The sequence below is a fragment of the Trachurus japonicus genome, chromosome 11 (genome assembly GCF_045865225.1).
Source record: "Trachurus japonicus isolate A0001 chromosome 11, Traja_1.0".
Lineage (NCBI taxonomy): Eukaryota > Metazoa > Chordata > Actinopteri > Carangiformes > Carangidae > Trachurus > Trachurus japonicus.
In genome coordinates this window covers 7,090,233-7,161,187 of record NC_140917.1, presented here as the reverse complement: position 1 = coordinate 7,161,187, position 70,955 = coordinate 7,090,233, and the positions used below count along the sequence as shown (strand labels likewise).

The 70,955-nt window shown below is 41.0% G+C and overlaps 5 protein-coding genes across 7 annotated transcripts; 3 read left to right on the top strand and 2 right to left on the bottom strand.

The window, feature by feature from the left end:
- Nucleotides 1–1,079: 1,079 nt before the first annotated feature.
- Nucleotides 1,080–2,584, top strand: tmem238a (transmembrane protein 238a). Its single transcript, XM_085790322.1, has 2 exons — nt 1,080–1,246; nt 2,157–2,584. Exons 1-2 carry the CDS (start codon nt 1,096–1,098, stop codon nt 2,318–2,320), a joined length of 315 nt encoding a protein of 104 aa, XP_085646448.1. The 5' UTR covers nt 1,080–1,095; the 3' UTR covers nt 2,321–2,584.
- Nucleotides 2,585–12,741: 10,157 nt separating this feature from the next.
- Nucleotides 12,742–18,108, top strand: LOC146978101 (visinin-like). Its single transcript, XM_085790816.1, has 4 exons — nt 12,742–12,874; nt 14,001–14,552; nt 16,589–16,700; nt 17,282–18,108. The coding sequence occupies exons 2-4, from the start codon at nt 14,172–14,174 to the stop codon at nt 17,365–17,367; spliced, it is 579 nt and encodes a 192-aa protein (XP_085646942.1). The 5' UTR covers nt 12,742–12,874; nt 14,001–14,171; the 3' UTR covers nt 17,368–18,108.
- A 2,657-nt stretch (nt 18,109–20,765) lies between these two features.
- On the bottom strand, nt 20,766–31,334 carry LOC146978100 (germ cell-specific gene 1-like protein). 2 transcript variants are annotated; one of them, XM_085790825.1, is made up of 7 exons: nt 30,844–31,334; nt 27,586–28,735; nt 25,621–25,815; nt 23,726–23,785; nt 23,463–23,621; nt 23,181–23,292; nt 20,766–22,066 (listed from the first exon to the last, which is right to left on the bottom strand). In XM_085790825.1, exons 2-7 carry the CDS (start codon nt 27,779–27,781, stop codon nt 21,337–21,339), a joined length of 1,452 nt encoding a protein of 483 aa, XP_085646951.1. In that variant the 5' UTR covers nt 27,782–28,735; nt 30,844–31,334; the 3' UTR covers nt 20,766–21,336. The 2 variants fall into 2 exon arrangements, with proteins under 2 accessions (XP_085646951.1, XP_085646952.1); XM_085790826.1 differs by lacking the exon at nt 30,844–31,334 and adding an exon at nt 30,554–30,660.
- A 4,223-nt stretch (nt 31,335–35,557) lies between these two features.
- Nucleotides 35,558–51,960, bottom strand: LOC146978099 (uncharacterized). Of its 2 annotated transcripts, XM_085790823.1 has the most exons (12): nt 51,804–51,960; nt 50,052–50,201; nt 49,825–49,932; nt 49,164–49,319; nt 48,242–48,370; nt 47,801–47,921; nt 47,507–47,682; nt 46,560–46,774; nt 45,370–46,529; nt 39,617–39,763; nt 39,046–39,207; nt 35,558–38,449 (listed from the first exon to the last, which is right to left on the bottom strand). In XM_085790823.1, the coding sequence occupies exons 3-12, from the start codon at nt 49,891–49,893 to the stop codon at nt 37,905–37,907; spliced, it is 2,880 nt and encodes a 959-aa protein (XP_085646949.1). In that variant the 5' UTR covers nt 49,894–49,932; nt 50,052–50,201; nt 51,804–51,960; the 3' UTR covers nt 35,558–37,904. The 2 variants fall into 2 exon arrangements, with proteins under 2 accessions (XP_085646949.1, XP_085646948.1); XM_085790822.1 differs by having other exon boundaries at nt 45,370–46,774.
- A 778-nt stretch (nt 51,961–52,738) lies between these two features.
- On the top strand, nt 52,739–62,441 carry necap1 (NECAP endocytosis associated 1). Its single transcript, XM_085790815.1, has 8 exons — nt 52,739–52,934; nt 54,578–54,678; nt 55,757–55,861; nt 55,981–56,062; nt 56,383–56,491; nt 57,518–57,665; nt 58,821–58,914; nt 59,887–62,441. Exons 1-8 carry the CDS (start codon nt 52,840–52,842, stop codon nt 59,939–59,941), a joined length of 789 nt encoding a protein of 262 aa, XP_085646941.1. The 5' UTR covers nt 52,739–52,839; the 3' UTR covers nt 59,942–62,441.
- The last annotated feature ends 8,514 nt before the right edge of the window (nt 62,442–70,955 follow it).

Genomic DNA, 70,955 nt, shown 5'->3' with positions numbered 1-70,955 from the left:
TCTGAAGATTTTCTTTCTTTTTAAATGCTCCTGTTATGTAGTTCTGTCTGTCCACGCATCGCCACAGCAGCGCATTATGGGAGCTGATGGATTTACATCCCACAAAACCACAATTTTTTTTCACAGACAACGTATCCACTAATAATGTTATAATTTACTTTGTGAACCTGTTTTTGAAGCGATACATAACACTGATACTCACGAAACCGCTGTTTTTACTGCTCATATTTAGACACATCATCTTATTGTTTTGTTTTTATCTGATGTGTCATTAAAGCAGAAGTAAGTGATATATTTGTGTTAATATAAGTCTTAAATAGTTATATCTTCCGACAGCAATCACTTACATAGAGTGTTTGGACTGAAACACGGGTCTGTCAGTCACTCTGCTCTGCTCTGAGCCGAAGAGAAAACATTTATCGTATCCTACAGTTTTTATCCAATGAGGAGAGAGAACGGCATGCAGGGCTGTGTGTGCAGCCAAGGGACGCCGTGAATGTGGCGACGTAGGGACGAGGACTGTTATGGTGCGTTCAAGGAAACTCGTATTTTTCCGACCGTGAAGTCGTACCAGTTCGATCTGGTACGAGTTCACCGGTCGGAAGTTATGAGTGGCCGTTATAGTGACTTTCACCGGTAAAACAGGTCGGAAAAACACGAGTGGGTTGCCTGGAACGCTACAAAGTCGTAAGTCGTGACTTGAAGCTGTAATTTACGATTTCAAAAGCCTGCCTGGAACGCAGCATTAGCGAAAACGACCGGACCACTTACTTCTGCTTTAATAGGACGTGTCAAATATGTGATTTATAAAAGATGTCAGTGACTATTTGTTAAATTCATACCGATTGACACTTGTATCTTTTATATTTTGCACTATTTTACATTTTTGTGTAAGAAGAAACAATAAACTCAAAATCTTAACTCAGAGGAAACACATATTTAGACATAATGAAGACTTGTGTCAGGATGAGGCAAGTCATAAAGTACCAAACACATCTTTACATTTGCACATTTCAGTGCCTCATCAGTTATTGGTAATCAATATATTCTGACTCTGACAGTAATCGACTGTGTTTCCCCTCAGCTCCCATCACCATGGCCCTGTGTGACGGCCTGTCCCACTGTAAACTGGCTCTGGTCTTCGCCGTGCTACTGGACTTACTGGGCGGAACCGCTCTGCTGCTCGGAGTCTTCGCCCGTCTGGAGATCAAAGGACAGGACTTTGGAGACTTACTGGTCTATACTGGTACGTCTGGGACTCACTTTTCTCCTGTGTTATCAAACTTTATCTGTGTTAAATTCAACAAAAATACAAATTAACAGATGATAAATGAACAGAAATATTATTATTTAACAGCTCCTTAGTTGTTTGACCTCCTGTTTTTCTTTGTTTTGTATGATAGTAAACTGAATTTATTTGGTTTTTAAACTGCAGATCACACATTTTATTGGGCTTAAAGGGACATTTTTCACAATTTTGTGGTGTTTTCTAAGACAAATAAATGAAATGAAAGAATAATCTGTAGATATATTGGACATAAAAATGACACTGAAGTAACAAACAGAAAAGACAATATAGAGATACTACAAAGTATTTACATACAGAGCTGTCTTCAAGGCAAATGCCGAGACTGCTTGCCGGAAAACTGCACCCGACGGGAACTTGCATCAGTGGTTTTGCATGAATTTCCCTCTAAAACAACTTTGTCTGGTAACGTTGTGTTATTATCTCATAGCGTGGTGAATGTGCAGGTCACAACTTGTCCACCAGAGCGTTGTGGAGTTGTTGGATTGTGTATTTGATGAGTTTGATGAGGGAAACCAAGAAATCCCATGAGCCTCCAACGTAGCGTAGCTCTGAACAGCTCGCGGCTCTGCTCCGCCGTTCCAAAAATAGCTTGCACCGACAATTAAAGGTAACGAACCTACTGCTATGACTATAGGGATTATGGCAATGGGCCAATTTGCCAAAATGTTGAGCTATCACTTTAAATAGAGTTAGAGCAGGCGTCCCATATGCAGAGGCTACAGTCCACACTGCAGTCGGCTCAATTGTGTTGTTATATTTTGATTAATTGTGCAGCCTTACAGATAAATGATCAATAGTTGATTATTAATACTGATCAGTGACTCTGACTTTAACCCCGTGTGTGCAGGAGCGCTGCTGGTGCTCATGTCTCTGGCCGGCTGGGTGCTGTGGTACAGCGGCAACATCGACGGTCTGACGGCCAAGAAGGATCTCGGACACATCGGCAGCACCGTCGACCGGATCGCCCGCAACCTCAGCCGCAAGATCCGCACCTACAGGAGCTACCACTGAGACAGGAAGTCACGGGTACCTTTCACATTAATAGTCTGAACTGGTCATAGCAGCTATGTGTTTGTCAGTATTAGTACGAGACACTGAATCAAACTCTGGTCAGAGATATTTCACACTGTCAATAAGTCGAAGCGTTACAAAACCAAGCTGATCAAACTGTTACTGTTTCAATGTGAGTTTTATGTTTTTTATTTTTTTAGTGTTTGTATGTGACTCAGTGAAAACTAAAGATTTCAATAAAAGCCTTTTTATTCATCACAAACACGTCTGCTTTATTAACAGTGTTCGATCAGCTCTGTTCATAAACAGGTGTAAACTCACACAAAGCAGCAAATCATCAGAGTACAAATACAGATGACAAAACATACTGTGTATTTAAGGTTATGTAATACATCACTGTTCTATTGTGTAGCATGTTAGACCTGGTTTGATATTGATTAAACATTATCACACCTGTCACACTATATGGGTTACTATATACTTAGATATTACTATTCTATAATAATCCATTAGTGTTTTCATGTCTTATTGTAAGTTTCTTGTTTCATTATTTCACACCTGGGTGCGTATCTCGCGTTTATATCACATTCATATTAAATACATACAGGTACACATAAATATAGTGGCGGCCGGTCAATAGGGGGCGCTAGGGCGCCGCCCCCATCAAAATTTCAGGAAAAAAGTGTAGACACAGTAAACATAAATATAATAAAAAGTAATTACCATATCTGTTCAGTGTTCACTCATACAATGGGTTTTACTTTGAAATTCGTAAGCCTTTCCATTCCATATTGGGTTTATTCTGGGTTGTTTCATACATTTCAATAGCGAGGGGCGCCGGCCTAATGAGTGTGTATGTGGGCTCTTAAACTTTTGGCTTCCATGTGACTTCATGCTGGTCTCTAATTGGTCACTTCAAGATTCTCCTCCGGGCGCAGCTCTCTGCGCCCGTGGCCAATCAGCGCGTTTGGGTCATTTTTTCATCCAATCGGATTGATTCATGATACCTGACCTGTCAATCAAAGTCACTCCCCTGGCAGCGGCGACGTGCCTGTCACTCAAACAGCTACAGACTCACCCGCGTGCACCGTTAATATAATACATCCATGGCGTGCACACGGAGCAGACAGAAAACAACAACAAGACAGGAGACAATGGCGGCCGCAGCAAAAGAAAAATCTGTTGTTTCAGGTTATGTTCAGAGTTTCATCCTAAAATCGGCTATAAAGGCGCCGCTGTTTCACTATTTAGCCTAACTAATTTTCAGCTGCGTCACCTTTACTTTGAAAGTCCAGTGGGGCTAGATCAGAACGGAGCGTTTGTACGGAGGGAGAGATCAGATCCGCTGCTGACTGCTGTTTACTGCTGGATGTGAAGTTAGCAATGCTCTTTATTTATCTTATTTATCTGACGCCCCCCCAATTTATTTTAGCACCAGCCGCCACTGTATACAAAACTATGGTGATCAGATCAGTAGAACTTACATTATGTTTATTAAATAAGAAAAACCTAATTGTGAATTATGACAGAAGTCAGTGCTGATTTCTGATTTTAATCTCTGTTGCTGTAGTTACTTCTTTTCACTTCAAAAACTAAGTATGTGATGATCTCCCATTTGTTTGCATGACCAGCACTGACCTCTACTGGTGACAGATGTGAAGTACAGCAACTTCAGTGACTCATCTTTTTTTTAATCTGTGGACAGAGCAGGAGCAGAAAGACACAACATTAATGAAGCATATCATACATCACACACTATATATTTTACTTGAGAATGAGGCTTCCAGCTGAAAAATGAGGAAACACAAATTACTTAATGAGACATTCAGTGTATTCCACTGGAGGACGACTTAGAGTTTTAGTAGAATAACAACAAAGATTAACTTTAAAATGGTTTACAAAAAACATGGGAAAAAAACAAAACAAAAGAAAACTGGAGGCAGATTCTCCACCCTGCACCAAGGAACCTCTAGTTCTCAATGGTCTGACGTGTACGGAGTCATGTGAGTGCCAAAAATAATGTAATTCACTTAGTTTGATCCCTTTATAAATCCTCATCATTTCCCCTCTTGCTGTGAACAACTTTATCTGAGTCGCCCTGGTTTGTTCAGCTCCAACGATGTGGAAAACCGAATAAATCTGCTTGATTATTATTTTCCACAACATGTTTCCTGAATTCACTTCTGGCTTTCAGACGCCGGTCGCTGTCGATGTCCGTTGACATCTCAGTGAAACCCCCTCCTCTCCCCCCGATGCTTAACCCCCCACCCCGACCTCCATTCAGAGATCTTGTCGTGACGAGGGTATTCCTCCACAGTCACTGCTTGTAGTCGTGGTAACAGGATTATGAGATGGTTATCCTTTGACAAGTCTCAAATACAAACGGTCCTGAGAGACTTAACGAAGCCCGACAGGATCTGTACGGATAAAGTCGTTAAAATGAACCATGTCTACTTTTTCTTTTACAAGTAGGCCTACCTTCTCTACAAGAAATAACAAATGTGTAACCATTTTACATTTTTAAGATGATTTTGTGATTCAAATTTGATTTGCAGTAAAATATTATTTGTGCTATGTATAGTTTAATGTTTGCTTGTGTTTCTACTGTTAGTGTTGGACTGATGGTGCGTTTGAGTTGTACTCGGAAGTTGGAATTTCCAAACTCAGAGTTGGGGTCAAAGATATCCAACGATAGCTGATAGCCTACTTAACGTTACACTCTGCAATTTTACTGTTTATCTTATTTCTCTGGTAATTGTTTCACATTAAAGTCAGCCATGTATAGTTAGTCCATGAGCCAAGACCCCAAAATTGGCCTCCCGCAATCGAACGGGTGGGCAATTTCTAGTTTGTTTTTTTGACTTGGTAGACATCTCTAGTGAACAGTTTGGCATGATAACCATTGCAAACAGGTAGCTTAGTGGTGGTTATCATGTGTTGAATAGGTGGACCGGTAGAGTGGAAACTTGAAAACTGTGTATAGCGCTTGTTCGGTATTATGCTGTTTGTTGACCACTCAGGGTGCCTAAATCACTTCAAGGATGTTTTTCCCTTTTATCAAGACCCTACTATTAATAATAATAGACTCACCTCAGGAATATGTGAATCAAAATGTGATAAAAATTAGAACATACACATGAAATAGCCAACGTTTTTAGAGTGTTTTACTTTTCATGCAATAACAAGAACAAACAAATATTTTTTTTACATAATTAAAATCAACTAAAGAGCTTGCTCCTCCTGTCACAAATAATGTGGAGCATACTGCCAGTACAGTATTTCAAGAGTCCCTCTGTCAACGACCTACGCCTGGCCAACAGCCTGAACGAGTTCTACTGCCGCTTAGAAAGACAATGGGACAGACCTGATATCCCCCACACCTCCGACCACCAGCTATCGATCAGCAACAGCTCCTCCACACCTGGATCACCTACACAGCCACACACCCCAGAGCCACCCTCCCCCACACCTCTCACACCTCTCTCCATCATACAAATCAAATCAAATCAAAGAAGGAGAGGTGAAGAGACTGTTTAAACGGCTGAACCCCTGCAAAGCTGCAGGCCCAAACTCTAGCCATGTTCCTACTAAAATCAGCGGGTCAACGCAGGTTTTTTAAATGTGGGTCGACCCGCTAACAATCGGCATTTGGCTCCTTTCCCATTGACCAAAATGAGCCGGGTCTGTCTGTCTAACCCCAGCATAAACTAGTCGCCCCACTTTCATTCGCAGTGCGAGAAACACCGTGTCATGCCCCAGCCGTCCACCACGGAGGACAGCGAGTCTGCCGCGGCCGCCTTATGATGGGCGTCCGCGGCACAACATGTCAGTTAAACAGACTGTCGCTTCTTTTTTTTCAATCTTTTTTGGTCAGTGTTCTTTGATCTTTTGATCAAATCCCAGTCTTGAATGCAAGCAGAGTTTTGTTTTGGTAGCCTACGTGAGACGCGACTGGTACGATGATGTGGCATCACGTAACGCCCAATGTCATATAAATTAGCAGGTTGAGCCGGGTCTGGTGTTCCCACTGCAAGCCGATCAGAGCCGGGCCGATTTAAGGCGATTTTAACCCGCGTCTCTTGCCGAGTCATTTGACGCGGGTCGACGGGGGAGCATACATCAGTCCGACTGCCCAGAAGTGCTACAGTGTTAAGGTTAGGTTTAGGGTAAGGTTGAGGGTTAGGGCTACTTAAGTCGGAGAAATGGGAGGTCGGACTAATGGACGCAAAAATAAAGAAATGTATGGTCGGAGAAATGGGTAGTCAGACAGATGTCCCGGGTTGACGCGGGTCGGTGCGCCTTTCTCTCTGCCACTAAAAGCCGATTGTTTCTGGGTTTAAACGGGTTTTTTGGCCAGTGGGAAAGGAGTATAAGTCTCCCCCTCCTCCCTGAAGCACTGAGCCAATCAGCTGTCTCCGGTGTTCACACACATTTTTAACACCTCACTGGAGACCTGTCATGTGCCAGCTTGCTTCAAGGCCTCAGCCATTGCTCCAGTTCCCAAAAAGACAAGGCTCACAGGCCTTAATGACTACAGACCCGTTGCTCTGACTTCTGTGGTCATGAAGACTTTTGAGTGCCTCGTCTTGACCCACCTTACATTACAGTTCACCTACAGAGCCAACAGATCTGTAGATGATGCTGTAAACATGGCCCACTTCATCCTCCAGCACCTGGACTCCCCAGGATCCTACGCCAGGATACTGTTTGTGGACTTCAGCTCTGCCTTCAATACGATCATCCCAGCTCTGCTCCGTGACAAGCTCTCCCAGCTTAATGTGCCTAATTCCATGTGCAGGTGGATTACTGACTTCCTGACAGACAGACGGTAGTTGGTGAGGCTGGGGAAGCATGTCTCTGACACCCAGACCATCAGCACTGGATCCCCTCAAGGGATTTCTCCTCTGCTGTTCTCCCTGTACACCAACAGCTGCACATCTGGACACCAGTCTGTCAAGCTCCTGAAATTTGCTGACACCACCCTCATCGGCCTCATCTCTGATGGGGACGAGTCGGCCTACAGGAGCAAGATGGACCGTCTGGTGTCCTGGTGCAGCATGAACAACCTGGAGCTGAACGCTCTGAAGACAGTGGAGATGATAGTGGACTTCAGAAAGGACCAAGCTGCCATCCCCCCTGTCATCCTCTGTGACTCTACAGCGACCCTGGTTGAGTCCTTCTGTTTCCTGGGCACCACCATCTCCCAGGAGCTCAAATGGGAGCAGAACATCAGCTCCCTCACCAAGAAGGCTCAGCAGAGGATATACTTCCTGCTGCAGCTGAAGAAGTTTCACCTCCCTGTGAAGATGCTGGTGAACTTCTACACTGCCACCATTGAATCCATCTTCACATCCTCCATGACAGTCTGGTGTGCTGCAGCTCCGGCCAGAGACAAGGCCAAACTGCAGCGTGTCATTCACTCTGCCCAGAGGACGATCGACTGCAGCCTCCCATCTCTTCAAGAGCTGTACATCTCCAGGACCCGGAGACCAGAGCCAGAATTGCTGCTGACCCCTCTCACCCTGGACACAAACTCTTCCAGCCCCTCCCCTCTGGCAAAAGGCTCTGGTCCATCCGGACCAGGACCTCACACCACAAGAACAGTTTCTTCGTCTCTGCAGTCAGCCTAATGAACAATGCCCCAGTTCCCCCTAAATAACCCTAAACCTATGGATGTAACATGCTATAATGTTAATGTCATCTTTACTCACTACATCTTAGCCTTCTTAACCTTGGATGTATATATAAACCATTAAAAATGTTCCCTGTATAATATGATTTCACAAAAGTCCTCTGCTACTTTCTGCTAACAGCAGTATTAAAGCTGATTTTCCCCCTCGCTCCCTCATGCACCCAGTGGAATTAGCGCCAACTAGTGGTGCAAACAAATATTATCTGCAGGGCCTTTCTGCAACTGCAAAGGTGCTCTAAATCATCAGTAGTGGCACACAAATTATGAAATGTGCAACATCGGAGAATGGCCATAATTGGTGTATATGGCATTTTTATGGTCAAAATAGTGAATGCATGATAAATATTGTTAAGCTACTCTTGTGCAAAGGTTATCATACCAATTAATAATATGGACATATATAGGAATAATAAAATAGCAACAAAAATTTGCCCACCCTTTCGATTGCGATTGGTGGTCTGGCTCATGGACTAAGTAGCCTACTGTTAAATTCTAATACCTAGACATTTTCCTAAGCTTTTTGTAGATTGTTGTTCAATCAAAATAGTATTGCTAACAATGGCTATCAGTAGCTAATGGCTCATTTGTTGCAAGTTTGTACGTCTTTTTACAAAAATGTTGAAACTGTTTGCATTGAAATTTAACATTTACAACTATGAAATCATTATATTTTAGTTTTGTTACATTAATTGTCAATTTTTCCGACTTCCATGTTTGTTTTTTTAAACTGGGACGTGTCAACTGGGAGGTGACGTCATTCCCGAGCTCCATCTTCCGTGGCCAACAACTCCACCAATGAGGGTTGTAAAGTGTCATTTCATCTACCTCCACATGATTGACACCCTCAAACTTTTCTCAATTTAAAGATGTCAGAAGAGATCTAGGAGTGTCATCTGTTGTGACTTCACTTTCTTCATCTGATCTGATCTGATCTGAGGAGCCACCCGTGAAGGCATCTAGATTAAACTTTACTTCTCTGAGAATAGATTTCTAAAGGTCAGGCCTGTAAAGACCTTTGATGATAATTATGAGCTGCGTTTGGTAACAACCAGATTTTCCATCCCTGTGTATCAAGTCTCTGTCTGCTCTGCACGGCTGCCAAATCCTCCTTACAGTGCCCAGCAATGCTACCTTTACTGCCTGTCTTTCTGTCTCTCTCTGTCTGTTTGTCTGTCTGTCTCCATCCCCTTCTGCTCCTCCATTTTAATCCCCCTCTCCTTACAATCAAAGGATTCCCTTTCTTGGAAACCACTCTAAAGCAGGTTGTGGGTTAAAGGTGGGATTGTGAGAGGGAAAGGCTCGTCTCAACAGCCCGAGGGATGAAAACCTCTAATCAAATAAATCCAGACTCTTCTGTCTTTGTGGGCTGAAGGAAAATCCCTGTTCTAAATGAGGAAAGCTCTAGATGATGGGCCGAGGATGAGTCCCAAATAGGGTGCTCCTCAATTTTTTTTGGCACAGTTTCAACACGGTCAACTAATTGAGCAGTTTGTTAACTGCATTTGGGTGTGCACGTGAATATTTTTGAGGATCTATGTGTCAATTTCAGAATCCAAGAGTCACAGCAAAAAATCTGCACTAAACAATAATGATTTATCTCACAATTTAAGGACTATGCAAAGGGTTTGGAAGCAATCAAACAGACTAGTTTTATTTTGTTTAACTCCTTTCTGTTGTTTCGTTTCTGTAAATGAAATGATAAGAATCCAAAAAGCAAGTGAAAACACTAATAAAACTCCCATGATGTAGCTAAGTACATTACAGTTTTTACAGGTGATGTGATAAAGCAAAGTCAATGTATGAAGGATAAAAGACAGAAGCTTGTTGACAAATTAAAAGATGAACAACAGTTCATCTTTAAAATCTGAAAAACATTTGAACATGAACAAAAAATTTCTTCCTCTCTTTTGCTGCTAATTGGACGACTCCTTATGAGGTCATTGCGGGTTAAATACAAGCAAGCTCATTAATGGCGGCCATTTAATCACAAAATCTGGTTTAAGTCTAGGTGGACACCAGAGTTTCCACTTTGCTTCAGGATTTGGACTAGTTCTGGTTCTGTTTCAGTCGGTTCTCCTCAACAAAAAGTAACACTGCAAAATTAAAATTAGGCAGAGAAACAGAAAAGCACAATGGAATGGGTGTGTTTGTGTTTTTGTTAGCTGCATCTGTGCAAAGTTAGCTACACAGTCAAGGCCGAGCCTGTTGCAGAAACCCACAGTGTCTATATACACCTGGGTTAATGTCTTTTTTCATTTTGCAATATTTACATTCATCTCACTTTAAGAAGATACGTGCCTCAGCAGGTGACATTGGCTCTGCATGTCCTTTCCAGAGCTCTCCAAAGCCTCGGCCGCCAGATGGCAAAATCCAAATCACCTGTGGAGTCGTGGCCGATGGTGCCAAGGAGGGGGGCGGCGTCTGAAGGTAGGCCGCAGTATGTCAGCTGAGGCATTAAGTTGTTTTAATGCAGAAGAGAGATCAGCAGTTTGCCAGGAGAGCTTACTGGAGGCGCTGCTCTATACTTGTCCTGCATTAGAGAATCCATTAGGCTCCGTCTGAGATGAAAAAAGCGAGTGGAGAGAGGGTGTAGATGTTTGTATTACAGCATAATCCATACAGAATAAAGGTAGATATTTGTATTAAAGCTCCATACAGTATAGATGTTTGTGTTAAAGTTCCATACATGTGTAATATGATTATAAAGCAGCTCTAGGTTCTATATTAATACTGTGATTGTATCAAAGCCTCAGTCCACAGAGAAATACACACAGCCTGTATTCAGAAACTGAGCCTTAAAACCAGCCGTCAGGACTTCCTGTCACTTTGTGATGTCACAACAAAGCAGGCACCAAGCCCCGCCCCCCACCTGGACCCACCGTCCAACACTTTGCAGGGTTTAGTTTCTCTGGGTGTCTTATTCTGAAATGTGTCATATGTTATTTTTGCCACTTAGAAAACAGTTAGTCAAAGAGAGGCCAAGAGCCTCCTTTCTTCTGATTGGCTGACACCGACTCTAAACTTCACTGAGATTGGTATTGGCTCTTGAAAACGTAAATATATCTTATCATACATCTTCTTTTGGATCAACACTTGATATAAAACACCTCAACAGTTTAAAATATGGCATGCTCGATGACTAACACGTTATTTGAATTTATTGATAGTGTAAAACTCCCTTAGATTCAGTCACATTAAGTCATCACAATTTACTTACCGTAATTTACCGTAATTTCCAGTGCTTCGGTGCTTTCAAAAAAGTCCTTAGCCAGCATTTTCCAAATCCTTCCAGATGGATAATGAGGACAGAAAGTCAGAGGAACACTGTTGTTAGCACCTTGAAAACCTGAGGCCAGTAGAGCTCCTTCATATGACCTCTGTGGTTAAATTTAGACACTCAAAAATATTTGCAGTTTTAGTGTGCAGCCAGTTGGACAGATGCTACCCATGTTCTTACTGCAACGTTTTGTAGCTAAATTAGCATTATTGTTATTAACACATAATGGTGAACTGGATGGGAGAGAGGAACCAAGGTCAACATGAGGTCATGACCTCCAAGCTCAGAGGAGTTCAGACATATTAAACACCTGCTGCCGTCCCACCAGGTTTACTCTTATCACATGTGCAGGTTTCTTTTTGATGCAGGTGTGCAGTGCTGGGAGTTGCTTTGTTTTCTGTGCAGGCTAGTTTACAGTGGAGCAGATGGTGGATCAGCAGTCAAAACTCAGCTAAGAGCATTTAAATCCCCCACTCAATGGCGCTCAGCCACTCGCCACCACTCCCTTGGACTTAAACTGATAAGTCATTTACCTGCTGCAAAGGTCCAAGGTAGTTTTCGGGACAGCTTGCTTTTACTTTGCCACTACACTTGATCAGGTTTATTTTTATAGCAGATAAAACCGGCGCTGTGCTCTTAATCAGCCGACACTTCTCTGCCAGGTTCACTTTAGCAGTCAAACTCGTTCCCAGTCAAACTACAGGTTGTCCTGTGGACCTACATACTAGATACACTGCTTTTTGTTGAGAGGTTGGAAACCACTGTTCTTCCCATTGTGTGATTAAAAAAATAAATAAATCTTATAACTAATAAGTAACTAGTGATATAAAGGTGTTTCTAATGTTTTACTGCTCATTCATGTGAGGCAGAGGAAATATTAGAGGCCCTACAGTACATTTCAAGATAGCAGGATTACTAAAGTAAACTAACCTAAACTAAACTAAGATAGGCTCAACAAAACAATATGCTAAGCTAAACTAAGGTAATATATGACAAACTAAGCTTTGCCAAGTCAAAATAAACTTAACAAAGCTAAACTAAACTAATGACAAAGGCAACAAAAGCTGAGACAAACTCTCTAAACTGTGCAAAGCCAAGCTAAACCAAGATACGATAAAGTTAACTCAACTTAGCTAAGCTAAAATAAAACAAACAAAGGGCTAAGCTAATTGGAACTAAACCACAGCTAAGCTGTAAGAGTCAGACTGACTTAGTCAGCATAAACAACCAGTGTACGACCAAATCAACAACTTAATTTTCATCATTATCTAACATGTATTTGAACTGATGTCATCTCCAATGTGCTTGTTGTTTATTTCTGCAGGTGTTCTGCTTCCTGCAGCCCAGTGAGTGATAAACATTGTATGTAACTGGTTCACTTTACTTTATCATATGACCAGGTAGAAAAAATTGAGACAGCAGCATCAACATCAGCATCGGCTCGTGGAGCTCAGAGCTTCACATGGTGCTGCTGTGGCTCCGCCTCAGGGTGATCCAGTTTAATTGTCTTATCCCGGCAGGTGGAGGCTGATTTCCTCTGCTGCTCCTCTGCTGTCTGACCTGGACTCCTCAGCTGCTCACACAGGTAAGAAACCAGCAGACCTTCACAGTCCTATATGATACTTTTTTCGGAATAACAACTGGATTATAAACTATTGGTATTTTTTGACTTTTGCTGCTTATAGAACTTCTTTTTTTTCCAGGTTTGTTTTGGATATTAAGCGAAAGCATATGGGTTTAGTAAAGTGTGAATTTGTTTCCTTCAGTTTTGAGAAGCTTTTTGACGTAGAGCAATGAACCATGTGGAGCTTTTTACTCTGATAATCACTCACTGCTGTCATCTGTTACTCCCAGCTTAATTTAAATGATTATCAGGGTTTTCATATTATATTCTACAAATACAGTAAACGCATTTGCATTGAGATAAATAAGAAATACAAAATGAATAGATTTCCTCCCCATAATTACACATATTACTACATAAATTAGGTTACCATGTAGCTACAAAGCTGAAAAGCTGGAATCTTAAAGTGTGTCTTGAATTTCTATGTAATTTAATAGAGGTGATTATTCCCAGGTTAATGAGGACAACAAATCAGAGCGCAGTCTGGATTTTATTGGATTTAAGTGACCTCACTTGGTAGATAGTCACCGCTTGCTACCGAGTTGGAGACTAACTTGAACCTTTTGATCTGATCTGTGAAGTGGTAGATAAGGGACCATACACCCTTAACCCAATGTAATATCATGCTTAATCATTTAAACCACAGAAAACCATAATGATTTGATTCATTTCATCCATGCAATGAAGACAGGGTTGAAACAGATTCCTCCCATATTGATAATGGGGAAATGCACATCATTAGACGATAACTGAACAAGCCTGGAGAGTCCATATAGTTTCTCAACCAAGGAAACTTTATTTTTTCATATTGCATTGAAGACTTGTTTGTTTTGTCTTTAATATTTGTCAGAATGTGTTGGGAAACATCATTTAATTGTGTAAAAAGTACAGTCTGTTGTTATAATTGGGGTAATCGAGTGTGTTAGGTAGACAATTGTCATAAACTGTCTGGATCACCACAAGTTGAATGTGGATAAACAAGCAATTCAGCTTTCCCCCATGTTGAACTTGTCCGTGACACCTCTCTCTGGTATTACTGATGGCTGATTGGCTTAATGAGCTTAAGTGACTTCTGCTCTTTTCACAGCATTTACCTCTTTAGGCAGAATATCAGGCCAGGGCCGGATCAAGACGGATACTGCGGCCAAATTACAGGAATAGTCCTGTGTTTACCACTTTGACAAAGAAGAGGAGGCAACTCCCTAGTTTGAAGTTTGGTGGTTTAGCATCAAAAACATCAGCAGCAGCAGCAACAGCAATGGGTAACACCAAGAGTGGCGCTGTGTCCAAGGAGATCCTGGAGGACCTGAAGCTGAACACGAAGTTTTCAGAGACTGAGATTGTCCAGTGGTACGAGAACTTCAAGAGACAGTGTCCAACGGGGCGCATTTCGAAAGAAGAGTTTCAGTCCATCTACAGTAAGTTCTTCCCGGACAGCGAAGCCGATACGTACGCCCAACACGTCTTCCGCTCCTTTGACACAAATGACGATGGCACGCTGGACTTCAAGGAGTACATCATCGCCCTCCACCTGACGTCAACAGGGAAGACCACCACGAAACTAGAGTGGGCCTTCTCACTGTTTGATGTGGACAAGAACGGATACATCACCAAGTCAGAGGTCAAGGAAATCTGTACGGTGAGTTATAGTAAAAGGGCAATGATGTAGGACCCTATAGACTTCTTTACATTTTCACACAACCTTTCTTTGAAGACAATAATTTAATTGTGTCAACACTACACATTACAGTGCTGATTGAAATTTTACTGCCTTGTCAGTCTGCATTGCAACGTAGGCAACAGTGTTATCTGCATAGAACTTGATATTTTACTAATATAGTAATGAGGATTAATACACTGGCATAATAGCTACAACAAAACACTTTTATCATATATATTTGGGTGCTATAAAAGGTTATATTGATAGATGATGGACAGTGAAGAATAAATGAGGGCCTTGGGGTGCAGATGCACTGATCAATCACAACATGACAACTAGAGGCTAGTTTTTTATGTTTTGCCTGATCAATGTGTGAGAACCAAGAAGAGAATATATTGGACTAAATATGAAGTCTTTTCTTTTGAAAACAATAGCGCACTAAAAAAAATACAACCAATGTAATTGTTAAGAATAAACATGTTATGAGATGGAAATTTAGCATAAACAAAGGGAAATATAAAAAATAGAGTAATCTACATACCAGTTGATGTGTATACATTTTGTTCAAAGTTACACTAAATGAATCTATTTATTCAAATCTTTTCATCTTAAACTTTTAAATCATTGTATATTAATGTTATTCTGTATAAATGAAGGGCATTTCAAGATATAGTGTTTCAGCCTGTTGCAGTAATTGTAAAAAAAACATCTTTATTTTCGCTCTTTGTTTTGCACTGCAAAAATAGTTGCCTGTTGCCTCACAGCAAGAAGGTCCTGGGTTCGAATCCCGGGCCGCCCAGGGCCTTTCTGTGTGGAGTTTGCATGTTCTCCCCGTGTCTGCGTGGGTTTCCTCCGGGTGCTCCGGTTTCCCCCACCACTAAAAACATGTCGGCTAGGTTAATCCTCCAGTCAGCGCCCCTGACCAAAGGCACTGGCTCATAATCTGGAGTTGGTCCCCGGGCGCTGCACCGCGGCTGCCCACTGCTCCTCAGGGATGGGTTAAATGCAGAGAAAGAATTTCACTGTACTAGCTGTATATGTGACTAATAAAGTACCTTTACCTTTACCAAGGCAGGCTTTTGAAACCGTAAGTTACAGCTTCAAGTCACAACTACGACTTGGTAGCGTTCCAGGTAACCCGTAGCTCGTGTTTTTACCGTCCTGTTGTCTGTGAAAGTTCCCTATAACGGCCACTCGTAACTTCCGACCCGTGAACTCGTACCAGATCGAACTGGTATGACTTCACAGGAAGGAAAAACACAAAGTACGAGTTTCCGTGAACGCACCATGAGTTAGCAGCCCCCGCCCTTGTCAGGCATCAATTGGTCCTCGTGCTACGTCACCACATTCACGCGCATCCCTTGGCTGCACACACAGCCCTTCATGCCGTTCTCTCTCCTCATTGGATAACACTTGTATCCCACAAGGAAAATTTTCTCCTCGGGTTACAGCAGAGCAGAGTGACGGAGAGACTCGTGTTTAGGCTGAAATACTTCATGTAAGTGATTGCTGACGGAAAATAGGACTATTTAGGACTTATATTAACAAAAACATTCCACTGATATCTGCTTTAACTATATGTGTTTAAATGTGAAATAATTCGGGAACATTTTGTTGGTGTTCAGTCACTGTCAAAAAGATTCAAAGACAGACAGGAGACAGGAACCTATCATTTCTGTGCTAGCATAGAAATCAATTACAATTTTAGGATACCCAATTGAAGTTATTTATGCAGAGGGTCAGTGGGGTCAGACTCCAGGGTTTTGAAATCATAGCTCCCACAGGCAGGCCTATTTATAGCCACCACATTTCAATTAAACGGATTAAAGTTCAAATAATCACAGCGGCCAAAAGAGCTTGTCCGTTAATCTGTGGCACCCCATCGGTTTGTTGCTGTTTTTGTCAATAGACACATGATGATTTTGAAATGATGGTTCCACTTCACTTCCTGAGATTAGTGTAGCCTATGTCGATGTATGTTGACGTTTTATGTTTTTTTTTTTCCCCCCTTACAGGCGATTTTCAAGCTGATTCCTAAAGATGAACTGGCCAGTCTGTCTGCAGAAGAAAACACAGCTGACAAGAGGGCAGACAAACTTTGGAAGTTCTTTGATAAGGGTGAAAATGGTGAGGCAAAATACTATCAATGGAGACGTAAATAGACAAACACAGTCTTAGTGACCTTACTTTTGAGCATAAACAGATAATAATCTCCCTCCAAAACATCTCTGACTAAATGCAACTCCAGCCACCTGTCAGTATTTATAGTCGAGCTTGACTTCATTCTGCCGGTCATCTATTCAAGGGAGTTTGACAAGAAAGTAGAGGATAAGACAATACCAGACCAATATTGGATGCCGGCCAACGGCTAGGACAATATCGTCTTCATTTCCAAATCTAACATGGTTTCTAACAGAGTGAATGGAGCTTACCAAAACAGAAAATGAATTCTTTGTTTAGACTTTAGTGAAACTGAGGACTCACTAGTAATGAAACAACTGGCTTATCAATTCTACAGTTTAGAGATTACCATAGTGAGCACAACTGATTGGAAAGCCTTAAAGGACATCTCAATATTATTATAGCCTACGTGTAATGGGGAATTGTGTAAGATCTTTGTCAATGAGGTTGTATTGAGACATTTTCAAAATGACCGTTTAATTTCAGTCACGCAAACTAAACACAATCTTATTCTTTTCTCCATCCAGACCGAATTGCAGAAGGGGAGTTCATCCAGGGAGTGTTGGACAATGAGGAAGCTCTTCGTTTGATTCAGTATGAGCCTTTTAAGTAACTCTTCCATCAATGTACTTTCCATTTCCATCTCATCCACGTCACCCTCCATTCTGCTTAATACAAAGACACCTGACGACACCCTCACAGGAAGCGACCACTTCACAGGTGTGATGAAATCCCGGCAGGGTTTTGTAAACATCTGCCATCAATGCAAACATGCTGTCTGACCTGCTTTCTGTCATCCAGAGCTTAAAGTAAATGTTTTACAATAAATCCTCGTTGACCAGAGTCCATTTACCATGAAGTAGACAGAAATATTCCCGCATAAATATGTGACATAAGTGAGGCTTTCCCCACATGTAAACACAAACTCCAATAGGCAAAACTTGTGCAAACATCTCTGAAAGTTTCAGTACTTAATTTACATCTCAGGTGAAAAGTAAATTGTGGTGTGTTTTAGCAATTCAAACACATGAGATAAAGAGATAAGATGATAGTAAAAGTATCATTCTTTGTTCTGTTTTCCAAACTGGGCAGCCGGTGGTCTCTGTAGTTTTTCATTTTACACTGGAATGTTTTTTAACCCTTACCAACATGTAGCTCATGGTTCAACTGCAGTAAGTGCATGTGCTTTCCATTATTACTGTATCATTTTGTGTCTTTTACAGTGTTCAATTCATCCATGTGTTCGATGTTGTAGTTAATTGGCGAATACTAGGTTTGTTAATAAAATGTAAAACTGGTTCTCTTTACAATACATTCAATAAAACCAAAACCATGAAATTGTAATAAAATGTGAGGCTTAAGAAGTCTACGGTTTTGTCATGTGTCTTTTTCAGTTAATATTAATATTAAGAAAAGTAGCTATATGTGCAAGTTTAACTATTTTTACATAGTCAGCATTAGCATTAGCAGCTCTTTGCTGATCATTTCCAATGCAATAAGTTAATTCACTGAACAAACAGCATTAGCCTACTACAGACTGAACGCTACAAGTGCTTCGGTACTGGAAAGTGATAAAATGGACTGAACAGACAAGGGCTAGTGGGTTAGCAAGCTAACTTCCACTGGTGATGAGTGAAGGAATGAAGTGTGATGCTCACTCACAGTGTTTCCTCTAGACTGGTAAGTAAACAGCTGTTGATGCGAATGCACCATAGCAATAGCATAACATACGAAAAAACTTTATAGGACTAGAGCTAGAAAACAATATTTTAGCATTTTGGGTTTAGCAGTGCTCTAAAAGTCTTCAGCTTTGTTATGGTAAGAATGCCAATGCTAACACTTAGGTCTTTTGCATGTAGCATCTTCAACTTAATTTGGAATATTAGCATGATACAGTAGGATAAACATAAAAACAGATGAGACTATAAAGGGGTTGTTATCCGGTTTGCGGAAATTTCGATCTAATTGAAATTTTGACCTCATGATTGCACCAAAGACAGTGGGATTCAACTATGAACTATGATCGTATAGATATTTAATGGCATCTTTTCAGTAGCAATTTCAATATTTCAGTCTGGAGCCAACTAAATTCCTGCCACAGTGCTAGTGTGGCAAAAAAAACAAAAAACAAAAAAAAAACGTCTTACCAAACACCCCATTCCTCCAGTGCACATGAGGTGATGTAGTGTCTACACTCAACCCACTTTCTGTCTGGGACAAGACTGCTGTTGCAGGTTCATCCCTAATTGTCTGCGAATACGACTATTAAAAAAAACATAGAAATGACTTTTGGTAAAGTCTTATCAACGGGATAATCCACAGACCCCACTGTGAATAATTTTGATTAGGAACAATTTCCCCCTGTTCCCCCTGAGGCCTGTGGATTATCCAGAGTAACCAGGACACTGTTTCCAGTTCAAGAGTTTCAAATGTACCTCAACCTTTTATGACAATGAGGTAGCATAAGAAACCTTGTCTGTGGATGGATATCTGCCTCTACATAGACAGACGCTTCAGAGTAACTGTAATATATTTAGCTTGACAAGAAAAACAAAAAAACAAACCTTTCTAGGTTTGGATTTCTAATATTAAGCACCAAACCCTTCATTCATCCCAAAGTCTCCAGATGTTCACAGCTGTCCTGTTTCACGATGGCCGCATTCTGAAGTTACACAAGACAAACGGAGATAATGGTGTCTTTATAAAAGATTAATATTGTTTCATAATGAGAGGACCTACTTTACTTTCTTGCTCTACATTCAGGGAGACATCTGCTATTTTTATTCTGCTGATTTCATTAAAGTTAAAAGCATTTCGTAATGTCTTTTACTGTACCCCCATGAGGCAATTTTTTTTTGGAGGGTTTCTTCCAAAATAATACGTTTATTTTTATTACTTGTGTATAACATGACGTCTTGATCTATCAATGATAATTTTACGCCAAATTGAAACTGTAACATCCTCAAAACTGAGCTGATGCAAAAAACTTTACGAAAAACACACTTTGTGTCAATAAATTGATGAATTAACCCTTTTATCTTTCTCGCTATCATTAAGGAAAAACAGAAACAAAGGAAAATAAAGCATCTAAGTTTCATGTGGTGTGAGAAGTTCATCTTACATAAACTGTTGTATAATTCAGACACGTAATTTACATTTTTAATTACTCTCCACATACTGCTCAGTGACCCGTCAACCCTGTTTATCTCTGCTCCACTGCCTATATTATGTCAGTCTCTCTCTCTCTTTCAGTCTTATTCCCCTGACTGGGGAGATTATTGACATAATCTTCTGTCCAGCATTTGAAGGCATCTGTCTCAACATCTAAATCTCTCTGTTGCTGTAATCTTTGATTCTTCCTTTTTTTCCCTCTCCAGCACAGAAACTCCAGGTAGCAGAAAATACCACACCAACTGGTGTGTATTAAGGTCTTGTGCTACTAAAACTATATAGGTCATATGTAAGTTTTTATGTATTTTCTATTTAACTTTGGTTGAAATAATCTTGTAATACTGTAATACCCCTTGTGAAAGAGATCTTGATCCAATGGGTCTTTAATCTGGTTAATGCCAATATTTACACACTCACGCTACTCCAAATATGAAGTAAAATGGTGTGTCTCAGTCCAAAATGAACTTTTATACAATCTTAATATTGTATATTTTTCTTCTGAGCAGCACTAGTAATGAAGAAGACTGAGCTAAAACTATTAAATCAGTTTTTGAAAAACCAAGCTATTGTGCATTGACGAAACATGCAATGAACGTGATTTGTTTTTATTCATCACCATACAAAAAGGGAATTCATCCATTCACGCAAACACAGAATAAACAAAAATGTGCATAATATTATATTCAAGTCACTTTCACAGTTGTACCAAATGTTTGTCTTGTAAAACTTTAATCACCTCACATCATACCTGATTTTTTTTAAAGAATTCTTTTAAGAATGGATTTAGAGAAATAAAATACATTTTCTGACATTTGATATTGTAAGCAAATTTTGTTTCAGCCTTGGGCTTGATAAAAAAAAAGTCTTTAAAATGAACTGATACAAGTATTAATAGAATTTCAACAGAATATAAAATCATCCTAACATTGTTTGGTACATGTTCATTAAAAAAAGAATTATTTTATTTGCTCATACAGTACACAGTTAGATTTTTATAAAAACTGGGAATTCAGTTCAAAAACAATGATCATTTCACCAGAAAAAACTTCAACACAGTCATTTGTACCAAACCCACTGAGAATAAACATCCACCTCTGCAGCTTTTAGCTTTTTTAGGCTGTTTTTTGGTCTCAGAAACCTTGCATATTGAGACAAATCCGTGCTGCTTGCTGGTGGAGACCAAAGCAGAGCTACAAGTGGAGTCATTACTGGGCTTAGATTCATCAGTGGTCCCCTAGTGGTCATTAACAGTCCATAAAAGCACAGTGCTACAATTGAAAATCATTTGAAACAGCACAAATACAAAGGTAGGTGTTGTTTGTGTTCAAGTCTCACAGTGTTGTTGTTGTTAAGTTTCAGTCAGATATTATGTGAAGATCCAGTTCTTCAAAGTTCATTGGTCACCAAAATCTTAGCAGAGTGAGTCCTCTCTCTCTTCCTGCAGAGCGTAATCTATTTCGTCCATTTCCCGTTCACAGTCTTCACATCCTTCAGCTCCGCATCCCTCCACCACCACCACACCATGAGGGTCCATCAGTCTACCCACACCCACTCCGACTCCTCCCATTGCTCCCATTGGTCCCATTGCTCCCATTGGTCCCATTGATCCCATTGGTCCCATTGGTCCCATTGTTCCCATTGTTCCCATTGGTCCCATTCCTCCAACTCCTCCTACTGTTCCCACACCCATTCCTCCCACTGCCCCCATGCCCATCCCTGCAACTCCACCTACTGCCCCCATGCCCATTCCAACCCCATTTCCGCCAACCGCACCCATGGCCGCCATTCCTCCCACTCCAACCCCTCCCATCCCCATCCCTCCGACCCCAAGTCCTCCTCCACCAACGAGAAGCGCTCCCCCAGCTCCGCATGCCAGAGGTCCCACAGCCGGTCCTACTCCTCTGGGCCACAGCGGATCAATGAGCGCCCCCTGTTGGCCGAGCTGAATCAGCTGGCTGACGGAGTAAACCCCTCCGCCACCGGCTCGAACCACCTCCTCGTAAGAGGGGGCACGGGCGGCGGTCCGAGCCTCCTCCAGCCTCACCCTCGCCCGGTGCTTAATCTCAATGAGGGTCTTTGTGTAGGAGTTCAGCGTGGCCACGGCGGCCGCCATGCAGCAGCTGAACGACAGCCACGCCATCCTGGGGAAGGGAGGGGGGGGGAAGGAAAGAGTTTGACCACAGGCTAACACAACACAGAAGTGACAATGGTCGCCACAAAATATTTAGTGCTAGAGGGGAGAACCAGCTGCTAGTTTGTGTCTTAACTAATGGCTAATTAGCTACAATCATGGTCTCAGGAACTCTCTTACTGTGCGTTCACACAAAAAGCTTCCAAAACGGCAAATATTTTTAGCCACTTTGGTCGCTCATTACGTGACTGACATCAAAGTTCGATCGCGCTGGTCATTGGGGAGCCGAAGGACAAAAAATGGGAGCCGAAGGACATCTCTATTCTAACAGGTTGCCGCCGAACCGCGTCCCTAAAGTTAATCAAGGCTCAACTTCTCGTCTGTTGACACTTTGGATGCTTTGGAAGCGCGGCTGATGGCATTTGACGCTTTGGTCGCTCAGGTCGCCGGACTCTCATTGAAAATTAATTGACTTCCAGCGTTTTTGACACTTTGGAAGCTTTTGGTGTGAACGCACAGGTAGCTAGCTGTCTCGCTAACTGTCAGTGAGTAAATATGTGGCCTTTGCTTTCTGCTACATTAGTACCATCGAACACAATGATACCTTCAAAGATCAGCACTATCTACATTACAACAATTCTTTATAGCTTTCAAAAGTGGGAGGAACTAGTCCAGGCTCTCCCTAGCCTACTACTACTACGTGACTCATAGTTTAGAGCATTTCTACGGTTTGGATCAGTATGAAACTCTCCCACTTAAATCATGATAAACAATAGAATAAGAAAATATCTGATTCTTAAAGGCACAGGTTACCTTCTTCTTCCCATGGTGCATTTCAGTGAGATCAAGACATCCAATCACAAAGTTTACACTTGTGTCACATGAACCCCTTTCTTTTCTTTGCTTTATTAGGATCCCCATTAGCATTGGCTACAGGCTACAGCATTTCAGTTCACATTTAATTTGTTCTGGGCCTCTGATTGGCCTCTCGTCGCTCATGGGTAGCCTGTTTCAGTATTTACTACACCTGTCCATCACCCCAAAATGATTGACAATGATTCATGATGTGATTTTTCGAAACTTCTTTTCGTTACATACTTTGCATTGAAGCGAAACAAACTTACGCAAAGGACCATCCGTAGTCCCAGGTCTGTGGCCTCCAGTCTTTGGGTCCGATGCTAACAGTCATCTGAAACACTGTGGTGTACATCATGTGTGCGACCATCCCCATCATGCCTTACACAGGAAGCAAACACAGAGGTTAAGTGACAAAGTGAGGTAAATAATTCAGTTTAGCACACTATACCGGTTCAAGAGATATTAGAAGTTTCTAAAGACAAGACCCAAAAAATTAAAGAGCAATATTTTTTGAGAACACAACAGGAAATGTCCATAGATGTCCTCACCAGAGAGGACCGTGCACATGGCGGCGTAGGCGTTGATCTTGAGGGCATTCATCTCCCTCTTGGCACAGAGGCAAATCACTTCCACGCACATCAGCAGGAAGCCCATGGCCAGAAGACCGATGTACATGAACTCGCTGATGACCGAGAGCCAGAGGACGCCTGGAACCAGCAGCAGAGGAAAAGAAGAAAGTAAGGTAGAACAAGTTCGATCTTTTCTGCAAACAACAAAAAGGAGGATTTGAACTTATGTATCCTGCACCAACCTTGTGTTTCTCCTGGCGTCAGCTCGATGAAGCTGCGACACTTTTCTTCCTGATCATTACCTGAAAGAGCAAACAAGAGATTTTTAATAGATTAACACAGTCTTTCGTCTTAAAGCCTTGTTGAATCTTTAATATTTGAATTGTCCTGGCTGTCAACCATGGTGGATTTAGTCTGATCTTATTGCATCTGTCACAATAATTCTGTCAGACAACAGCCACAGAGTGTTTTGTCATGACTTCAATATGCTGGTTTTTGGGGGAGGATGACAGTAATAATCCGGTGCAAATGCTGAGCCCTTACACTTTGTCTATAAATCCTGAGAAAAGCAATAGAAAGAGCAGCTTTAAGCCGAGTAGATCACCTTCCTATAGGAGCGAGAATTTAAGGTCAAAATCCAGAAAATCTGCTTTGAGTTGTCGACGTTCAACCAACAACATGACATAGAAAGTGATTAATTTATATTTGGAGACCACATTGCAATCAAGGATGATTCTTTACTAGTTTCTAGACATGTTTACATTGGCATAACATCTGTTTACCCACTGGTCTAGAGGAAACATTGTTGCTTTATTCATCAATATCTGTCTCCAAACAACACAAGTGTTCACTTTAGTTTACTTGTTATATATAAGGTAGCATGCTAACCAGCTAACTCCAGCATGGTAGCCAGTAGCTGACACATCACAACCTATTGTCTTGTAAACAAAACAATGTTTGAATGAACTGCTGCTAATGCTAATGCTAACTACATAGCAATAACAAACATTAGGCTACAGCTCTGTTAGCAGATTTTTTGTTGGAATTAAAAACACAACAGTAAAAAGAACACAAAGAATAAAAATAGGTTAAAGATTAAAAGATTTTCAATTTACACTTTGTTTTTTGACTCCAGAGAACCAGAGTTTTTACTGGCCTAGCTGTGGCTACAATAATCCAGGCTTGAACAAATTATACTCCTTAGTGAGAGATTAAGGAGGAGGCTTACACTGTAAATCATCCATGTTGACTCAAACACATTCATGTTGACCCAAACACAGTAGTTACACAGAAAGGAGAAAAGGCTGCAAACAGCTCACACTGCGGCCGAGGTACTGAAAGGTCAAAGGTTAGTGAGCCATACCGTCAACAACACCATCTTAAATGAGCTCTTGCCCTTAATTTCGAACAATAATAATGTTACTTTTTAACATGTGAGTGCTTTTAGACTTTGTGGCAATAGTTTGCAGAAGACACAAACTATTTGACAACAGTGTCTGAATTTGCTCACAGTACATTTGGTTCCTACGTTTGGATGGTCTCTGTGATGTTTTTTTTTTAGATTTATTTACTGCCCATTTATTGACTTTATTGGAGACCCAACCATAGACTGTAAAAAGAATGGACGTAGCATCCGTGACATCACCCATTGGTTTTGGGGAGTCGTTTTTGTGACTCAAATATGGCGGCCTGAACAGCGCCATGTTGGATTGGCCGGCCGAGAATCCGCCCACTGGCCTCGAAGCAGCCTGTCTCCGGACCGCTCCGGACCTGTCACTCAACGTTTCCGCGCCCTAATTGGCCAGAGTTTTAACCTAATAACAGTAAAACGGTAGAGTTAAAAAAAAATTCACCCCCCTCAGAGTGTGTGCGGGGGTAGAAACTATCGATTGAGACCAAAAAACGTTCTGACACCAGGCTTTGATCTGGTTTATTGAGGACGTAAAGTCGGCGAGTTTAACATGGGGGTCTATGGAGAATGCTGCTTTCTGACACCAGCCCCCAGAGGAAGCCGAGGGGATTGCAGTTTTTTGAACTCGGAAGTGAGCTTCACTTCTCAGACCGACAACTGCCCCCTTGGACCCAACCCAACTATCCAAACCCAGATGTTTAACCACTGGACCCTGGTAAAACCCACCTTCATTGTGCTTCTCACAGGAGAGCCAGAAGCCCGTGTGGAAGTAACGCAGCATGTACTTGTCCTCGCCCGTCTCCCAGAGGTAGTGGACGGCGTTGGCCAGCTGTTTCCTCTTGATCCTGGCCAGCTCCTCTTTCTGCTGAGGAGACAGCGTCACGTTGGAGACCGGGCTCCTGGGGTCCTGGGTGGGGGCCTCTGAACGATGAAACCAGATAAAAGGAGAGCAGAGGTTTAGTGAAAAAGGGACATTTATCCATGAAACACAGCGTATCCCTGTGACTGCTGTGAGGATTTGTCTTCATGGTAAAAATGTGCCAAGAAGCTCTGATCTAAATCCGACAGCAGGTCGTCTGCGGGTCACGGCGTGTAACGCGATCCCGGTCTGAAACACGGCTCTGTGGGCAATTTGCGATTTGTCCATGTCGTGAAAATTGAATACTACATGCAAATAAAATGGGCTTAGAGCTGAAAGAAAACACAGCGGGTTAGAGTCCAGATAACATGCAGCGGCTGATTCAAAGTTCTGAGATTAGCAACAAAGCCGGGATTACGTGATTCTCTGCCAGAGTCAAGTGTAAAATGCTTCAATATCGGCTGCAAGAAACAGTGACTATGACATCACTGACACAGACTTTTTTGTATGATGTATGTGTATGTTATTTGTGCAAGAGATGAAGGCAGCAAAGATGCATTTAACATGTCAGACCTGAGCGTTTTGCTTTTATTTATAGCCTTCATACAAAGGTATCAAATAAAAGAATTTTATTGGATAACAGAAGAATAGTTATTAACATGTCATAAGAAGGTTTTGATTAGTTTATGACTTATTGTATGTGCGATGGGTCAGAATCAGAAACTTTATTAATATTTAAATCTTGGAACTGTTGTGATTCTGAATTATTTTTGTTTCTGTGGTATTAACTCTTGTTGTTATAACACATTTAAACACCATCACATACTGTAAGAGGAAGTGACGCTGCACACTGATTATCAGCTTTGTGCTTGATATTCGGTAAAACATCACAAGTGTGATATTGCCTCTATACAACTTCTGTACCATAATAATAATCAATAGGCATTATGAAACATTTTCCTGATCTACATTCCATTTTACTGTGTATTGTATTGCTTCATCCTCCTCTGACGACCAGAAATAATCTAATTCAAAAGCTATTTATGGAAATATTTTCATCTTCTTATGTTCTAAGAAATAACACATGAGCTGTAAATACACACAACACGGCAGCAGCAGTGTTGTGTTGGTAAAAAAGTGACGGACCTGCCTGAGACTTGCAACGTTTTTAAGTTAAAAACATTGAATAAAAAGTGCAGTTCATGTTCGAGTCCAACCTGTGGCCAAAGCTTGTGTCATCGAGGAGCACAGTTGTCCATTAGCATTGGTTTTACTTAAAGGGACAACGAGGAGTTTTGGAAAAGCGAAGCGTTTTCACACTACATTTATGAGCCTCCGGGCGCACCGTAGAATTCTTCGACCGGCGCAAGACAGACTCATGTTTTCATTCATCAAGAATTAAAGTCAGAGGTTCAAAGACGATCACATACCGCCGTAGTTCCAACCAAAAATGGCGATTCGGCGGCGTTATTCTCATGACTCGCCACGAAACCGAAAGTAAAGAAACGCTGGTCGGCTCGCTCAGCATTTCCACCACCACTAATAATAACAAAATAACGATAGAGACAAAACGATATATTTATCAAAAATGAAACTCCTCGTTGTCCCTTTAAACTGCTCTGTGTGAGCTCTTTGGGCCACCGTAGATTTCACTTTCTGACCAAACTATTTAACCCAAGACACCGAGACATCTTTCAAATCAAAAAATTCCAAAATAAATGCTTATTTGATCTGTTGATTCATGTGAATTTATTATGCCAGGATATGCCAGTCGTCAATCATCCACCAGGGGGAGCCACTGTTAGAATAAAACTTTCGTTGACGATGCTCACCTGTGGTGTACGGTTGGCTGTTGTTCTGCCCGCAGTTCTTCATCTTGACCGGCGACAGGCAGAGCGGCTTCACCACCTTGTGCGTCCCCTCGCACCAGTAGGACGTGCAGAAGGCCGAGACGGACAGCGTGAGGGCCAGAGAGGTGAGGGACAGGGACAGCAGGGACCGGTTCCGTCTGGACATGTTCTCCAACATGGCTGCGTCTCAGAGGGGGGGGGGGGGGGTGAGATGAAGCTGAAGCTGCGAAGAGCCCCCCGTCGACCAATCAGGACGAGGATCGGATGAGCGAGAGAGGGGTTTCCGTGCCACCGCGACAAGAGGTTCACGGGGTTGATGATGATGCGTTGGGTGTGAAAGGTCGATGCGGCGATTGGGAGAGGAGATTCATGGATGGATGGTTGGGAGGAAAACAGAGAGCGAAAGCGAGGGAAAGGGATTAGAGATGTTTGAGATGTAGAACAAAGGTCAAAGGGGGGAAGACAGTGGTTGGAGGAAGGGAAGAGTGTGGACCAGCAGTCGATGAAGTGGAGGTCAGAGGACAGTGTGGAGAGTGGAGGAAGATGAAGCGCTGGGATTTAATCACGCCCAGTGAGTAAAAAAAGCACAAGAGACAGATGTGTGGGCCAGAGGTTGCAGGAGGAACTCCAGCTCTCGTCCCGACAAAATCAGCATCACGAGGAAAAAAGTCGTTCTGTCGTCAGATTTAAACTCGGGGGAACTCCCTTTCTCCTCGACGTTACGGCACAAGCCAGGCCAGATGTTTGACGTTTCCATACATTTCCCGTCGTCAGTCACGCCGGCGCCGCTCTACCCCATCGTCCCACCGCCGCCATCGCATGCAGCCCCTCTCACGCCCTGTTTGGTGTTTGTTTCCTCCGCGGATCAAGATAAACGTCTAAAGTCTTATCCTGCGGATTTTGAGACTAATCAGTCCCACTCAGGGCACATCTCGTCCCTCAACCTGTTCCTCCACCTCTCCGGGAAAAAGGATTGAGCTGGTGAAGGAGAAGTGATTAGTCCGGGGTCTCAGGCCTATACCTCTGCTCTGCTCAGGCCGCGTAATCTGTGTTAATCTTGCAGAGTTAGAGTTAGGTGGATGGGATTAATGTCCTCTGGCTCTCGTGCTGTCTTTGTCTGGAGGAGGACCACCTAAGTTGGAAAAAAACGGAGACAGAGTAGAGGCAAACATCTGGATTAGGAGTCGTCAGCAAAGATTGGGTCACATCTACAGTGGGAGTCTTTCTAATTTATCTTGTGCGTCATCATCGCTCCCAGGTGCCATTGTTTTATCATCACTTAATTATTCTCTGAGCTCTCTACAGTTTTCATCATCTATATTCTTTTCTCTCTGTTCTCAGGTTGAATGAATGAGACTCTAGGACGAAACAAACTTGTCGAGAATGGAGGTCTGTGCCAATAGGACACACAACATGCACAAAACATCCTATTGCTATTATATGGACAGATATTGATCTTTTTTTTCACATAAAAACAATGAAATTGACGATGTGAAGTTTGTTGGTCTTGTACCAAACAAACATCACATCCCTTCACATCTTGAGAGTATGATTTGTTGTCCAGGGCGTCTCCATAGCAGCACAGCACTTACGGTGTGGACAAAAAATAGCAGCTCCTGTCAAATTCATTTGCATATTGCAATCTCAATAACAATACGATTAATTGTGCAGCCTTAGATTAAAGTGTCGACCATGAACTCAAATGTTCCTGGTTCGCAACATATTAAATCAATGGAAGTTTATCTCTAGATGTAGAAAACAGATGAATTGATCCATGCATTGGAAGTATTCACACTTTGAGATCTAGTAAAACCAGGAATTTTCCATTAAAACGTTAGGCTACAAAAGTCTTTTTCCCTTTCTCTAAACCAAACAAACCAAATTTAACAAACTCTGCACCAGTGTAGATGTATTTTCTGGTGAAGCCGGTTTTATCATGTAGGTCTTTGTTGCACCTGTAGATGCATCAACAGGTGCGTCACAGTGTCCTGCAGTGCAACTCACCTCTACATCACCTGATGATCGTGCATGTTCCCCTAAGGCAGTGGTTCTAAACCTTTTTTGGCTCGTGACCCCATTTTGACATCAAACATTTCTGGCGACCCGCTCAGATATTTTATTATGCTAAATTTAATTACAACTCGATTTATATTCGAGAAGGTGAAAGTATAGAATACAGTTGTTTATGATTGTGTGTGGTGTTTTTAATCATAATTTTAAAAAGAACAATAATTAGTTAGAAGAATATTTTTAACAGTAATTTCTTTTTATCAATTACTAGACATTTCAGGCGACCCCATTTGAATTCCAGGCGACCCCAAGTGGTGTCCCGACCCCAAGGTTGAAAAACACTGTCTTAAGGTCTAGTCCTAACAGCAGTGTGTCACTGTCTAATAAAGGCACAAAAAGCATGAAAAATAACTTCAAATAAAAATCAAAAAGTGCAAAATATCAAAGAATGTGATTGTGTAATCAAAGAAAAACTAATACGTTTACACAACTAAATATTAACAATGAATACATAAAAGTTTCCACCACCTTGATGATGATAATCAATAATGACCAAACTCTTCCTGTCATCACAAACTCAGCTCCACCACCAACGTCATTAACACTCAGTTTGCTCCATCAGGAGGAAACATGAATGAATGAATGAATGAATGAATGAATGAAATTGGTTTATTTCGGTCATACCAAACATCAGCGCTGAAGGTCGGAGAGATTTCCTCCTGAACCATGAACCTCATTGTTCCTGCATCGTTTTAATCAAATCAAATCACTACTTGTGATGTCACAATCGACCAGCGAGGCGTCGAGGTTTAATTTAGCCCATCACATCACATCAATCCAAATCAAATCAAATCAAATCAGCTCAGAGTCCAATATATAATCCATGCAGCTCCTGTAAGTATGTATGTAACCCACTGGACATGATGTCACCACCACACACCTGTTTGCATCCTCAACATCTGCACTGATCCACACATGAACCTGAACATCATCTGTCTGGAGTCAGTTGAGTAGATTTGAAAACACTGATGGAAACAACGACAACAAAACACTTGGTTTGTGTTTCTTTCCTCAGTGTCACACATAATTATGATGAACTGAAAGAAATCTGTGAGTGATTGGAAAGTCCAGCTGCTGTTCACGCTCAGCTCCGGATCAGCTTTACTGTCCAGCAACAACAAGACAAGACTAAACATTAAAGAAATAAAACCAAAAAAACAGTGGACTCACCATGTCTGGGACCCCCGGAGAGAGAGAGAGACTCTTCACCTCTCCTCTGTCGTGGATTTCAGCTTCCTCTTCTCCACCTAACGTCGTCACTCCCTTTGTCTTGGGTGAGTTTCCATCAGATCCCCCCCCCCAGATTTCCCTCTAATCCTCACAAGTCCATCTGTTACTTTCCCTCGCCTTTTGCTCCCTATACTATGTCTACTCATCTATCCTCACATCTCTCTCTCTCTCTCTCGTTGTCTTCATCTCTCCTCCTCCTCCTCCTCCTCCTCTCTCGCTCATATCTCTCCTGACCTCTGGTCCTATAGTGATTAATTTGACAGGATGGTATAGAACAGCTTGGACTCGGGTGATGAGTGTGACAGTGGTCTCAATGCTGCTGGTACATGTTGCTCTGTCAACTTCGACCCTTCTTAACACAAACCAGTACAGCTGCAAACAGCTGGCTTTAAGCCTCACGGGTGGACACACGTCGGTTTGTTGACTGTGATTGTGAAACGCTCGGATCAAACTCAAGGTTTTTCCTATCGAGGAACGTGTCAACGACTGCACACATCAGGGTTTTGTATAGCGAAAAACTTTGACGGGCCTTTGAGCTTGATTTGGATTGGATCTCCACTTTCCTCAAATCTGCTTCAACCTCTGATAAATCCATTGAACATATATAGTGGAGCAGCTCCAGTTTCAGCAGTGAACAAACCAACCAATCTCCTGCTGCCCAAAGCTGAACTTCATGCTCTTTAGGCTCCTCCTCTTTTTACTTTCAGTTTTCAGCAATCACGCACATTTTCTTCAGCACAATCATGTTTTCTTGAAATGCTAAATTTCCCTTTTTGAAGACTCAAAAATCTCATCATTGTCTTCATCATCTCATTACAACTGCATTATTATGTATTAACATGCTGTTAAAGCAGAAGTAAGCAGAATGTTTGTGTTACAGTTTTTCTCAATCGCTTTGGTGCTTCTCTCACATCACTCTTAACATTTGCACAACAGTTAGTGCATTTCTCAGAACAATTATTGCAAACTGCAAAACCTAGTGGATGACCTGCAAAAGCGCGTCACTTGCTCAAAATGGATTGTCCATCCCTCAAAAGCAAGTACTCATGTCAATGAAACTGTCAGTGTTGTCAAAATGAGACGTCCTGACACCATCATTTATGAACAAGATAGTCAAATGGCTTTGTCATGTTTTCATTAGGACACTTTATTCTCTAAGTGTTTTCCAATGCAGAAGAGTGATGATACTACCTGAAAATGCTCAAGACAGCATTATACGTAAACTACTTGTACAGCCATGTGAAAACTGCAGTAAAGTTACACATTACTGTATTTAGTGGAGATACTGAATATGTATGTTTCACATTTCTACTGCATATGCTCTTTGCAATTCTGATTTGTTCACAGCATTGTGCAAAGGAAAAATACACTACAGTCATCTACAACAAACATAAGAAACACTCTTTGGGTACAACTCTACGTAAACAATGTTGCAGTACATATAGTAACTGAACCTACAGAGTACTGTAAATCATTCCTGCACATCCAGACGTTCCAGTCACATTTTCATCTACATCACTCTGTCAATTGTAGCGATTGAAACAGATTCAATATTCCCAAAGATACAGTAATGTCATCCTTACATTGTATCACTTTCAACCTTATGCCATTGTTTGTAATCACCATTGCACAAATGTCTTGTTCTTGTAGCAGAGTAAAAAGGGCTCAGTCTCTTCCACCTCTGTGAGGTTGTCTGGTAATCCTATGTGATGCACAGTAAAATTACAGTAATGTACAGTACATGTACTGCATCAACCATTATTACTGTAGTGTACAATACTGTAAAAGTGCTTCCTACTTGTAAAATGCTGTAGTACAGTACCGTACTGTAAAGATGGGAAATCTTTACTGTGGTTGCTGTAATACATTACAATACAGTAAATCTGTTCTCTAGTGAAGCTGTAAGTCTAAATGTAAATGTAAAAAAGTTCTTGTCCCACTGTATCTAACAGTAATGCCTGACACAATGACAGCAGTGCAGATTGTTACCATACATACCTGTTGTTCCTTACTGTAAATGTTTGAATAATTGAATTCACAGTGCTTCTCCCAACATTTAAAATTAGTTTTACAGATTTTGAAAACTAGTTCAACAATTTTGTATGTAATGACTCAAGCAATGAAATGAGGACTATTAGTTTTATAGGGAAAGACTATTCAGCGTTCAAAAGTATAGTTCATTTTGACTGACATGACATAAACAAATGATAATGTTGTAAAACAGCAGAGAATTGTATGAGAGCAACTGATACATGTCCAAAAGCATTTGCAATTTGTTCAGAGGAAGGAGAAACTGCTACTGTGATGTGGAGAAATGACTACATGTTGTGGAACTTTCATTCTGATCTGAGAATAGCACCAAAGCGATTGAGAAAAACTGTAATATAAGTCTTAAATAGTTATATCTTCCGACAGCAATCACTTCTATAGAGTGTTTGGTCTGAAACATGGGTCTGTCAGTCACTCTGCTCTGCTGTAAGCCGAGGAGAAAACTTTCCTTGTATCCTACAACCTTCATCCAATGAGGAGAGAGAACGGCATAAAGGGGCGGTCCTCTCTGTGTGTGCAGCCAAGGGATGCGCGTGATGTGGTGACGTAGGGACGAGGGCGGGGACTGATAACTCCATCGGCTGACAAGAAGTTAGCCAAAACAACCAGATCGCTTACTTCTGCTTTAATTGACGGTTTGCATCTTTCTTCTCTGGTTAAAAGCGACAACTTAGATGGATGTTAAAACCCGACATTGGACAGATTTTGTCTGATTTTGGTTGGAAATCAAAATATATACTACTCAGCATCTCTATGGCATCATCTGGTCTCCATGGTGACACCGAAGGCCCTGAAGCTGGTCAGTTACAGTATGTGGTTAACGACAACGTCAGACTCCATGAGAATTGCTCATAAAGCTGAGGTTCCTAAACTTTTCTTGGATGACGCACATTAATGTTTATATTGTTTATAACTTATCATGAAGCTGTTTATTGTCTGGATCAGAACAGATATATGATTCACTGATCAATATTTCCCTGTAATATGTATAGACTGTTGTTTTGTCTGATTTACAACTCTAAATGAATTAACACCACATTAATGAGACATTTTAGGACAAAACTGTATTTGATTCATTAAGATACTTCAACCAGCACCTGTTCATGGTGCTTAGACAAAGAAAGAACCAGTGGAAAAACACCACAACACAACTAAATCAGTGGTAACAAACATCTGCAGCTCTTATGTTACTGCTACATAACAACTGTTCAGTTTGGATTACGCAATCTGACTTGCTTGTGTAAAAAAAAAAGGCAACACAAGGACTCAGCTGACCATCGTGTCCTAATGTAACTCATGCTGAGTAACTGTCAAATTCCCAATCTCCCCCCCTGCTGTTTTTAGACTATAAGCCGTGTCTCTCCATGAATGGGGAGACTCACATCCGGCTCAACACATCAGTCCTGCATTTCCTCCACTTCTCAACAACCGACTCCACTCCCACTATTACAGTACTTCAATTAATCAGGAGATAAATTAATGGATTGATTAAATGGAAAAGTACAGATTAGAATATTCAGAATAGTATAAAGGTAGATGTTTGTGTTAAAGCTCCATACAGTATAAAGGTAGATGTTTGTATTAAAGGTCCATACAGTATAAAGGTAGATGTTTTTTATTAAAGCTCCATACGGTATAAAGGTAGATGTTTTTTATTAAAGCTCCATACGGTATAAAGGTAGATGTTTTTTATTAAAGCTCCATACGGTATAAAGGTAGATGTTTTTTATTAAAGCTCCATACGGTATAAAGGTAGATGTTTTTTATTAAAGCTCCATACAGTATAAAGGTAGATGTTTGTGTTAAAGCTCCATACAGTCTAAAGGTAGATGTCCATGTGTAGTGTGATTATAAAGCAGCTCTAGGTTCTATATTAATACTGTGAAAGTATCTGATTGGCTGACACGGACCTGTTGTTACTAGAGCTCCAGAGAGAAGCTGAGAGAGGAGATGCAAAACTACACAAAGGGAAATTCATTCATCAATTCATGGATCAAAACCTCAGATAAAAAGTAAAACGTTGGAGCTTTACACTGAGGTTTCAAGGTGAGCACAGAGAAACATTTTGTCCTTCAGCAGTTGAATGTTTGAAAAACATATTTTTTTTTGTATGAATCTCTGCTCGTACGTCATTCAGCACAGTGAAGGTGAAATTTCCAGGCAACAGTCATAAAGATATTTCTGAGCAGAGGACGACGTCAGTGCACAAAGACTCAGCGGACCCCTTGAAATACAATGATGAATCAGTTGCAACTCATACATTTTAATGCATTTTGACAGGAGATTATTCATACTCACAGCCTTCATGTTAAATGTTGCATAATTAAATGATGCGTCCCCTAATATGTTTTATTTTACAGACGCACTAAGTCAATGTAAATGGAAGTGGAGTGACTGTAATACAGTGATTTAATGTGTCTTTATGGCCCTCTGGTGGCGACAGGGAGAAAGTTATTTTTAGGTTCAAAGACAAAGTTTGGCTCAAGGAGATCTGTAAAGAACATTAAACAATTGGAGTTTAAAAGGTGACATTCAATTCGACAGAAGCTTTTGAGCACACAGAGATAATCCTCTTAATAAAAATCAGGCAACAGTGCGAGAGCAGTGAACGTGTCATCATTTTATTTCTCAAATGTACTGTATACTGTCACAGTTTACAACACAACTTTAAATTTAAATACAAAGCAAAATAAATTCATTTCATACAAAATTAAATTTGAGAAATAATATCAACGTTATGGACTCATCTCATCCATCTCTACTGAAACTCCTCACATCGAACCGACTAAAGTCTTTCAGTCCATTTTTCCCACCAAAGTTCACATTAATAGGAGCTGAAAACACACGAAGGACACGTACGTACAGGCCCGTGAAACACAAAGAAAACCCACAGTTGCGTTCAGGGGTGGTTTCGATTTTTTTTTACCGTTTCTCATTGATCATCTTCTGCTTCTGTTCGTGTGTTTCAAGGTCAAAAAACTGTCTGAAAACCTTCAGCCGCCACGAAGCAGCTGTGTAAAGAAGAGCTACATGACATGATGTGGAGAAGCAGAGCCTTTTGTACATATTGACCTTCTTCTACAGGTGTGTTGAAATTTCATCAGCCACTCACACATAGGGTTGCAAATTTCCAGAAACTTTCCATGGGAATTATGGGATCTATTGGGAATTTATGGGAATTAACTGGAAATTGGGGGTAATTTAAACAAACTTATATCCAAACATACGTAAATTTAAATATTTTTGTTTTGTCATAAGCAGACATCCATGCAAAATAATACAATTAAAAAAACATGACATTTCAACAAATTTATTTGTGACTAGAACTTTAAGTTTTAATTCTTGTAAGAACAATAAATTATTTTACTAAACAACAAAAACATGAATGTTGAGTAAAATATTACTCCCAATACTCCTCAATAGTCTTGCAGTAAGCAGTGTGCTGACTGCATGTGATGGAGGAATAGCATATAGATATTTAAGTGTACTTGCATTAAATCTGGTTGTTTTAGCCAAGATTATGCTACAATATATTTTCCCCAAATATATTTAAGTTCCCTGTTTAGGGTCAACCTTCAATTTTGTAACTTTCGGATCTATTCCCATTTATTCCCGTTTGTTCCAAGTTTCCAACTTTGAAAATTCCCGGAATTTTGCAACCCTACTCACACACCAAATAGATGACACACACTCACACACACACAGATGTTTACAGAGGAGGGTCTGCTCAGACAGCATGCAGGTCGATTTTTTTATTTTTATTTTTTTAATTCAGCCAACGCTGCAGCTAAACATCATCACACAACGACAGGTTTCTGCTTCTGGTCTAACGGCCGCTGGTACAGAGAGGACACGATCAATAACACGATGGATCAGGAAGGACTACAGGGAAGATAAAGCCACCATTGGTTACTGAGCTGATCGATTATGCAGTGTTTCAACAGCCAATCATGCTTGATTAATGCAACCAGCTCAGCGTGACACTGTAATCAAACCTGATTATTAGTTTTTATTGGAGGCCATTGCTGCGTCAATAAATAATCAAGCAATAAATCAATAAATAGATCAATAAATAGTTACTCGTGATTGTAACACTCTGATATACAGTATATTTCAAGGTTTATCTGTGATTACTTCCACTATTTACATCAGCACAATATTTACTGCACACTGTGCGCAGGTCACACACACACACACACACACATACACACACTCTCTGCCCTGTACAAACACATGCACACTAAATGAAAACCTACAGTGACGTCATTTCCCGGATCAATAGTGTTAATGTTTCACAGGTCCGTCCACAGAACACACACATTCAGCAACTCTTCAGTTTTTCTACACAGACACTCAGGTGCTTCCTGCTGCTCTGACTTGCACATGAAAAATTATTAATCAAGTAGATTTGTTTCAGATAAGAAGAAGTGTACAGCTTCACACACACACATTGTTCTGTTTCTATATTATACTGTTTACACTGAATCAATGGCTGTTGGGTCTGTGCAGATTAAAGGACTGAGGGGACGGAGGGAGGAGGAGGAGGAGGAGGAGGAAGGAGCGGAGAAGCTGAGGGAGTTTTCATGTTTTTTTTTGCCCTTTAAGTCAAATGCTGCTCGTGAAGTCTAACAGTACATCATAGTATAAGGTTTCATAGAGTTTTAGAGCACTTCATTGTAATTGTAACAAAGTTACAGTGTTATTGCATCTTAGTCTGATTGTGAAATTACTGTCGTTTCTGAAACCAGCACCTGTGATTGTGGCGAAGTATGACTCAGAGCAGGAATGGAGCTGCTGCTGTCGTATGGCTTAGAAATGGTGATGACGATGAGGATGAGGATGAAGTTTATACTTCTAGAGGGCTATAACATCTCCAAGTGTCTCTTCAAAATACAAACATCCTTTTTTTTCTTCTTTTCTGGTGTTTGTCAGAGACTTTACTCCCCGAGGTGTCAGAACAGGAATGGGTTGTTGTTGTTGTTACTCATCGTCTCACCGAACCCGCTGCCTGACAGCAAATGTGGCTGCAACGGGACTCCGCCCACAATCTGTGGCATGGCTCCGCCCACTCCTCCTCCTCCTCCTCCTCCTCCTCCTCCTCCAAACAAACTGGACTGACCCATTCCCGTTCCCGACAGCAAAGGATTCCCGACGGGAGGTCCGGTTTGCACCATCATCCCCACTCCTCCCATTAGCGGACTCCCTCCCACAGAACCAGGAAGTACCGGTGCCATTTCTGGAGCCGCCCGGGCAGCATGAAGCATGTTGCAGCCGGAATAATACGCACCCATATTATTATGGGATGGTAGCTGGAAAAGGGGAGTTTCACCGGAGGGATTAGCGGCCCCAAATGTAGGAGTAGGTGCACCGTGGAGGGGCGCAAGGGTGGAACCAAAAGGACTCCCGGGTAGGTGTGACGATTGAGGAAGGAACCCCCCTGCAACAGCCCCCGACCTGACCACAGGGCCAGACGTCATGCCCATGGCTTTGAAAGCGCCTGGGAAATTTGGAAAAGTGATGGCGGGATGAAGGGATGAGGGGGAGGAAGGATTCGAAGGGGGAGGACAGTTCAAAGTTTTCCAGCAAAGAGAAAAGTGCACCAGAGCAGAGCAGAGAGAGGAGGAGGGGAGGAGGAGTTATATATCTGCTGGTTAATATACACGAGTATCTATACAGGGTAACGTCAGTAGGTTACTAATGCTTACACACACACATACACACACAAACATAACACCTATACTCTACAGCAACACCACAGGAGAGGGGTGGGTGGGCAAAACACATAATCACAATAATCTTTTCCATACAAACCTATTGATAAATATCTATTTGTCAGTCATGCTGTCCCCACCCCTCCCTCACTCTCTCCTTCTCTCTCTCTCTCTGGACTGAAGACTTCAGCTGAACAGTAGTGGAATGCATTTTTAACATCACTGCGTGGCAGATGTTTAGTGTCTCAGAGGTTAACCAGTCTCGGAGGTTGATCATGCATCCATTGGAATGAAGCGCACCACAAATAAAATACACATGAAGCCTTCGTCAAGAACCGTCTTTGTCACCCAGAGCGAAGCGTTTTTTTTTATCTGTCCTTACCGACGGCTGGTATCTGGGCAGCGAGTGTGTCGACGAGGGGGCGTTGTTTGGGTTTGGGGTGAGCAGAAAATAGATCGTCCAAGTCAACCAGCGACGCCCCCGCTGAGCCCAAGAACGAAGCGGTCCTTCTGTACATCTCCTCTCCTTGTGCTGTTCGCTTTCCTGCAATAAAATACAGGTCCAATGCTACTCTAAAAGGTGTTTTCTTCAGGGGAGACAGGTCAGGGAGGAAGAGAGAGCAAAGCGGAAGAGAAGGTTAATTGATTAAATTGTTAGCTGCCGACAGATGGAGAGGTGGAGGTGAGATGGAAGTGGGATGGAAGTAAATGGAGGAAAGTGGGCACACATGCAAATGACCTTTACATGAAAACACGTACAAGAAAGGTGCAAATCCATGCTGCCACACACAGAGTTTAGTCTTTAGAGTCACTTGTCAGCCAAGAAAGAAGCAGATAGATTTCAGCCGATTTAATCAGAATGAAGAATTTCACTGCTGAACCCAAAGCAGACAAGAGTTTATTCTCCGGGGTAATGGATGGATCACAGAGATTCAGTGTAAACTGTGTTTTACCTGTGGCATCGCTAGTTGCATTGCTTGGTGCACCCCAAGGATCATTGGCTTTAGATGCTCCGTCTCCAAAGGGGTCACTAGATTGGGAGTTGTCAGCGGGTGGAGCAGGTGAACCCCATGCATCGTCCCCACTGGCTGGAGCTGCAGCTAAGTGGGTACAAAGAACAGACAGGCTTAAACCGGACACAACAGTAATATTGTGTAAGACTAGTTGTGATGAACTACTCTAAACACAAGGTTTCCACAGTTTAGCACATTACCCAACCTTCCCCAGTGGTTATAGAACTAGGCCCCAGGATCTACAGCACTTCAGTGAATGGTTAACAAGTGGTCATTAATGGAGGAAAGATTGTAACCCTGTCTCTGTTCAAACTTGGTCACTGGCATCAAATATCAACCTCCCCCTTGATCAGACTCCAACTGTTAACTGACTCTTGACTGATCCTCCCAAAGACATGTCCGGTGGCACGTGAGGAGCACTCGTGTGCGGAGAACGCCAATACTCCGAGATATTATGGTTAAATTCCAAGTTTGGTGATGCAAATTCTCGGAAAAACTCCTGATCCCTGGCGGAAAGGTGGATTCCTTTGACCTGAACCGACCTGAACCGAAGCAAAGTGGTCTGGAAGTTTAAATGACTAGAAGAAAGCGTGGAGAGAAGCAGACGCCAATCTCCGCACCACCTGGCACTGATTTACCTGATTCACCTGTTTCAACTGTGGCACAGGTACCAGTAAAAGAGATGGATAAAAAAGAAATGTCTGAATTAATCCGCTCGATAATACGGGAGGAACTAAAAGCACACATGGATGAACTGCAACCGCAGCTTAATTCCATAAAACTTGATGTGAAGTCATGTGCAGAAAAAGTGACGGGCATGGAGACGGTGTTATCGGGTCAGTCTGACCAAATAAATGAACTGGAGAGAGAATGTGGTGCGCTTCGGAAAATATGTAACGCACTCCAACAGGAAAAATCAAGAGCTGAAAGACAAAACTGACAGACTGGAAGGTTACAGTCGAAGATTTAAATATAAGGGTCTTTGGACTGGGACAGGGGTGTGGTGATAATGCCACTGAATACATGTCTGCGCTTCTGAATACGTTTTCACGGGACAAAGGAATCTTCCTGGTCTCCTGATGTAGAGATTGCGCATAGAGTCGCCGGCAAAGGCCCTGGTCCAAGACCCATGATCGTGAGATTGCAGCGGTTCATGGTGAAGGAAGCTATCCTGAAATGGCAAAATCAGAAAAGTGTGCTGGAATATTAAAAACATGAAGTTGAAGATATTCCCTGATCTGACAACAGAAATGGCAAGGAGGAGAGCACTGTTTAACAACGTCAGAGGAAAGCTGCATCGGGCTGGCATACAAAGTGGTCTAATTCACCCGGCCACTCTCATCCTAACTTTCAATGGAGAGAAAAAGATCTTCCAGAAAGTTAGTGAAGCAGAGAAATTCTTCGAGGAAAAGATTAAACCATCGCTGCATACGCAGTAAATGCTGGACTGAAGTTGGAGGAAGCTCATGAAGCAGTGTGTGTTTGAGCAATGGACAGGAACGGGACCCATGATTTGGACTTTGGATTACGTTTATGGAATGACATTTGAACACGAAGACAATCCTAAAAGGATGCGAGGTCGCTGAGGTGTGGGAGAATGGTGAACAGCGCGAGCACAGACTGTGCGTAATATGGAGACGGGGAGTGGTGAACAGCGCGAGCGCAGCTGGTGCGTAATGTGGAGACTGACTCAACATGATCTACCCTGAAAATGAAAGAGACAGTAAACTTGTGCGGTAAGCATGCAGAACACAGACTGAATAATTATTTGTTATATGATGATAAATTGTTTAAACTTGGATGGTTTAAGTTTGGATAAACTATGGTGATCAATAAAGAAAATATGATTTCGTTTATATTAAGAAATAAATGAGGTTTCCGTTATTATTATTATTATATTTACTTCCAAGGAGTGATAAAAGGGTAGAAAATTAAGTTTAAGCGAATGCATTTGCAGTTTATCAGCTCAGTGATACGACTGTATGATTTCAGGAGGATTAAACGGAACTGAGTTCATTCAAATGTAAACGTAGGAGGTTGGCTGATTCTCACGGATAGACGAGTGGTATAATTTTTTTGACAATACAAAGTGTTAATTTATTTGTTTTTTTAATGTCTGTGGGTATTTGTTACAATGTTAAATGTATTTTATGTTGCTCTGAAATTGAATCAACTCGAATAAGACTGATAAGAATGTACACCCTGTTTAATGTCATATAAATTACCGAGGAAAGGCCTAAAAATGGCCCATATAAATATATGTAGTATTAGGAATAAATTAAATGAAGTGGAGAACATAATCCTGTCAAATAATTTTCATATTTTGGCCGTGTCTGAAACGCATTTAGATTCTACATTTGAGGACACGTCACTGATGATAGAGGGGTTTAATATTTATAGGAAAGACAGAAATGCTTATGGAGGTGGGATCTGCATTTATGTGCAGCGCCACCTACCTGTAAGAATAAGACATGATTTAATGCAAACTGACATTGAAGTTCTTTGGTTGCAAGTACATTTAAAACATCTCAAGCCTATACTTATAGGATGTGGTTACAGACCCCCCAGTGCTAATTGTGAATATTTAGATAAAATGTGTGAAATGCTTGACTCTGCTTGTTGTACAAATCTTGAGTTATATTTTATGGCAGATATGAATGTAAACTGGGAGTTGTTGTCCTGTCCAATGAGAAGGAAATTGGTTGATATATGTGCAGCTTCGGGATTGACTCAAGCAATGAACAAACCAACAAGAATTAGCTTTAATAATGATGGCAGGAGAGTGGCCACTTGTATTGATCATCTCTATTTAAATACACCTGAGATCTGCTCCAAAGCTATATCTATGCCTATAGGATGCAGCGATCACAATCTAATTGCAATAGTTAGGAAAACAAAGGTGCCCAAGGAGGGGTCGAGAATAATTAAGAAGAGGTCATTTAAAGCATTTGATGAAGAAAAATATGTAAGAGATGTTTCAAATGCTAAGATATCAAATATTCTGTTGCTTGAAGATCCTGAAGCTGCCTTTAAAGTTTTTGATGATACATTAACAGGTGTTATAGATCAACATGCACCTGTGAGAAAAGCCACAGTGAGGACTGTTAACTCACCATGGTTGGACAGAGAAACAAAAGAACATATGATTGAAAGAGATCAGGCAAAACAGATTGCTTTATCATCTGGTATTAAATCGGACTGGCAAATTTATTGTAAATTAAGAAATTTTGTTACAAAGTTAAATAGGAGGAGAAAAAAAGAATATTATGATAACATAGTTCAGGAAATGAAGCACGATAGTAAAAGATTATGGAGTACACTAAATGTTTTAGTTAAGGGCCACACCAAGTCTTCACCATCTTACTTAGAAACTGGAGGAGAGTTCTTGACCAAACCCAAGGACATTGCTAATCATTTGAATAATTATTTCATTAATAAAAATCGATAAGTTAAAAAGTACTGTACAGCATAATGATACTGACCTTGCAGATAGACTAATTAACCAAATTATGGAAGGTAAAGAATGTATTTTTGATTTCAAGACTGTTACAGTTTCTAAAGTTGAGTTATTATTAATGATTTGTAAGAATAAGTCACCTGGGGTTGATTTTTCTTGATGGAAGGTTATTGAAACCTATTGTTGGTATTGTGGCCCCAGTGGTAACACATATAATTAATTTATGTTTGACTAAAAATATATGGCTACAAGGATGGAAAATTGCAAAAATAATACCAATTCCCAAAAACAAAAAGTTGCAGTTTTCTGAGTCAAATAGTCGACCTATCAGTTTATTGCCGATTTTGAGTAAAATCATGGAAAAAATTGTGTATGAGCAAATTCAGTCATATTTTTCTAATAATTATTTATTTACAGATTTTCAGCATGCTTACAGGGAAAAATATTCTACAACAACAGCTATGACACAAATGTTAGATGACTGGTGTAATGAAATCTCGCAAAAGAAAATGATAGGAGCTGTTTCCTGGGATTTTTCGGCAGCGTTTGATATTCTAGATCATGAATTATTATTGGCAAAACTGAAACATTATGGGTTTTTCATCATCAGCTTTGTTAATTATTAAAAAGTTATTTGTGTGAGAGATGGCAAATGGTTTATTTCAATGGAAGTGAGTCAATTTAAAACAAGTAAGACAGGAGTACCCCAAGGAAGTTGCCTTGGACCTCTTTTGTACTCAATCTTCACCAATGAATTTTCCCTTGGCATTAAAAACAGCTCGCATGACAATGTATGCCGATGATACGACAAATTTTACTTAGCTGAAAGAACTATTGATGGATTAAATAGACATTTAAATGAAGAAATGAAGTTGGTTTCTGAGTGGGTTAACTGTAATGGATTAATTTTGAATGTGTCAAAAACAACTAGTATGGTTATTGGATCAAACTATTCACTGCGTTCAAACCCAGAGCTTAATGTGATGATCAATAACAAATTAATTAAACATGTGAAAGAGGTAAAATTATTAGGAATCATCATAGATCATACATTATCATGGGACATGCATAAAAGAGGATAATAACCAAAATTGGAAACATTCTTTCAATGATTAGGAGATGCCTCTAAATATTTAACAACACAAATTACTAAACAAGTCATTCAAGCACTGGTTTTGTCGCATATGGATTATTGTACAGTTGTTTGGTCCAATACCTCACTAGCCAATATCAGAAAACTGCAACTTATACAAAATAAAGCAGCACGTGTTGCACTTATGTGTGGAATAAGGTCGAATATTTGTCAAATACATGCCAGTCTTGTTGGCTGGATGTTAAGCACAGATTGTCATATTTGATGATGGTTTTTCTTAAAAATATAATAACAACTAAAATGCCATACATTTTGTATAGAAAATTATCTTTTAGTTCAAACACACATAATTATTCAACTCGACATGCTGCTGGAGGTTATTTTATTTTACCCAGGGCACTCTCTCAAGGCACAGTATTATATCGAGCTATGAAGGAGTGGAATGCCCTTCCGAATTATGTTATACAACAAAGAAACATGGTTAGTTTTAAAATGAAATTAAGAGATTATTATTTTGATCGCAATTTTGACCATTAGTAGCCTATTTGTAAAACTGGGTCCTGGTATTCTTGTTGTGTAGTGATTCAATGTAAGAGCGGGTAACATATGTTAAGTGTTTGTCTTGGATGTTTGTTTGTTTTTTTTTTTTTTTTTTTTTCTTGTATTGAGTATGTGTTTTATGTATTAATGTATTTTATGTGTTAATGGTTTGTATTTGTCATTTATTATGATGAAAAGACCCCAGGAAGAATAGCTGCTGCGTGGCAAAAGCTAATGGGGATCTAAATAAACTAAACTAAACTAAACCAATTATCACTTATTTTGGGGTTGTTGCCTAAAGAGACAGGACACAGACGGGGCTGGAGACCAACCTTACAATTAGTAGACTACCCACTCCCCTTACTGAAGCACAGAATGCCAGTATGGTGTAATACTCAATGGTAGTTCCACTGGTCCATTTTGGTACTACAGAGGTGACATTTCCCCCCTATGGCCACATTAATTCCTATCATGACATTTCAGCAAGTTCCACTGTGAATGCAGAATCTTAAGTTTGAGGGATTTCTTTGCATAGATATGCCCCAAAGTTTCAAGAGTAAATCTAAAAAGATTTATCTTGTTGTTAATTTGTTTGCTTCTTACCTGGGGCTCCCCATGGGTCATCGTCTGGTTTGGATGAATCCCCAAATGGATCTGAAGTATCAGTAGGTGAGGAGGCCCCATCTCCCCAAGGATCTCCACCCTTGGTTTCCTTTGGTGCTGATGATGTTCCCCAGGCATCTGCTGCGGTGGCAGGTGGAGAGGTGGCAGGGGCTCCCCACGCATCTGCACTGTCTTTGGGTGACTCCACAATATTGAAGGGATCCGGGGCTTCATCATTTGGTGCGCTGGATGGTGCTGCAAATGGGTCTGCCTTAGGGGGTGTTGTTGGTGAGGCAAAGGGATCTTCTGTTGGAGGTTTGGATGGTGCAGAGAAAGGGTCCTCCTTAGGTGGTGTTGTTGGAGCAACAAAGGGATCCTCTTCTGGAGCTTTGGATGGTGCAGAGAAAGGATCCTCTTTAGGTGGTGTTACTGGTGCAGCAAATGGGTCACCTTGAGCAGGTTTGGATGGTGCAGAGAAAGGATCCTCTTTAGGAAGTGTTGTGGGAGCACCGAAGGGGTCGTCCGATGCTGGTGTTGTAAACGGGTCTTCTTTAGGAGGGGTTGATGCTGGTGCGGTGAAAGGGTCATCTTTTGGGGTACTGAATGGGTCATCATTGGAGGCATTAAAAGGGTCAACTTTTGGGGTACTGAATGGGTCATCTTTTGGGGCATTAAAAGGGTCATCTTTTGGGGTGTTGAATGGGTCTTCTTTAGGGGCATTGAAAGGATCAACTTTTGGGGTGTTAAATGGGTCTTCTTTGGGGGCAGTAAAGGGATCATCCTTAGGGGTGTTAAAGGGATCTTCTTTTCGGTCATTGAAAGGATCATCTTTTGGGGCATTAAATGGATCATCTTTTGGGGTATTGAAAGGATCACCCTTTGGAGCACTGAATGGATCATCTTTAGACGAACTAAAGGGATCCGCTTTATTTTTCGGAGCAGCAAATGGATCCTCCTTGTCTTTGGGCGCATTGAATGGGTCCGAACTGTCTTTTGGGGCGTTGAAAGGATCATCTTTTGCTGCACTAAATGGATCAGGCCCGTCCTTTGGTGCTGTGAAAGGATCTTCTCCATTTTTTGGTGCAGCAAAAGGATCTCCTCCATTTTTTGGTGCAGAAAATGGATCTTTCTCAGTTTTTGGTGCTGCAAATGGATCTTCAGCAGTTTTTGGTGCTGCAAATGGATCTTCATCCGCTGTAGTATCAGTAGTTTCAGGTCTTGTGGGTGTGCCCCATGGATCTGTGGCCTCTTTGGGTTCTTTGGGGGCTCCCCATGGATCTGGCTTCACCTCCTTCACCTCCTCGACCACCTCCTCCTCTGCCTTTTCTCCACCCCAAGCATTAACTTTTGCGTCATTGCCTTTGCCTGCATCTTCCCATTTCAGTTCATCGTCACTCATCTTTGCCTAGGAAATTACAATTACACATTATTAAAGTGTTACCACTTCTAACTAAACTGGTACACTTGTGTCAAATAATCAGTTATATTTGGTACTTGGCTTACAGTATTTGGTAATTATAAGCAGTGGTGTCGGAAGCAAAAAAAAGTAAGTTGGCCCTCCTCTGGAAAATTTGTACTCTATAGAAAAACTTTTAGATGCCATCTCTACCTTTCAAATGCATTTCAATTAAGCTCAATACTCCAGAAAAACTTAACCTGATAACATTAAGATGCTCTATTAACGTATGTGACTCAACTTGTGCCGATCAACTATGGTCGCACTCGGGGACCTAGAGCTGTAGAGCGGTACTTAGAAAATTACCGGAATTCTCCTTTAATAAGAGTGTCTAAGATATTTCTTTCACTGCTTCCCCTTTGAGGAAAGTTAGTGAATGCTTGATTCAACTTTGCATTAGGCTTTGGTTGACTGTCTCACACTTAACCCAAACTGTGTAAATCCATAAATTGTTCTTCACTATGAACCAATGCATAATCACATGATCACCGTGCACCAGTGAATCGTCTTCATGCAGTTCCATTTTAGACTCTAAGCTTGAATTGACATAATATTTCCACAAATACTCTGTTTCCCGAACAGACCTGGTTGAATCTGAGCTATGGAGAAGGGATGGCTGATTACTGTTTAAGAGTATAAGGATATGCACATCAAAATCTGACGGAAATGCTAAATACTCACCCTTCTCTCTGCCTCTTTCTTGTCAGCTTCCTGTTTGAGCCGTTCCTCTTTCTTTTTTTCAAATGAAGCGGTTAAATCAGCCACTGACGGTATGTTGTCTAAGCATGGAAGACCTGAGGCCCCAGCAACGAAAACTGGCTTGTAGCTTGGATCCTTTACGGCATCCGAAGATGAAGCTGATTAGAAGGAAGGATGGAGAAAAAAGGTTGAATGAACTTTTTCTGACAGACAGGTATAATGAGTTGTATTAAACTGTGGGCATTTAGTAGTGAGTAATTGGACAGAGGGGCTCACCAGCAGCGCCTTTTGATGTCTTCTCTCTGGTCTTGAAAGCAAAGTCTCTCTCCTCCTTTAGTTTATCATCATCCTCCATTAGGACGAGGACAACCTTGGCCTTCTCTCTCACATTCCCACCCTAGGACAGATATGCTTGTATTAGACTATGATTTGACTAAGTCTGAATTTTATTCATATTCATGAATTCATTGAATTAATCAGATCTGATTTAAGTCCTTTGAATGTCGTCAAGTCTGTTAGTGATAAAAAGTTGTACTCCTCTGAATAAAATCTATAATGAACCTGCTTTGAATCTTTAACTGTGAACCTGACATAGAGAGTATGATGACATGGCTATTGTAGTGCCAATAATAGATAACCCTACTGCATGACATGTAACCATTTTAATGGACACTAAAAGGCTGCATGCTTTGTAGATTATCAGGAAGCAAATATCACCTGATCTTTGCCGTCCTTTTCTACAAAGCGGTACTCCGTGAGGGCTTTGACGATGTAGATGTTGTCTTTCATTTTCAAAAGCACGCGATCGTCACCGGTCTTCAACAGGTACTCCAGCAGTGTCAGGGACTAGGATGAAAAGAGTAAAACAATGAATACAACAAAGGAAAGACACACACATGGCCGCCAAAGTTGTGATAGTTTGTTTTGATACCATGTTTGTGATAACAAAATACCCCTCGCAGATTTGGTTGGTAGTGCAGTTTTCATCTTTAAAAAGATACAATATATCATATGTGATATGAGGGAAGAGGAAAAGACTTTGCTGATGGTCTGAAGAACACAAATAAATTCCAACTTTGACAGTTTAACTGCTGCTGACCTGGTTAAACATACACAAACTTAGATTTGAATCATTGTCTATCACATTAGAGCTAACCACACTGCGATGCCTTCTGTATTAAAGGATATCTGCAGGATCATACTGACCTTGTAGATAGCTGACACTGTGCTTTTATTCCCTTTTTGGACATTGGCCACACCGAGTCCTGCACTGATCTACCCTGGCTACGGCTGCGCAAACCTCCAATGAAATTTTAATGTCTCTACTTTATGTTCTCAAGTTACTGTTCATTTATTTTTCTATGGCGTGTGTATTTCATTTATAAAGACCGTTTTATTCCAGTGTTTGCCTCTCATGTGTGTCAACAGAGCTGCCAATTCTGAATGCTTTGTTCAACAAATAATATTTAATAATACTGAATTCAGTATAAACAGTATTAAAAAATAGGTGTATTTGAAAATGTCTGGATTCTATAAAGGCGCTAACCAAGTAAAATGGCTGTTTTAAAACATGGTCTGGGCACAAATAAGTGGACACTGAGTTACTTCAGTGTAAACACCTCCTCCTCCTGTCGCTCACCTTGTGGATGTGTCTCCAGTTCTTGTCGTCTTTCAGGCGTTTCCAGAGCATCGTCATGATCTCGTTGCAGGCCACCACGTTGTAGGTCAGGTCGGAGAGGTCAGCCATCTGGGAGCTGGACGGGCCCCATGGGTCATTGGACGTTGCCTCTCTCACCTACAGAACAAGAGTTACAAGTTGTAGGTGTCAGCTAATGAGAAGAAAGCTGACAGCAGGACAATGAGGGACTGGCTGCAGCGTAGCTCCTTGTTTGAATCTGCTTTCATCGTGCCACTGAAAATGGTTAGTAATCAGTTCTGCTTGGATTTTATTGATCGCATCTCATTTGATCAGCATACTGGCAAGAAATGTGTCCCCACCTTCAACGTGACACGGACAAGCATCAAGTTCAGGACTAAAGGATTTCTCACTGAGACATTAAAAGTAAAATCTTTCCTTTAAAAAGTAAAAGAACATGTTTCAATAAACTTGGAACCAGTGTTTTGACCTGTTGATCTCTAACCTCCACACCTTTGCTGAAGATGTGTTTCCAAAGACACAACATGTCTTTCTCCCTGAGATGAATATGCCATCTGTATCCAAACTTACAGATCATGACCGAAAATTATCTTATTTCCTGGTCAAAATTACATTAAACAGAAAGATTACAGGTTATTCCTACCTTGACCTCGGCCTCAGAGTAGTTCTGGACCAGGTTCTTCAGCTGTCGGCGGAGCATAGAGGACGTCATGGTGTCTGGCTGGGAGGTGGGTAATCAAACCACCACGATCTGATGCAGAGTAAACACAGTTAACAATGCTGCATGCTCAAACAGTTGGCAGACAGATCTGGACCAGATGGCCCCACCAATGAATATCAAGTCGCACATGCACATTGTAACTCTCATACCTCTTTGTGAAGCCTGGCTGTGCTGTCAAAGTCTAGAGTTCAAGTTGCTTGTGTGCAGCCGCTGGCTCAGTGAGCGTTCATCCTGCTGGTTTCCCTTCCCCCTGACTGCATTGACTTGTCTCAGGATGTTAGAAAAACCAAATCCTGGCGCTGCAGGGAGGAACCAGACGGTCAACACAAAACAAAGAGGAGGGGGGAGAGGGGGCTGGGTGGGACCAACTCACAATAGCAAGCAAACACATATGAATGTGAGACTGCTAAACTACGCTGCAGACGGTAGAGGTGTCAAAAATGAAAAGTGTTAGCAGTTTTTTTATTGTTAGAGTCAGACATACTCCGGATGTACTGTTCAGTTTCCTTTTCAAAAGCTATAAATGAAGGTTTTGAGTGACTAAATTTGGTTTTATGAATAGGATATTTCCCTAAAATGATCCGCAAATTTATTATGTATAACTCTTTCTGTTTTGTTGTTTGTTATGGAAACCAAACAGTACCTACAGTATCTTTCCAAAACAGGTAAAAATCTGAGTCAATCTCGTCTTTGATGCATGCCTCCATGGGGCCCTGAGCTAAATGTTATTGTGGGGCCCTATATTACTGCCAATAATATTGATTATTGATCATTTACACACCTACTACAACCTTATTTCATTTTTCTAATCTGTCATGACAAATCATCATCCTAGTCTGGCATGTTCTTACTGTCACATCCTGGCTTTATTGGCACTTTGGCAGTTCCTTTTGTCACGGCTTATGAGCCAGGTTGTGACATTACCTATGTTTTTTTTAAATGATTTAGTACTAAGTACGATACTGAAGGTCACAATAGGTCTAGTAAAAGTAACAAAATAAACCAATAGACAATGCATTTGCTGTAAACACGTCATAAATGAACTGCAACAGCAATGGGCAACAACAATTTGAAGTGCAACAACAACAATTTAAGGGTAATTCTGTGTACAACCCCGTATTCCGTGTTGTAAAGAGTTTTCTTGTCTGTATACAACATACATGTTGCCCGTCCTGGGTGAGGGGGAGGGATTCCTCCTCTGTTTCCCACCCTCAGGTTTCTCCAGTTTTTTCCCTGTTAAAAGGGATTTCTTGGGAGTTTGTGAGGGTCTAAGGACAGAGGATGTTGTCATGATAACGGGCTATACAAATAAAATTGCCTTACGCACTATAACGTTAGATAGTGAATTGCTTTTGAGTTCGCTTATGCCATTGGGCCGGCTCTGCTTTAATGTACCGGGACATTGACGGTAGAAGTGTTGACAGCTCCTGTCTGGGTGTCATTTTGTCACAATCACTGCGACAGAAACAGAGCCTCCTCCTCCTCCTCCTCTTCTCAGACAGGCTCTTAGCTCTGTGGCTAAGCTACAAGCTAGCTAGCAGCCTGCAGCCTTTGAGGAGGTTTTGTGTTGAGAAAATGAGCTTAAAAACTTCGTTTACAGAGCCGAGTGGGTGTCAGTGTGAGCCACGGCGACTGTACCTCGACGTGCGTATGAATTATGTATCTGTCTGATTCACACATCGTGTTTTCAGGACCTCGGAGAGCGACTGAAGACGGACAGCAGCCGTCAACAATATGGCTAACGGGCCGAGCTTTAAAATATCAAGACTTCAGCGACCCAAAGGAGGGATTTTTTTTACTTCAATACTTCAAGAAACGGGCGCTGCTTTTAGTTCACAACAATACTCGCCGATGTCGTGTGTCAAGAACATGTATTTATATGAGAAAATAAAAGCACTAACCCTCTCGTAGATCTTCAGGAACCTTCGAGGAGACGAGACGACAGGACGCGGTTTCCGCTTCCGCTACTTTTCAGCAGCAGCACCTGCAAGCGAAGCGGTGTTGTTGCCAGGTTTGACTGACAAGAAGTAAACAAATCAGAAACCAAGACCACACAGATTGATGGAGCAACAGCTCAATTAAATCATTTTTTCTCTGTCAGGTCTTTTCTTTGCTTTCTTTCTTTTGTTTTTGACAACGTTATATTAAAAGTTGTCGTTTTTATATGAACAGATTAGATGATCTATGATATCTGCAAGTGGTCTTACATGTTAAACCCAATTTTCTTTTAGTCGATATTGTTTACATTTTTTGGGGGAAAAAATACTCCGAATTACCGACTAACATCAGATATTTGCTATGCATCATCTAATTTCTTGACAGCTACTAAGGAATAACTTCATAACTGAAGAAATCTCAAAAACATGGTGATTATCAGGTGAAGTTCAGAGGCAAATAACCCTCTGTAATTTCAAACTGTGTGTAATCCACGATGGACATCAAAGTTAACACATGAACATGCTGAATTTAAAAACCAGTAGGCTGTGTTTTTGCTTTCACATATTTAGTGATCAGGAGCACTTGCTGCCATTTGATTGACAGTAGGCTACATTTTACTTGCCCACAGAAAAAAAAGAAGACAGATCCAATCTGGCAACACTGCCTGGAAATCAACGCCCCCTCACGATTTTACTTCATTTATTTATTTATTTCTTGAATAAAATACCTGTTTCCTTCAACCACTCTTGTATTTTTTTTTTTTAAGATCAAAAATAAGTGGCATTTTTTTTGGACATAAAAAAGTAAAGTAATAATATTAAGTCAGTAAAGTGGCGTTAAAATATTGGAGTACTATGCTTGAATGGCACACACTGATACACCATAGACTGTAAGTGATACACACACACACACTGAGGGAGAGAGAGAGAGAGAGAGGGGGAGAGAACTGAATAAATGAGTCACAACCACAATTCCCACATCAATAACAGTTGAGCCAAGATGGCGGCCGAGGGAGAGTACGAGTCGATCCTGTGCGTTAAACCCGATGTCAACGTTTATCGAATCCCGCCGCGAGCTTCAAACCGCGCATACAGGTAAAGAAAAACAACCGGAGCTGAGCTAAGTAGCTAACGGTGCCGCCGACACAGATGCTGGGGGTGAAACTGTGCTCCGTGTCGCTCGGTCCTGGGCGGGCGGGTGGCACTTCACTTTATCACCGCTGCTCTGTCAGTTGTTAGTTAACACGCTTTTTTTTCTCTAAGTACAAAGAACCACTGTGTGTGTGTGTGTGTGTGTGTGTGTGTGTGTAGCCTATTTGTGTGTAGTGAGGTTTTTGTAGAGTAGTGTTGTAACGTTTTCGGCTTCGGTTGTTAAGCGACCGTTGGAGGTTCGGTGTCGCTTTGTTGTTGGTCGAGCTGTCAGAGATGTGACGTCACGTGGGCATTTGTCCTCCTCGTGCCGGTCGGTTTTGCCACTGGACTGTCCCACTCGTTTGACAGACAGCTCGGATCTCCTCCGTACACACACACAACACACACTGGTGGTGGATGAAGAATTAATTAATGGTTCTTCTGCGTTGGTTTTCGCTTATATAGATCATTTCAAAGTAAAAGTTTTCTGCTGCTGCCCACCCTCTGGGTCAGTGAGTCCGTTTGTAAACAGTAATAGCTGTCTGGGTGGAACAGTAGAGAAAGAAATCACCTAAAAAATGTTCATTAAAACTGTCATCACCCCATCATTTATTCCCCATATATCTCTATTTTATTAATACAGAGAAAAACCTGAATATTAGTGTGTGTGTGTGTGTGTGTGTGTGTGTGTGTGTGTGTGTGATGATGAGCATCTAAATCTACAATAAGCTCTGTGATGATTAGGTGATTGATAATTTGTAAATTGTCAAAACACTTGGATCAGAAACTGCTTTGGTAATCAATATATTGTTGTTCTTTGATGTGATTTGATGCTTGTTATGTGCTTATCTGAACACATCACCACAGGCTGAGGGTTTATATTACAGGCATTTGTCACAACTGAATGGCTTTTACAGATAAAACAAATAATGGAGATAATAATCTCTCTGGTATAAAGTGATATAATAAACGAGTAGCCTACTATATGTATTATAATATTATTGTGAGTCAGTGGTCGCCGGTAGACACAAGAAAAGATACATTGGTTAGGTCATAATGGCTCGGTATCATACTAAATCTGTTTGTATGTGATAATGAAGTAGGTATTTTCATGTTTTAGACCGTTGGTTGGACATATCAAGATTTGTGATGACATAACATTGCAATTAGCTTTGTGCATTACTTCTCTTCTACTTCATGCTTTTCTTTCATAGATTTAATTAACCAAATGATTGATTAATTAAACCAGTACAGATAATAACTTTGATTGTTTGTTGTAGTCACCATTTAAAGAAATTTTCAGCTCTAAAAGCTGTTAAAACTGTGAACATTGTCACTCTGTGGTTGAACTGCCCACAACTCACGAGAGAACCTCGGGGGCATATTTCTCATTGAAGTATAAATTGACTCTGTTTATATAGTTAATTTTAATGACATGTTCAGATAATTGCACATTTTTGTTTATTATTTTAACAAATTGTGTTAATTGTCTTTGTTTAAAACATCAACTTTGGGAACTTGCAATAGACACTTTAACCACTTTTTTTCATATCAAACAATACATAGAAAGGAATCTGCATATGAATTGATTGAAAGTATTTGTGCAGGGCTGCTGACTGGAAGCTGGACACTCCAGACTGGTCCGGTCGAATGAGGATCACAGCCAAGGGCAAAGTGGCATTCATCAAACTGGAGGATAAAGTCTCAGGTGTGACCTTCACTCTTTATTATACTGGAACCTGCTTTTTATAATAAACCCGACTTCCTGTAATGTGGCAGTCATTGAGTCGTTAATGCTGCGGTTTAACACCCATCACTGCTGCTCATCCCTCTGGTTCTCCAGACCATAAAAACTAGAATAAAGTCTTTCTATACAGCAGAAGAGGAGCAGTACACCTGTATGCAGGACAAAAAGATGATGCATTGTGTCATACTATGGCAAGACATTTTAACATTTAAAAGCCAGACTGGATATGTGTTGCAGATATCTGTAATTCAGTTTTGCCTATAGTCAAAAAGAACATTTCAGATATCTGCAACTACATTCTATGGCAAGCGGATTTAACATTTAAAAGCTAAGTTTGGCTATAAGGAATTAACATTGTAGATATCAACAACGTCTTAACATTTTGAATAGTTGGATTTTTCATTCAAGATATCTGTAATTCAGTTTTGTCTAGTCAAAAAGAACATTTCAGATATCCACAACTACATTCTTCCTCGGACAAATGATGTCACTTTTGCCATTCATGTATATCATTACAGATATCTACAATTCAGTTGCAGATATCCACTATGTGAATTACGGATATCTGACTGTAACTGAATTATGACTAGTAGTAATTCCAGTTTGAGATAATACAATTTGATTCTGAAATCTTAAGTTTTGACTACGCGAAATTATGTTGTAGATATCTCAAACTGGAATTAGTACTAGTCATAATTCAGTTACAGATATCCGTAATTCACGTAGTGGATATCTGTAATGACAAACCCCATACACTTGAATGGCAAAAGTGACGTAATTTATCCGAGGAAGAATGTAGTTGTGGATATCCGAAATGCTATTTTTGTCTAGGCAAAACCGAATTACAGATACCTTGAATAAAAAATACAACTATTCAAAATGTAATTACGACTAGTCAGAAAGACGTTGTTGATATCTACAATGTTAATTCTGGATAGTCAAACTTAACTTTTGAATATTAAATCCGCTTGCCATAGTGGTTCACTGTTTTAGACACACGACGTTTCACTGTCGTCACTTGTTTTTTTTCCTGCTGCAGGTGAGCTGTTCGCCCAGGCTCCAGTGAAGGAGTATCCCGGTGTTGCTGTGGAAACCGTCAGCGACTCCAGCCGATACTTTGTCCTGCGGATACAGGATGACAACGGTGAGGATGGAGGAAAGTCGAGAAGAGGATTATGAATTAGTTTTATTGCTAGTTTCTTTTTTTCCCCCAGTTGAAAGTTGTGGATTCGGTGGTGTTTTACGTTCTTCTCCTGCCCGCAGGTCGCAGCGCCTTCATCGGGGTCGGCTTCGGGGACCGAGGGGACGCCTTTGATTTTAACGTGTCCCTCCAGGACCATTTCAAGTGAGCAGTTTTTTTTTTATGGTGAAACTCTTCTCTGCCTCCAAAACCATCAGATCGTGTCCAGACTCTCTGACTGAGCCGTGTTTTTTTTTTTTCCCTCTGAGATCCATTTCCATACAAACATTTGTTCATCCGTGACCATCTGCAGCTCAACCCTGCAGTCTGCGCCAGAGCAGCACTGTTGTCAAGAGCGAGCTTTCCTAATAAGCTGTGTGCGGTAGTTGTCCTAAAAAAAACTGCTGAGGTGCGTGTTTTTTTTATTTCTGTATCGGCTGCTGATGTGTGTGTGTGTGTGTGTGTGTGTGTGTGTTTCCCTGCAGGTGGGTGAAACAGGAGAATGAACTCAGTAAAAACGCTCACCTCGGAGATGCAGGGCCTAAACTGGACCTGGGCTTCAAGGAGGGACAGACCATCACACTCAACATCGGGGTGAGAAGAAACCAGTTTGTCAAACATCACAACATGCAGCTCTTACCCCTTATTTCTCATACTGTAATGTTTTTAAAATAAACTGAAACAGCTGAGGGGTGTAAAAACCAGACTAATGGATTAGTCTGAAAGATTAGTTGCAATAAATCATGAACGGCCCATTATTGTAGAAAGCCTTTTAAAGGGATAGTTCAACATTTTGGCAAATTGGCCCATTGCCATAATCCCTATAGTTTTAGCAGTAGGTTTGTTACCTTTAATTGTCGGTGCAAGCTATTTTTAGAACGGCGGAGCAGAGCCGTGAGCTGCTCAGAGCTACGCTACGGAGGCTCATGGGATTTCTTGGTTTCCCTCATCAAACTCATCAAATACACAATCCAACAACTCCACAACGCTCTGGTGGACAAGTTGTGACCTGCACATTCACCACGCTATGAGATAATAACAGAACGTTACCAGACAGAGCTGTTTTGAGGTAAATGCAGAGACTGCTTGCCGAAAAACAGCTCCCAACGGGAACGCACATCAGCGGTAACGTTCTGTTATTATCTCATAGCGTGGTGAATGTGCAGGTCACAACTTGTCCACCAGAGCGTTTTGGAGTTGTTGGATTGTGTATTTGATGAGTTTGATGAGGGAAACCAAGAAATCCCATAATGAGCCTCCGTAGCGTAGCTCTGAGCAGCTCGCGGCTCTGCTCCACCGTACTAAAAATAGCTTGCACCGACAATTAAAGGTAATGAACCTACTGCTATGACTACAGGGCAATGGGCCAATTTGCCAAAAATGTTGAACTGTCCCTTTAAAAATAACTTCATGCTGAATGGAATTTAGGTGCCACTGAACATTCACAATAATGCTGTCTAGTTATATAAACATGAATAAGACTATAACTATCATTTTAAAACTATACAGGTTTATTTTGTTAGTTGCAAATTGTTTAAACCCAAATATAACAAATATAAACACAGTTTTTGAAATAATAATAAATCTGATGTATTCATTTTTTCTTTTCTTCATCTCCAGCAAGGTAAAAAGAGGGATAAGCCCCGCCCACAGAGCTCAGGTGGATTCGGACTCCTCCCACCACCACCTGGAGGCAAGATAGCCCCGCCCCCTTCCTCAGGCTCATCCAATCACAACATAGTTCCTCAGACAGGCGGCATGGCAACAGGTAGAAAGTCCTACACACACCTGTAAAATGTAACTCAACATCTGTGCATCAGTAGTTGCGTTTCCATCCACCTTTTTTTATTCGCATTTTCAAAAATTGCGAATAAATACTTGAATGGAAACGCCAGAAATTCGAATAAAGGCAGTAAATGCGCATAAAAGTTTATACGCTTGGAGGGGGTGGATTTGTCAGCGTATCGATTAAAGGAAATGCAAGTTTTTGTGATGGAAACAGATTATGCGAATTGAGTTTGTGGGTGAAGCTGCTGGACTTCACCCAGCGACGTTCAAACAAATGGAGAACGACGCCCCGGTCTCCCAGCTCTCGTCTCTGCACCCCGCGACACAAACGCGCTCCGTAACCCATAATCTTTTGTTTATGACGGTTAAGACTACACAAACACACGCTGTAACATCGTTATGTAACTTATTGATTTTTCACCGGCTTCGTATGTAAACAGATGCACATGGAGGAGAGGAGCATAACCAAAACAGCGGAAAAGCGAGCGGACTGTCACAGTTCCCTACTGTCTTTCTGTGTAAATATCTCATGTTACAACATGAAAACCTGCAGTTTATATTCAAGTGCGGCCTATATATGTATTTTCTTTTAAAATGTAGCTGGTGCGGCTTATACAGTTTCGTCTATAGTCCGGAAAGTAGCCTACGTAAATTGTCCATGATGTTGAGTGTCAGCTGAGTGTCAACTGTTGGATACATTCACGCTCTCTTATGACGTAATCTCACGGTGCACTCCTCCTAATCGCAAAACACTAATGAATGGAAACGGTCATAAATTCGCATTTGCTTTTTGCGCATTTTCACAAAATCCGCTTTTAAATTCAATACGACTTGGATGGAAACCCAGCTACTGTTAAGAGAATTAAATGTGAAGATACTTTTTTATTCATTTTGTTTATATTGTAAATTGTTTGTAATTCGTGTCTATTGTTGAGTTTTACCTTGAGCAGCTTTAACCTACAGAAATGACCTATTTTCTTCGTCACTGTGTTAATTAGAGGCTGTTAAATGAGTCTTTGAGCTCCAGGCTGCAGAAAGTCAGCTAATAAATGTGTGTCAGTCTGTGTGCTACTTTTAATGATCCCTGTGATTCTTCCTCTCTGTGTGTGTTTGTGTGTGTTTGTGTGTAACTCAGGCTGCCTGCTGGAGCTGGACAGCAGTAACTCCAACACAGTGGTTCAGCCAAACCCTAGTTCAGATCTTTGGGGAGACTTCTCCGCTCCCGCAAGGTGAGACGTTTCATCTTCTGTATCATGTTCTCAGTGCGGCCAGACGTTTGTGGACAGACAAATATCACACACTGTGGTGAGACGTTGCATCAGGGGTTTAGGAGCCTGGCTGCAGGAATTTAATCTCATTCACCCACAGGCGACTTTCGTGTGAGCTCCAGTGTAGCTGTGAGGTGATGAGGTCTGGCCCACTGATGGTTAGATATAAAATCCCAAATTGTGCTGGGTGAAGCTGAGGTCAGATCTTAGTTTCTTTTTTAATTTTAAAATCCAATCACATGATCAAAATGAAAATAAATATATAAAAATGAATAGATTTAAAATGGTAATTAACTCTGTAAAGGTGTATGGAAACAGTTGTACATAAACTTTTGGCCATATAATCTAAGCGTACCTGCTAATTTTGATTAATGTTTTTTAGGGTTGTCAAAAGTAAAAGTATCGATCCTTAAAAAAGTATTGATGCTAAAATGTTGTATCTGGATACGATACTCATTTGCAAAAGTATCAATACTTGATCTTACTTGAAATTACTTGAAAATTTTTGTATCGTGACAACCCTAATGTATTTATACTATACATCATTTTCCACCAGCAGGGCTTCGATTTAGATTTAGATATTAAAATTGCACATGTTATGTGATTTTTTTGTACAATTGTTATAGTATATATTGGTTACCGTTATGTTTTTTTTTTCTTAATAAATTATGGTTGGAATAAACAGGTGACATTTATATTAATTTATCCAATAAATAATAAATAGTTTTACCCCCTTCAGCTAGTTGCTCATAAATGATTCTGTCTGTTCATAAACACTGTCATTTTGCCATCAGACCATTGTGTCTTTAGTCATTAGTAAACTGCCAGACAGTAAAGTGTTTGTAAATAAGTAAATAAGATGCACCTAACTGATCTAATCTCATCAGAACATGCAGATAAAACGACTAACGTCAGGTTTCTGTGTGTTTCCAGCTCCGTTCCTCCTCCGTCTCGACCACAGAACTCCGGCAACTGGATCCAGTTCTGAGTCGCCGTCCCGCGTTCCCGTCGCTTGTGAATGTGATTTCCATCTCACCTGCATCCGTGTCCGTAGCTTCCTGTGCATCACACCGAGCGTAACTCCCACTCCCTGATCCCAGAGCAGAGGCCGTGAAAAACACCGCAGAGCTGTAGAAACAACAACAACACAAAGAGTCATAGTTCCTTCACATATTCCTGACAGGAAATGAATCGTTCATGTGTTAAAGCCATTATTATTATCGTTATTATTACTATTATTATTGATATATGAGCCATTTCCAATGATACCCAAGGGCTATGTGTGAATAGCAGGTGTTCCTCTGTTGTGTGTCTGCTGCGCCTCGCCACTAGATGGCTCTCTGAGCAGAGCTTCAGCTTTTCATCTGTAATGTTTTGTGTCACAGCAGCAGCAGCAGCAGCGGCGCCCCCCGCAGGCTCTGCTCAGCACTGCACCTCCTGAATAGACGCCAGTGCTTTCTGCATCCTACTGTGAATCAAGTGCAAGGAATCAATGTAGGCCGCTTTGACAGTTTACAATTGGCACTTATTATTTTTTATTTATTTATTTTTTCTGACTACATAATCAGTATAAATTCAATTTTAGACACATTACACCGCTTTACCTCATTTGCAAGAGTTTTTCCACAAAAAAACAAAAACAAACAAACAACAAAATTGAACATGGGATTAAAAGTCATTTCCATCCTCACACTGTGACTTGTGGAGCGTCCTCAGGCTGGAGGAAACAATCTGAATTACTGTATTTAAAATAGCTGCTGTACAAGTGGATTTAAATATAATATTCCCAAATCTTCCTATTATTAGATTTTTCTTTATTGGATATGAAAATAAATTCTTCCACATGTTTTATCGCCATAGAACCAATTGTACAGTATTGAAGTGTGTGTTTCTAGAACAGACGAGCTCACTTAAAAGTGGGCTGACAAAATGTGTTCATAGGAATATTACATTAACATTCCTCCCTGGCATATTTAAAAAAAAAATATATATGAATTTCTGTTTACAGTGTAAAACCATATTCTCGTGCTAATGATCAGCAGGTTTATTTTGCTGTGATATCAGTGGCCAATTCCATACATGCATTATTTACTTTGATGCTTTATAAAAGAACAGAATGAGATATTTAGAATTAATTATGACATATCCTTCTGCTGAATTTGAGACTTAATAATTACATAGTGGCCTTCTTCTTCGCACCCAATCAGCCAATCAGCTCGCCCAGAGCAGGAGTGTAGGACTCCTGATTACAAAGTCCTATTTTTGCCTTGAAAACCAGTCACATTCCTTGAAGCCCATTAGTGAGATCGTTGGAGAGAAGCTCTGACGCGGGCGGGTCAAATCTTATAGCTTCACTTCCTGCTGCATTAAATGATTAAAAAAAACAAAAACAAAAAAAACACCAAATCACCCAGATTTAACATTAAATGTTAAAGTTGTGTCGCTGCACCTCCCAAACATCCCTCCACACACCACCGGCTTTATGTTTAAAAAAAAAAAAAGGATTTATCATGTCATCGTAATGTGATGTTTACAGACAGAAGTGCACATGCATCCAATTTAACTGCTTTTTTTCCTCCATGTTTGTGGATTAATGATCATGATCATGTGGCAAAAATGTTTCTGGAGGTCAAACTGTACTGTGTGTGTTTATGGAAATGAGGATGAATGATGATTACTAGACAATGCAGGAATTACAGATGTAAAACAGCTGCAGAAGCTGTTCAACAGATTTGGATTTTGAAGGAGCAGTTCAACATTTTGGGAAACTTTGACACCAGTCTCATGTTTGAGCTAGCGGCTGTTAGCCTAGCTTAGCATGAATCCTGGAAACAATTAGCCTAAAGCTAACAAACCAGCACCTCTAAATCTCTCTAATGAATATATCCTGGTTTTGTTTCCTCATATTTCCCCAAAACTTTATCTTTTCTTTTCTTTTATTGTATAATTAAGTGATATAACTCAGTTATGTGAAGTAAAAACAAACACTTATACTGTATTTCCCAGAAACCATGTGCACTGTTAGAGATTCGAACACATCGGTCTCAGGACTGAAGGCGGGAAAAACAAAAGCTGAAGATTGTTATATTATCTGATGAATGTCTTAACGGCAGCAAATGATTTGTCCGTGTTTATCTGAGGCTTCGGTTGATTGTGACTTTACTGGGAAAAAAAAACCTGTCTTTGACTGTGAATTAATTTTATTTGCAAAGATTTTTGTCTTTTTTAAAGGTTTTGCTGAGATCAGATCACATGAACTGTATTTAATTGGCATTAAGAGATATAGGGCTGAATGATATGATATTGTTGATATGTGTGTTGTGTTTACATTGCTCATGTTGCTAGCTAAAAAAATACATACAGTATATATATTAAAAAAATGTCTCCCATTTCTCACTCATTCCACTCTGGCTGTGAAATCACTGGACTAACACTTTTGATTTATGACCAATTTAATGAGAAAGAGGCAATAAATCCTTGTCAAGGACGTGAGGTTATTGTGTCATTATTAATGTAAACACTTTTGCTGGGATTGTGCAACAAACGTGTCCTGACTCCCAAGAGCTGATTAAGGCTAATGTGACTCCCATTCTCCAACAGTAAGTTGCAAAATCGGTTGTGCAGATGTTATAGCATGATGATGAAGAGTGAGTTTTATTATTCTTGTTGATATCTGAAGGTCAAGAACAAGATGACTCATGAAATGTGAGATAAGAGGGAGGTGCAGACCAGCAGTCGTCTTTCATGTCTGTCCAAACATACAGTACAAAAAATATCATTTATCCTCACTTCTTTGGTAGTTTCAGGGAACAGCTTGTATACTTCCCTGTGAGTTGAGGTTTGTTCAAGAGCATCATCCCCATAGTATGATGGGAAACAATCACAAGCCTCCATAACAATGAGGTCAGAACTACGGTGGCCCTGAGGACTCACTCAACACACAGCAACTTAGAAAAACACAAGCAAATCAGGAACATGCTACAAATTCAAAACATTTTCATCAATTTAATAACATTTGTGGTACAAGAAGTCATACTGACGCTGGCAGGGACACAAAAAAGTGACGGACCCGGCTAAAGATCTAAGGAGGCTATCATAATCACACCGACCTTGATTAAAGCTCCCATGGTCCGGACCAAAGACCTGAAGTTTGGTCTGACCAAAAGAGGTGGTCTGGGTCCAGACTTTCGTAGCTTTGACGGGAAGTTGTGGTGGTTAGCCTACATGCTATGTCGTCTTCTCCTTTCCTGCTGGTGACAATAAAGCCTCCGAATCTGAACTATAGGCTCCATATTGGGCTTGATGTTGATGTGACAGGTCTGGGAGACGGCAGCATCAATATGTCATAAAAAGTTCTTTGGTGCGCTTGCATTAACGCAGAGTGAAACAAAAACCAACTGGATAAAACGTAGAAAACCATGAACCTTGTTTCGAATCTTCAGGTGTGAAAACGCCCAAAGGCTAAGCTAACAATACATCGCATTACCGTTGTAATGAACGGAAAGAAAAAACCACTAACAGGGCGCCATCCTCAGAATTTCTAAGGTCAAGAAACATAAGCCAGGTCCGACCCTTTTTTGTGTCCTCAAAAACACTTCCTATGTGTTAAGTTATATTGTTATTTTCTGAGTTCGTTGCCAGATTGACATGATGATGAGCTCTGTGCAAATACGTAAACACTTTATTAAACTATAAACTGTTTTCTTGTCTGTATAACATCTATTGCACGTCTGCCCGTCCTGAGTGAGGGATCCCTCCTCTGTTGCTCACCCTGAGGTTTCTCTGATTTTTCCCTGTTAAAAGGGTTTTCTATGGAGTTTTTCCTCAGTCGATGTGAGGGTCTAAGGGCAGAGGATGTTGTTGTGATGACATGTAAAGCCCTTTGAGACAAACTGTTTGTAAAAACGGGCTGAGAAACATCTCCAAACTCCGCTCCATAGTATCTCACTCGGAATTAGAAATGGCAATTCATGCCTTCATCTCATCTAGACTGGACTATTGTAACTCATTATTCACATGCCTCAATCAGTCATCCATCGACCGCCTTCAACTCATTCAAAACACAGCAGCCAGACTTCTCACCCGGTCAAAAAAGTCCTGTCTCATCACTCCCATACTCGCCTCGTTGCACTGGTTACCAATATCCTTCAGAATTCAATTTAAGGTTTTACTGCTCACTTACAAAGCTTTCAATGGCCAAGCCCCCAGCTACATCTGTGACCTCATTCACCACCACACCCCCAGTCGTTCCCTCAGATCAGCAGACCAGGGCCTCCTGTCAGTCCCTCGGACCCATCTGAAAACGAAGGGGGACCGGTCCTTTGGGGCAGTGGCCCCGAAGATGTGGAACGTGCTCCCACTGGAGATAAGATTTGCCTAGTCAGCAGACTGTTTCAAGGGTCAACTGAAGACTTTTTTGTTTAAAAGGGCTTTTGGGTGTTAGATGCTGTGGGATGTGACTCACCTCTCATTTAACATTGTTTTTGCCTCGACCCCCTCGGGTCGATCAAGTGCCACCTGATGTTTTCCTATGTTGTTATATGTGCTGTTACTATGTAATATGCACAGTACTTTCTATATTTTACTGCGTATTGTTATGTACTGTATGATGGTTTTTATCAACGATGTGAAGCACTCTGTGTATTCGTACTGAGAAGGGTGCTATACAAATAAAGTACTTACTTACTATACAAATAAAATTGCCTTGCCTTGCCTTTATTTCAGTGTTAAAAGTGAGAGATGCCATCTTCCTCCGATACAGACTCTGTGAGGAGCCACTTAGGGAAGACGAGAAGTCAAAGTTGTAAACAGAGGTGAGAAATATTCAGGACGTGACCGCGCTGAGTCGTAACTTTTAGCTGTGCTGACAGTGAGAAAGACAGAGCGACGGACAGCTGGACGGACGCAGCCGCAGCCGGCCTCTTCTGACCTTCATCAGGAACACGATTCATCTTCCTCTGATTCTTCCTCTCCTCACCTCTGAGGCCATTTTAGCCTTTAGGGTATTTGCTAACGCTAACTAGCACTAAACATGTCAGATCACTGATCACAGGTCTGAACTCGATCCGTGTGTTTGTGTGGATAAGATGCACGACTCTGCAATGTGGAGGGGATATAGGCCTAATGTGTGTGAGTTCTTTTTATGCGTGCACTGCAGACGTGATCTCTGCTATATGTGACTTTAAGTGTGTAGTATAAATCCTCTTCGATCTAGGTCACCTCCTGCCCTGTAACACACACCGAGCAGAGCATCTCATCAAAACACCGCCACACGTGACATTTTGATGGATCCGTCTGGATCTGTGCCTCGGCCATCGTCCTGGATCATCGCTTTAATGAGGGGTCGAATTTAAAGGTTCAAACTGGTACTGAAATACAAACTGTTCAATCCTCTGATCACTATTTTTGTCTTTAACCTCAAAGCTTAAATTGATCCTAACTGACTTCTCTTTGGACTAAATGTTAACTCTAGTCTGCTAACATGCTCACATCAACGATAATAACAATGCTTATCAAGCATGTTAGCGTGTGGTGGCGCTACAGGAAACACCACAGGGGTCACAGAGGTCGTTAAGGTTTATCCTCTGGGCACCATCAATGCATATGAACTCTCTATACCAAATATACATGGACAGATCAATTCTTAAAAGCATGGTTCTACATACTGTAGCCTATTTTTTTTTTTTCTCAGCTTGTGATTGACAAAAACTCAGACAGACGGACTTGGTGGTCAGCACGCTCTCGGACGACTTAGGTCACCAGCTCTAATCTTAGCGAAGCCTCATACATCATCACGTCGTAAACTAAGCAGACGAGTAAATTTTTGATTTGGCTCGATGCTGCCATGAGAAGAATTCAGAGTCGGTGCCCAGAGACGGTGTCGGAGTCTGAAAAACATCATGTCCCCCATTACAGGAGATCCGTTTACCCGGCTCCTTCACATCCACGTGTGCACGAGATTCTGCAGAACTGCAGCATTAGCAGAGATCTCAGAGTTCAATCGAGTGCTGAGCAAACTGGTGGGTTTTTTTTTTTCTAAGAACAGCAGCAGCAGCGAGGTTCTAGAAATGAAAACATAGGATGATTGGTCGTTCACCTGTCGTGCAGAAAGAAACTGGGTCAGTGATCATCAATGTTTCTCACGTGGGCTCAGTCAGGTCACGGTGCTCCGACCAGGAGGAGACACAGTTAATCCACCATCATGAACCATCACAGACAAAACCTCAATGATGAGTCCTGTTTCTTACAATTTAGAGCTGGGCTTTGAAGTTTGGGCAAGATAAGATAAGATAAGATAAGATAAGATAAGATAAGATACGATAAGAAAGAAATATGAGTACAATAATAAAAAGTATACAACTATAATAATAAAATAATAATAATTTCTGACCTGAGCCTCTTCAAATCTAGGCTAAAAACCAATTTATTTTGATTGGTTTTTAATACCCAGTAGTGTGATGACACTTTTATCTTATTTTATCTCATTTGATTTTGCTGTATTTTATTGCTTTCACTGTTTTTCATTTATTTATTTTTATTGTTTTTACGAATAAGTAAAAACAATTCTTTATATTTATTATCTGCTGTAAAGCACTTTGGTACACCGAAAGGATTGTTGTAAAGGGCTGCATAATTAAAGTACATTTACATTTCCAATAAGAAAAAAGTAAAGGACAACACAGACTAAGTAAATAACATCAAATTAAACAAGATTGGGACTTAAACATGAAAAGTACTTGTAAATGATAAATAATATTATAGATAGTAGGTTGCAGGTTAGCATACAAATAGTATAGTATGATGGTGTGTGTGAAAGTGTTACTTCATCCAAAGCTGTTGTTGTATCATCAGTAATGAATGAAAACAATGTGGAAAATGTCATGAAGATATTTATCTATCGATTTGTGATCCTGCCAACTTTTTCCACCTCATATATTTTCATTTTGTTTTTTTTCATCCATTCACCTGGACTGAAGTAAAACTGATGAGACTTTGATGGCTAAAGGTCAGTAGGTCAAAAGAACTTCTCAAGACGATCCCTCCAAAATTTTTTACAAATGTCGAGTTGAAAAACACTTTTTAGTCACTACTCAAGACTTCACAGAGCAATTATGATACAAGTATACACATATGAACAATAAAACTTGGGAGGTGAGGTGGTGGATCTAGTTTGTATTTGTTAATTGTGACATTTTTATTTTTGTGTTATTTAAGAACTGAACAATGTCGAAGCAGCATTTTCAGAAAAGTGTTAAGATGCTGTGATTTATTCGCTATTCACGATGTGTCCTCTTGTCAACTTCTAGTCTTTCTTTCTCTCACTTTCTCACACACACTTAAACTAGACAAACACACTCTCACACGCACACACACAAACACACACACACACACACACACACACACACACACACACACACACACACACAGTTACACACACACTGTTACACAACTCTGGCATAGTTACGACACATAGCGCTAATGCAACATATCAGGTGAAATGTCAGCTGAGGAATGCGGATCAGAATAGTTTGCAGGGCACCGGTCACTGTCACCTCCTCCCCCTCCTCCTCCTCCTCTCCTCTCCTCTCCCTCCCCCTCCACTTCCTCTCTTCCTCCCCTCAGTCCGACAGACTCACCCTCTCTCAGTGCGATACGATATAATCAAACTGTCGCGCATTAACGAGCTCTTTATAATTCATGGGTTTTGGCTGACGCGGCGCTTTGAGAGAGAACCTGGAGATGTTGGTCGACTCCTCTCAGATCTCTGATCTCTTTATTCAAACCTCTCTGTCTGTCTGACAAGGCGCCGGAGGTTGAGAGTGATTTAGGTGCTGTTAGGATAACCGGAGGGGTCAAAGGTCAAAGATTAGAGCCACTCAGTCACTCTCACTTTGAAACCTGAATCCTAAAGAGGCGGTGCATGTGTGTGTGTGTGTGTGTGTGTCCTGTCACATCTGGATCTCAGCTCTCTGAATATCTCTAAATATGAATCAATATTTTGATTCAAATCCATTTTTTTTAAAGGGATAGTTCACCCAAAATTCAAATTGCACTCATTATCTACGTCTATGTCGACTAAGGGCTGGGAGAAGTTTCAGAGTCCTCCGTGGCTTCTCTGAGTTACAGGGGGTCTCGGCGTAGCAGTGCATGTCCATATAACGGTTGCAAATGGATACCAACTGTCTTCGTAACAAAAAGACACACCAAAAAACATCCAAATACCTCCATGCTGCTCGTATGTAATGTCCGTCTTGTATTGAAGCCCCGAAATGCGAAATTGTTCCGAAAAAATTAAATAAGTCTATATTTCAAGCTTGTTTGTAGCGGAAGCTTTCGAAGCTCCTCTTCCTGGTCCACAGAGGTATTTGGATGTTTTTTGGTGTGTCTTTTTGTTACGAAGACAGTTGGTATCCATTTGCAACCGTCATATGGACATGCACTGCTACGCCGAGACCCCCTGTAACTCAGAGAAGCCACGTAGGACTCTGAAACTTCTCCCAGCCCTTAGTCCACATGAGGGTGAGTAGATACAGTAATGAGTGCAATTTCAATTTTGGGTGAACTATCCCTTTAAATATACAAACTCTACTGTGCATCCGTGTGTGAAAAGCTTGTATCTCCATTCAGGATTTGTTTTTCAGCTTTACAACCGTGAATGTCCGAGTTTATCCAACTGATGCGGAAAATGTTTCACGCGGAAACTGATACGTGACTAAAAATGGTTTTACAAGGCTTCATTGAGTAAAACATGATCTGTATCTGTACGTATGGAGCGTGTAGGTGTGATATATGCAGACTGCAGAGTCGTCACCGAGGGTGAGGTGGGGAGGGGTGGAGGGGTCTGTGTGGGGGTCTGGATCTGGTCCGAGGCTTCATCTTTCCTCAGCGCTGCCTTTACTATTTAAACCCAGCGTGATGCCTTTGATGGCAGCTCTCCTTTTATAGTCCGTCTTCAGCGCGGCCGGGACAAATCATGTGGTCAAAACGATTCATTGCTCAGCGTTTCTCACATCAGAAAAACCACTTCTTCTTCTTTTTCATGACTGTTTTTGAACATGCATCTCATACTCCCACTGTGGTGCACACACCAGAGGTTTTTGAAGAGTCTGGACCAGCTAAATTAAAGAGTAATGTCGGCTACCCCATATAAAAAGCTGAAATCTGCTGGGACACACACAAACTTTTAAATCTCAACTCAAGTATTTCCCTGAAAATGTAGCCTACTCCTGTAATAGAAAATCAAAAGTTGCAAAATAAATCAATAAATACTCCAGTTATGATTTCTTTGAGCTGTTATGTGTCTTATAAATGGCCAACAAGCTACCAAATGTCATGCTAAAAACAAAAAACAATCTACTCACCTGTTCTCCTTCACAGTCTCAATGTGTTTCTACTCATGCTTTTGAAAACTATTACTAACTTTTGTAGAGGAAACACAAAATGCAAAATGCAGTTTTTGGGTTAGACGTTATTAAAAGTGTGCAACTGTGGTCTAGTTTGTTTATAGTCTGTAGCCAGTAGAATTAGCATTTTACTTTCGGTGATTGTAATTAAAGGGATAGTTCAACATTTTGGCAAATTGGCCCATTGTAGGTTCATTACCTTTAATTGTCGGTGCAAGCTATTTTTAGAATGGCGGAGCGGAGCCGCGAGCTGCTCAGAGCTACGCTACGGAGGCTCATGGGATTTCTTGGTTTCTCTCATCAAACTCATCAAATACACAATCCAACAACTCCACAACGCTCTGGTGGACAAGTTGTGACCTGCACATTCACCACGCTATGAGATAATAACAGAACGTTACCAGACAGAGTTGTTTTAGAGGGAAATTTGTGCAAAACCACCAGTTTTTCATCAAGCAGTCACTAAAACAACTCTGTCTGGTAACGTTCTGTTATTATCTCATAGCGTGGTGAATGTGCAGGTCACAACTTGTCCACCAGAGCGTTTTGGAGTTGTTGGATTGTGTATTTGATGAGTTTGATGAGGGAAAACAAGAAATTTCATTAGCCTCCATAGTGTAGCTCTTACCAGCTCACAGCTCTGCTCCACCGTTCTAAAAATATCTTGCACCGACAATTAAAGGTAACGAACCTACTCCTAAAACTGTAGGGATCATGGCAATGGGCCAATTTGCCAAAATGTTGAACTATCCCTTTAAGCTTAAAAAATAGTGAATATCATCCTGCAGAACAAAGTTTGTCAGTGCATCTGTTCATTTAAAATCACAGTGTTTTTTTCTCGAGGGAACCAGATTAGCAGGTTAGCGTACAAATAAACATCGTACCTGCAGGTGATTGGACGGTGGTAATGAGCCACAATGAGGTGAAAATCACAGCACATTAAAAACTAATTTCAATCCAAACTGTTTTCAAACACCAAATAACTTTTATAGCTCCAGGTTGCACCGGTTCCCTGAGGTTCCTCTGGCAGATGTTGCCACGGTGCAGTGCACCACATCTGGAGCACAGCCGTTTGCTGCTGCAGCTTCACTTCTCTTTTCTATGGAACTTCGTGCAGATGTTTCACACGTTTTTGCTTTGAATCGGACAATTTCTGCCAGTTCTGGGGAAAATTAACGGGAAATGAAGAGGAAGCACGAGTTCAGTCTTTCACGTATATGACTCTTTATCTCACGGTGACGTGCATGTGGATTCTTATACATCCTCAGCTGATTTATCCTGCTGCAGTTTCTCTGTTGTTGTTTTCACCTCGGCTTGTTATTTACGCCTCCCCTTAGTTTTTATTAGACTGGGCAGTGGTTCAGGATTCTGCTCGCCCCTCCCCTCCCCTCTCTCTGACGTCAGCCCCCCGGCCTGTCAAACTCACTAAACGTCGTGGACTTTCCCTTTTCCATAGAAAAAAGGCAGAGATCAAAAGTTTTCTGGCAAACAAAGTGTACAGTAGCCAGGGAACATTCCCGGCCTGGGAAAACAAAGACCAGAAATGCACGGGAAAGTTAATGAGTTGACAGGAATGTGGTTTGAAATGTGGGAATGCTG

Excerpts from the sequence above, each read along its gene's own strand:
- tmem238a (XM_085790322.1), top strand. The coding sequence starts at position 1,096 with ATGGCCCTGTGTGACGGCCTGTCCCACTGTAAACTGGCTCTGGTCTTC. Across the intron at positions 1,247-2,156 it reads AGACTTACTGGTCTATACTG|GAGCGCTGCTGGTGCTCATG; the intron begins GTACGTCTGGGA and ends CCGTGTGTGCAG.
- LOC146978101 (XM_085790816.1), top strand. The coding sequence starts at position 14,172 with ATGGGTAACACCAAGAGTGGCGCTGTGTCCAAGGAGATCCTGGAGGAC. Across the intron at positions 14,553-16,588 it reads AGGTCAAGGAAATCTGTACG|GCGATTTTCAAGCTGATTCC; the intron begins GTGAGTTATAGT and ends CCCCCCTTACAG. Across the intron at positions 16,701-17,281 it reads CTTTGATAAGGGTGAAAATG|ACCGAATTGCAGAAGGGGAG; the intron begins GTGAGGCAAAAT and ends TTCTCCATCCAG.
- LOC146978100 (XM_085790825.1), bottom strand. The coding sequence starts at position 27,781 with ATGTTGGAGAACATGTCCAGACGGAACCGGTCCCTGCTGTCCCTGTCC. Across the intron at positions 23,622-23,725 it reads GACGCCAGGAGAAACACAAG|GCGTCCTCTGGCTCTCGGTC; the intron begins GTTGGTGCAGGA and ends TGCTGGTTCCAG. Across the intron at positions 22,067-23,180 it reads GACTACGGATGGTCCTTTGC|GATGGCGTGGCTGTCGTTCA; the intron begins GTAAGTTTGTTT and ends TCCCTTCCCCAG.
- LOC146978099 (XM_085790822.1), bottom strand. The coding sequence starts at position 49,893 with ATGACGTCCTCTATGCTCCGCCGACAGCTGAAGAACCTGGTCCAGAAC. Across the intron at positions 46,775-47,506 it reads AGAAAGAGGCAGAGAGAAGG|GCAAAGATGAGTGACGATGA; the intron begins GTGAGTATTTAG and ends GTAATTTCCTAG. Across the intron at positions 39,208-39,616 it reads TGCAACTAGCGATGCCACAG|GAAAGCGAACAGCACAAGGA; the intron begins GTAAAACACAGT and ends ATTTTATTGCAG.
- necap1 (XM_085790815.1), top strand. The coding sequence starts at position 52,840 with ATGGCGGCCGAGGGAGAGTACGAGTCGATCCTGTGCGTTAAACCCGAT. Across the intron at positions 52,935-54,577 it reads GCTTCAAACCGCGCATACAG|GGCTGCTGACTGGAAGCTGG; the intron begins GTAAAGAAAAAC and ends GTATTTGTGCAG. Across the intron at positions 54,679-55,756 it reads ACTGGAGGATAAAGTCTCAG|GTGAGCTGTTCGCCCAGGCT; the intron begins GTGTGACCTTCA and ends TTCCTGCTGCAG.